We start from the raw sequence: 72089 nt of genomic DNA, 5'->3' as shown, positions 1-72089 counted from the left end.
CAAGGCACCCATTTTTGTAACAGGAGACTAACAGGATTACTGAAGAAGCATGGGATAGTTCATAAAGTAGCAACAGCCTACCATCCCCAGACTAATGGGCAAGCCGAGGTGTCAAACAGAGAAATAAAGCATATATTGCAGAAGATAGTCAAACCTCATAGAAGAGACTGGAGTACTAGGCTAAAAGATGCACTATGGGCATATAGAACAGCATACAAGACACCCATTGGGATGAGTCCCTTCCGCTTAGTTTATGGAAAAGCCTGTCACCTCCCAGTTGAGGTAGAGCACAAAGCCTTCTGGGCAGTGAAAGAATGCAACATGGGATTTGAGAAAGCCGGAGTTGAAAGGAAGTTGCAACTGCAAGAATTAGAAAGCCTTCGCTTAGAAGCTTATGAGAACTCAAGGATGTACAAGGAAAAGATGAAGGCTGTGCATGATAAGCACATCAAGAGGAGAGAGTTCCAACCTGGGGACTTAGTCCTCCTTTACAACTCCAGACTGAGGCTCATGCCAGGCAAGTTGAGATCAAGATGGGAAGGTCCATATAGAGTAGAGAAGGCTGAACCATATGGAGTTTTCCACCTAAGTCATCCTTCAAGCTCTGATGTCATCAAAGTTAATGGACATCGCTTAAAGCTATATCACGGTGAGCAGATGAAGAAAAGCAAAGAGCTAGAGATCTTTGACAAACCCCATTTGTAGGGTTTATCTTGTATTGATTTTTGGGGATTTTATCACCTTTTACCCATATTTATTCAAGAAATAGCATGGTTTTGTATATTCTCCTTTAATTGTGCTTGAATGTGAAAACATGCTTTTTAGGACTCAAAATAGCTAAATTTAATTCACCTTGATTCTATTAGATGCCTTGATATGTTTGTTAAGTGATTTAAGGTTTAGGAGGCAAAGATTGGATCAAGGGAATGAAGAAAGAAAGCATGAAAAGTTGGAGAACTCATGAAGAAATGAAAGAACCGGAAAGCTGTCAAGCCGACCTCTTTGCACTTAAACGACCATAACTTGAAATACAGAGGTCCAGTTGATGCGGTTCCAGTTGGGTTGGAAAGATAACATCCGGGGCTTCGAAACGATATAAGATTTGCCATATTTGCATCGCGCATAGGGGCGCGCACGCGCACGGTACGCGGACGCGCCGATGGTGGCACATGACCCACTTAATGCAAAACGTGGCCAGCGATTTTAGAAGCCTTGTGGGCCTAATCCAACTCATTTCTGATGCTATTTAAGCCAAGGATTGAAAGGGAATCAACATACTTTACATACTTTTAGATACTTTTCATACTTTAGAAGTTAGTTACCATTAGTTTAGTTTTAGCTTAAGTTTAGTAGTGAGAGTTAGATTCTAGAGAGAGAAGCTCTCTCTTCTCTCTAGAATTAGGATTAGAATTAGGTTTAGTTTTTAGATCTAGGTTTTAATCTTTGCTTTCTTCCACTTCTATCTCTCAACTCTTTGTTGCTACATTCAATCTTCTTCTATTCCTTTGTTGTAATTTCCTTTATGTTGTTCTTATGTTTTGTTGTAGATCTACTTTTGCTCCTTCTATTTTCTTTCAATTCAATTAGAGGTAATTCATAATAATTGTGTTCCTTTTGATTGTTGTTGTTAATTCATTGCCATAATTGTTGTTAGATTCTATTTTTGTTATCAATTTACTTTGCTTTTCTTTTATGCCTTCCAAGTGTTTGATGAAATGCTTGGTTGGATTTTAGTATAGATTTTGTTCCTCTTGGCTATGGTAGAGTAATTGGTGACACTTGAGTTATCTAATTCCTTTGTTGATTGATAATTGGAGAGATTGCTAATTGGTTTGGAGTGCACTAAAGCTAGTCTTTCCTTGGGAGTTGGCTAGGACTTGTGGCTCAAGTCAATTCATCCACTTGACTTTCCTTTAACTAGTAAGGGTTAACTAAGTGGTAGCAATGAATAATTCTCATCACAATTGAGAAGGATAACTAGGATAGGACTTCTAGTTCTCACACCTTACCAAGAGCCTTTTATAGTTGTTAGTTTATTTTCATTACCATTTACTTTTCATGCTTCTTATCCAAAACCCCAAAATAACTCATAACCAATAACAAGACACTTTATTGTAATTCCTAGGGAGAACGACCCAAGGTCCAATACTTCGGTTTATAAATTTTAGGGGTTTGTACTAGTGACAAACAACTTTTTGTATGAAAGGATTATTGCTTGGTTTAGAAACTATACTTTACAACGAGATTTTATTTGTGAAAATCTAAACCGTCAAAAATCCATTCATCAAAATGGCGCCGTTGCCGGGGAATTGCAATGGTGTTATGTTATTGGTTATTGTATATATGTGAATATTGTGAATATGTTTGCCTTTTGCTTCTTTGTTAGTTCTTACTAGTTTTTAGGATTTAATTTTCTTGCTTCTTATTTGATTTTATTTTTATTTTCTCTTGCTATCATGAATTCTCACTTTGGCTATGAGTGTGATTACAACTATGTTGTAGGTAATGGGGGCTACAATGAAGATGTGTATCAAGAATGGGATAACCAAAGGTGGGAAGAGCCACATGCACATGATCAATCTTCATGGCAACAACCTCCACCAATACACTATGAAGAAGAGCCATTCTTTGATGCATATCAATCTAATGGCTATGGTGAACTCCCTTGTGACTTTCAAGAACCACCACCATATGCCTATGAGCCATACCCTCAACATAACCCTCAACCGTACTCAAAAGCCACTTTTCACCAACTACCTTCATATGACCCTCATCCATATCCACCATTACAACAACCGTATGAGCCATATGAACCACATATAGAGCCACCACCATCTCAACATCACCACTTCCAAGAGCCACCTCCTCCATGTTATTACCAAGATGAACCACCTCAATTGTATGAAAATTTTCAACCACGAATGTATGAAAATTTTCAACCACAAGATGAATACCACTTTCCACCACAACCTCCCATGGAAGAATATTCATGTCCATCAATCCAAGAGCCATATGATCCTAATCATATTATCCAAGAGGAACAAGAGTCAAGGGATCATCTCAAGGAAACATTGGATCAACTTCAAGCAACCATGGAGCGTGTTGTGCAACAAGTGGAAAGAGTGGAAATTATTGAACCACCACAACTCTACCAAGAAGAACCACCTTCCTACTATGAACCCTTCCCCCAAATTGATGAACCCTTCCATCCACCCCAACCTCCAATGGATGACATCCTTGATGTTCTTGTTCAAGGACAAGAGGAAATGAAAAGGGATGTGCAACAATTCACGGCCGCCTTGGATGAGGTGGTAAACCGGTTAGCATCTCAATGCTTGAACTCTCAAGAAACTCCCATGGCTACATGTGGGGAATCAAATGAAGAGCATAACATAAAAGAGAGATTGGTGGAGAATGAGGGAAGTTGCTTTGTATTGGAACAATTGGAGGAAGCTATGATTATTGAAGAAAGGGAAGAATTGGTTGAAGACTTAGGAGATGCGGAGCCTCCATGGGAATCTAGAATTGAAGAAAACCCCTCCAAGATGATTGAAATTGATGCTAGGAAGGAAAGTGCACACCTTCCAAGACATATTCCATATGAAGATTTGGATGGGATAGAGCAAGAAGTGAGTTCCCTTGGTGATGAAGATCAAGCATCAAACCTTAGTGGTGAAGAATCCTTTGAGCATGAAGAACCTTCTCCCAACAAGATGGAAAGCAATGTGGAGGTAAATTTTTCTTACCCTCCCATTTATGACTTGAGTAGGAGAAAAGGTTTATATAAAATTGTTGAACAAAGGATTATAATTGAGAAGTCTTGTGAAGAGGTGGAAATCCTTAGAAAAGGGAGGATGGGAATTGAATACGCTTTATCAAAACTCTTGGAGTTGTCTTTGCCTAGGTTGCCATCTACTCCTTCATTTGAGTGGGTGAAATTTATTTCTATTAGCTTTATTATCCCACTTGAATATGGTTTGCTTGAAACGGATGGCCAACTTAGGGAGCTTTGTGGGATGAAGCGTAAACGAAAAAGGTTTTGTGGTTGGCGTTGCAAATCAAGGCTCATTATGGTTGATGCATCAAACATGAGATATAAAGGTTGGAGTAGTGCTCAAATAGATGGGTCTAGGAGGATTGTTGGCCACTATATAGAGAATTCACCTTACTCACCACCCGGTTGGACTAATAATGATGATCAACTTCAAGATGGGTGTGAAAATAAAGTGTGGGATCCCGGATTACAAGAAGAGGATCAACTTTGGGAGCCCCAAGCTTGTGAAGAACTCCATCAAGACTTGGCTCAATCCATGAAGAATCTTGGGGCACAATGGAGAACCAAGCATTGGTGGAAGTTCCAAGATGAATTCAAGCACAAGCCACCTTGATGAGGAGCTCCCCATAAGTCCAACTTAAGGACAATAAACAAAAGTGCTAGGTGGGAGACAACCCACCATGGTAAAATCCTTTCATTTTCTCTTTTGTATATATTGGTAGAATTAGTTTAATTTCATGTTTTGTTTAGATAGTTGAGTTTAATTGGTAGTTTAGTATGTTAAATAAGGTTTTATGGTGTTTTGGTAGCTGTTTGGAGGTTTAGAATGCTTGGATTGGTGCAAAAACATAGCAAAAGTTTTTGAAAAATAGAGCACCATCCACGCGTACGCGCACTGCGTGCGTACGCGTGCATCAAGCGTTTTGGACCATCCACGCGAGCGCGCCATGCATGCGTACGCGTGGATTGAGAAGTTCCAACCTCCATACATTTTCCAGAGAGTTGTGCCTGCGCCGCGCCAACGTTGTGCCTCTGGCACAAACCCCACTTGCGCACACGCGCATATGACGCGTACGCGCCACTCTCGAAATAAGCCAACGACGCGCGCGCGCCATGCGTGCGTACGCGTGGATACCCTTTCTCCCATCCACTTCTTTTCTTCTCCTCTTTCTATTTCTTTCCTTCTCCTTTCTTCTTCCCCCCAACTACCCCTCATCCAACACTCCCAAACACCATTGATAACCATTTATTTTAGTTAGTTAGTTAGTTAATTAGTTAGTTAGTTGGTTCATTAGTTAGTTTTAGTTAGTTTTCATTTCATTTTCTCTTTTTCATTGTAAGTGTTGGATTGTTATTCTTGTCTACCATTAATTGCTGCTGAGTTTTAAGAAGGGATGTTATCTTAACATCATTATGTTTGTAATCATTGTTGGATTCTATTGTTGAGGTTACCTTTTGTTACTTGGTTTTGAGTTCTTCATGCTTACCTTTTGAAAAAATACCAAGTGATGAGAATTGCCTTCGAGCTCGTAGCTCTTCTTGAATTGCATGATTTGGCCACCATGTGATTTGAACCCTATTCTTTGATTAGGCAATCTCTTGACATTGGATGTTGAGCATTTATCTTAATGCATTGTGCTTCATGATCATATGCATCCATATGCTTTTAGCTTGAATGCTCTCATGCTTCTTTAATGCTTGTTTTACCTTACAAGTTTACTTAAAGCATCTCAAGCACACTAGGATGAGTGATGTACATGCTTCTTTTGTGACATAACTTTTTATGCTAATGTGTGTTCTAAAAGGCGCCTAATTTAGAACTCACATCCCTATTCTCCTAATGTCACACTAATTCACTCACTCAATTCTAGTGATTAATACCTCATTCCAACAATGTATGCTTCCTTGTTTTTGTGTTCTCTCATCTTATGGTGTTATATTTTTGTTTTTCATAAATAATGCACCGCAAGCAAAATTGGAAGCAAGAGAAAGAGCACACAGCAATCCGGAGAGTCGCCGTACCCCCTTGCTCATCTTTGGATGCACCGAGGACGGTGCAAACTTTTAAGTGTGGGGAGGTCGTCCGACCGTCGAGGATTTTAGGTGACAAGTTTCTAATTTCAATACTTTTGCATTTCATTTTTTTAGGTCTTTTAGGATTTTTGTTGCATTTTCTTATTTTTTCATATGTATACACAATAAGCTTAGTCAAAATAATGAAAATTTTCAAGATTTCTATCTATAGGGCACCAATTGATTTGAGTAAAAAAAAAAAAAAACTTTTCATAGAACTTGCTTGAATTATATATATATATATATTGTGGAACATGATTTTTGAGCTAAGAACACAAGCAAGTGAGATTTGAGCCTAATGGTGTGGTTACATCTTATAACCACTTATTCTTCCTTCTTGTGTGCATTATTCTCTTTCTATGATTGTAATCTTTGATTTGTTTGATTCTTTATGTCCATTATTTTGTGTATTCATGCATTTATGTGATTGAGGCCATTATTTTATTAGCTCACTTACCCAAATAGCCTTACCTCTTATCATCCATTGTTAGCCAATTTGAGCCTATGATTAACCCATTTGTTCTTAATTTAGCACATTACAAGCCTTAAAGCGGAAAACAATAAAAGTCCTTATTTGGATCTTTGATTAGCTTAGGCTAGTGTGTGTGAGTATCATTCAAGTGTGGGAACCTTGGACATTGGGTGAATAAAAGGGTAGTTTTGTATTTTTGTTGAAAATATTGGGAATTGGGTACATGCTCATGTATTGATTAAATGTATAGACCTTATGCATTGGCACTCTTGTATATAGTTTGAAAGAAAAAAAAATGAGAAAAACAAAAAAAAATATATGAAAAGTATAGAAAAAAATGGAAAAAGAAAGAAAAAGAAAAAGAAAGAAATAATAAGGGGACAAAATGCCCCAAAGTGAAGCTCAATAAGATCAATGCATATGAGTTGTGAAATGAAAAGAAAATGCATGAGTATGTGAAAAAGTGAAAAATGGGTAGCTAGATTAGAACTTAATTGTATAGGATGTCATAGGTTAGGTGGGAAGTTTAAGCTTATCAAAGATTCAAATTTCAAGCTCACTTGACCAAATATGCATCCTACCTTGACCCTAGCCCCACTACAACCAATGAGAAGACCTCATGATACTTGTATGCATGCATGAAATAAATGTTGATTGTTAGAAGAAAAACAAATCTTGGAAAGCATGAAATAGAGGAGAATTGAGTGAATCAACCCTAAACACTTGAGCAAATAGAGTGCAAACACACCCGGTGAGGGTTTGATGCTCAATTACATGTTTTCACCTATGATCATCATTCTTCATGCAAGTTTGTAAAAATATTTAATAGCTCAATTCAATTGTGGATTGGCATGGTTGTTAATACCCTTAGCCCTTGTGCATATATGCATCTTGGGAATTGATTTATTTTGACCAAGCACTTGCATTCATGTAGATAATTGCATATAGTTTGGGTTGCATTTAGTTAGATTTCATTGAATAAATGTTGATACCCTTTGTTTCTCTCTTGGCTTAAGCATGAGGACATGCTTCGTTTAAGTGTGGGGAGGTTGACAAACCCCATTTGTAGGGTTTATCTTGTATTGATTTTTGGGGATTTTATCACCTTTTACCCATATTTATTCAAGAAATAGCATGGTTTTGTATATTCTCCTTTAATTGTGCTTGAATGTGAAAACATGCTTTTTAGGACTCAAAATAGCTAAATTTAATTCACCTTGATTCTATTAGATGCCTTGATATGTTTGTTAAGTGATTTAAGGTTTAGGAGGCAAAGATTGGATCAAGGGAATGAAGAAAGAAAGCATGAAAAGTTGGAGAACTCATGAAGAAATGAAAGAACCGGAAAGCTGTCAAGCCGACCTCTTTGCACTTAAACGACCATAACTTGAAATACAGAGGTCCAGTTGATGCGGTTCCAGTTGGGTTGGAAAGATAACATCCGGGGCTTCGAAACGATATAAGATTTGCCATAGTTGCATCGCGCATAGGGGCGCGCACGCGCACGGTACGCGGACGCGCCGATGGTGGCACATGACCCACTTAATGCAAAACGTGGCCAGCGATTTTAGAAGCCTTGTGGGCCTAATCCAACTCATTTCTGATGCTATTTAAGCCAAGGATTGAAAGGGAATCAACATACTTTACATACTTTTAGATACTTTTCATACTTTAGAAGTTAGTTACCATTAGTTTAGTTTTAGCTTAAGTTTAGTAGTGAGAGTTAGATTCTAGAGAGAGAAGCTCTCTCTTCTCTCTAGAATTAGGATTAGAATTAGGTTTAGTTTTTAGATCTAGGTTTTAATCTTTGCTTTCTTCCACTTCTATCTCTCAACTCTTTGTTGCTACATTCAATCTTCTTCTATTCCTTTGTTGTAATTTCCTTTATGTTGTTCTTATGTTTTGTTGTAGATCTACTTTTGCTCCTTCTATTTTCTTTCAATTCAATTAGAGGTAATTCATAATAATTGTGTTCCTTTTGATTGTTGTTGTTAATTCATTGCCATAATTGTTGTTAGATTCTATTTTTGTTATCAATTTACTTTGCTTTTCTTTTATGCCTTCCAAGTGTTTGATGAAATGCTTGGTTGGATTTTAGTATAGATTTTGTTCCTCTTGGCTATGGTAGAGTAATTGGTGACACTTGAGTTATCTAATTCCTTTGTTGATTGATAATTGGAGAGATTGCTAATTGGTTTGGAGTGCACTAAAGCTAGTCTTTCCTTGGGAGTTGGCTAGGACTTGTGGCTCAAGTCAATTCATCCACTTGACTTTCCTTTAACTAGTAAGGGTTAACTAAGTGGTAGCAATGAACAATTCTCATCACAATTGAGAAGGATAACTAGGATAGGACTTCTAGTTCTTACACCTTACCAAGAGCCTTTTATAGTTGTTAGTTTATTTTCATTACCATTTACTTTTCATACTTCTTATCCAAAACCCCAAAATAACTCATAACCAATAACAAGACACTTTATTGTAATTCCTAGGGAGAACGACCCGAGGTCCAATACTTCGGTTTATAAATTTTAGGGGTTTGTACTAGTGACAAACAACTTTTTGTATGAAAGGATTATTGCTTGGTTTAGAAACTATACTTTACAACGAGATTTTATTTGTGAAATTCTAAACCGTCAAAAATCCATTCATCAATCTTCCTCTTGGAGGATCCACCCATAGCAGAAGACTGAGCTAGTGGAGCATCCAACTTAAGGACGTTAAAGCAAAGTGCTGGGTGGGAGACAACCCACCATGGTATGATCGTTCCTTTCTCTCTTCTTAGTTTTCCCTTTCAATAACTCTTCCAATTATTAGCACTTATAGCTTGCATCTGCATTTACATATTAAAAAAAAATGCACGCGATGCGACAGCGTCACTGACGCGTCCGCGTCACCGGTGCGTAAGGAAGAAAAAGAAATCGAACAGAGAGTCACGCGAAAATGTGGTTGGAGGCGTGCCTTTGGCATAAATTGAACCACGCGACCGCGTCGCTGACGCGTTCGCGTCATGTGGGAAAAACACCTCCCTCGCGTCCGCGTTAAGCATGCGAACGCGTGCCCTGAAAATCGACGTAAGAAAGGGTGCATGGCAGCAAGTTGTGATGGCGTGGGGATGGAATGGCACTAGACGCACAAGTCCTACCACGCGAACGCGTGCCCCACGCGTCCGCGTCGTCTTCTAAACTTGGCCATTCATGCGATCGCATCCTCCACGCGAACGCGTTACCCTGATATTTGGCAAAAATGATTTTTGAATAGAGAGTTGTGCGAGCGCGAGGCTGCCCTCGCGCCAGTAGCACAGAATGAGTCACGCGTCCGCGTGACCGACGCGTCCGCGTGACCGACGCGTCCGCGTGACCGACGCGTCCGCGTGACTGACGCGTCCGCGTCGATTCATATAAGCGCCATTCGCGCGAACGCGTATTCCACGCGTCCGCGTCGCGTTCGCCGCATAACATATCCATATCTACCAAAATATCTTATCTTTTTCTTCCCCAAACCCTACTTTTTTTTCCCTTCTTATTTCTTTCTTCCCCTTTCTTCCTTCTTCCTTGTTTCTCACTTTCTACTTTCTCTCTCTTACCACCATTATCAAGGTTTTTCTTTTCTTCTTCCCTCCTTACTTTTCTATTCTTCTTCTTATTTTTATGTTTTCTTCTTCTTTTCTTTTTCTTTTTACTTTCATTATCCATATTTTCTTTTTCTTTCTTTTTCTTTTAATTGGTGTTGGAATTTTATTTGGGTCATTATTATTTCTTCTGATTTGCTTGTGGATTATTAAGGAATTGTTTGACAATTATATATTAATTTTATAGGGTTGCTTGCATGTTCAATTTAATACTTTCAATAGCTTATTTACCATGCATGCTATGTGTTTGTGAAAACGCCCGTATGGCATTGTGCACTATTTTTAGATTTCTTTTGTTCTACTACCCTAAATGCTTGCTTTTCACAAAACCCTTTTTATATTATATTATTTAAATATAATTGTTATTACAAACAGGTTATTAGTTTGAAAGGCTTGGTCTTCTAACTTGGACATTGAATGCTTGATCTATGCTACTCATGCCTTTGCCGGCATGCCAATAAACACCTTGCATTTAATTGTCATCATATGCACTTGCTATATTTCCATTGATGATCTTTCACATGTAGTCGCGACCATGTGTTAACATCATTCATCTTTAATGTGCATTGATTACCACCTTTCCCGTTCTCTTCCTTGCTCTAACCCTTGAAGTTTTAACATCCTTACTTTTTCCCTTTCAGGATGGCCACCAAGAAAGGAAAAGAGAAAGCTACTCCCAAACCAGCAGCAAGGAGAGGAACAAAAAGAGCATTAGTGGCAGAGCCATCTTCAATTGCAGTTAAGCCGTCAACAAAAAGAATTAAGAGGATTATAAAAGTTGATGAAAAAGAGAAAGCCTTTCCAGCAAAGGACACTGCGCGATTTACCAACCGCTACTGTGAGCAGATGTTCCCCATCCTGGCAGAAAGGAGTTACAACAACGAATACCTTCTCATCCTCCTGACCCGTATTGCTGAATTTGTTGAGCCGCAAATTGAACAAAGACAATGGGATTCTTACGGAGATAGTCACGGCCGGTTAATCTTTCATGGGTAGTGGAATTCTAATCTAATTTCCACCTGCCAACCCTGCAGTCTGTCTATGTTCGTCAGAAGTAAGTCCCCATTACAGAAGAGGCCATTCAACGAGCTTTAGATCTTCCCCCTGCTTCAGAAGGATTGGACGCATTCCAAGAAGCCTCACCCAAGCGCCAGACATACCAATTTGACTGGGACGCCGTTCTCAGAGTTATCGCACAACCTGACAGCAGATGGATCTACGGATACCATCGATCCCGACCCAAAGGGATATCGGCTTCGGCACTTACCCTGGAAGCTCGAGTATGGGCACAAATCATGTCCCATTATGTCTTTTCGAGCACCCACGAATCCTCCTTCACTACAGACATGGCTGTTTTACTCTGGTGTATCCTCACAAACCAACCTCTAAACCTACCAACACACATCCGGAATGCCATGGGACATGTACAAATTGCGGGCAACCTACCTTTTCTCGCCTTGGTTTCAGATCTTGTCTCAGCAGCCGAAGTCTCCTACAGAGCTGGGGACACCAAAGCCACGCTTCCACGGGATGATCAATACGTCCCTAACGGGAAATATATCAGACCTCCAGTAGCCACTACAAGCCAACCTACTGAACCCGCTGAAGACATTCCTCCTTCAACACCACAAGCACCTACAACAAACCAACTGCTCCATCAGATACTTGAAAGGTTGGATCGGCAGGAACACAAAGAAAAGCTAAGAGAGCACCGTAACAAGCGCCGATTCACATACCTCAAGGAGCTACTTATGGGAAACTACAAAGACCTAGACACCCTGGACTCCACTTCATTTACTAGCACAGGGAGCCATGACGGTCCCAATGGTGGAGATACTACTACCAGCCCCCTTCTATTCCTGACAGATGGCACCGAGGACGGTGCAAAGCCTTAAGTGTGGGGAGGTCGGTCAGTACCTGACTTTCGGAGGTAATTTCTCTTCCTTAACACCAATAAAATAGGATTTAGTTAGTTTTTTTGTAGAATAGGATAAATTGCATAGTAATAGGTTAGTTGCATGCATGTTCTACTTGATTGAAAAGATAATAAGTTTCTTATAAGAACACACAACCCGTAAGATTTGAGCTTAGTTACATGGTTACATTATTTAACCACAATTATTTTATTCTTGTGTGTCTACTTCTCTATGATTGTAATCTATATTTTGTTTCATCCTATATGTCCAATGTTTAATATATTTGTATGCTTGCATATGATTGAGGCCATTATTTGTTTAACTCAATTATCCCAATTAAGCCTACCACTTAAGTTACCTTTGTTAGCCACTTTGAGCCTTTAAATCCCATTTGTTCTGTATTTTACCACATTACTAGCCTTAAGCGGAAAAACAATTACATATCCCAATTGAATCTTTGGTTAGCTTGAGATAGAAATTGTGTGTTAATTGAGTATTGATGCGCATAAACTTGTTATGCTACGATTTAGGAAATTGCACGATCGGCAAAATTCCTTCCGGCAAGTGCACCGGTTATCGTCAAGTAAAAACTCACAATAGAGTGAGGTCGAATCCCACAAGGATTGGTTGAGTGAGCAATTCGGATTAGAAGTGTGTTCTAGTTGAGCTGAATCAAGATTTAGATGAGAATTGCGGAATGTAAAATTGGCGGGAAAAGTAAATGACAAGAAATTGAAATGGCGGAATCTTAAATTGCATGAATTAAAGAGCAGAAGCTAAATTGCTGAAATTAAAAGGGAATGGGGGTGATTGCAAGAATTGAGTTGCAGAATGTAAATAGAAATTGGAAATCAGAAATGGGGAATTCATTGGGTGTTAGGAGATATTGAGATCTCCGAATCAAAACATGTATATCTCTTCCTCAACCAATGCGTTCATTGAATTTTGCTTGGCAATCTTATATGATTGGATCCCAATCCCTTGGCTCACCAATTCTCTCTAAAAACAAACAAATTCCCAATCCCTTGGTTTAAATGTTCATAAGAAGAGATGATGCTCGATCACTGATTATACCACACAGTTTCATGAACCACAATTTGGTAGGATTACATGTCACAATATCCATCCAAACCCCAATCCAATTCACTGTGAGAAAGCTTCTCTAGCATGAATCCTCCATTCCTTTCCCAAGGTTCCGAAGGATTCCAATTATGGGTAGTTTCTTTCCCAAGACAACTACCCAATAGAATTAGAACGAGAAGCTTTCTAACAAAATTCAAGAGAAAAGATTGAAGAAGAAGATAAACTATTATTGATTCATTGAATTACAATAGAGCTCCCTAACCCAATGAAAGGGGTTTAGTGAGTCATAGCTCTTAATTCAACTACAAAGATATGAAAACTAGCTAAAAATCCAAAGTAAAAGGTAAAAAGTCTTTTCTAACTTAAATTCTATCCTATTTATACACTTTCTATATTGAGCTTCTGTTGTGTTTCTTGGGCTTTGAGGCCTCTCCCTGCTTTCCTTTTGCCTTGGGTTTATGATCCATAATCTTGATGAGGTTGCTGATCCAAATTCTGTAACATTCATTGAGCCAACTTAGTGATAATCAAATAATGACACATGACTCAATAAATTGAAATTTCAAACTCATCAATCCTTCAGGCCCAATCCCATAAACCATGATATTCAATTGGGTTTCATACCAGAGTAAGTTTAAGTTAATGTTTGTGCTCAAAGACTAGCTTAAACAGAAATATTTTTGGCCCAGAAACCTTTTCCAAGAGTGGCGTTTAAGTTGCAGTTTAAGCTTAAACTGCAGCTTAAACGCCAGACACTTCCAGTGAGGCCTTTTGTAGAAGCACGTTTAAGCTTCAGTTTAAGGTTAAACTGAAGCTTAAACGTGGAAATGGAAGAAGGCAGCCCTGGAGAGTCATGTAGTCGAACACGTTTAAGCTTCAGTTTAAGGTTAAACTGAAGCTTAAACGTGGAGATAGGAAGGGCAGCCCTGGAGGTCGAACACGTTTAACCTCCAGTTTAAGGTTAAACTGGAGGTTAAACGTGGAAATGGAAGGAGGCATCCTGGAGGTCGAACACGTTTAACCTCCAGTTTAAGGTTAAACTGGAGGTTAAACGTGGAAGCTTAGAAGGGTAGCCCTGGAGGAGTCGAACACGTTTAAGCTCCAGTTTGAGGTCAAACTGGAGCTTAAACGTGGAAATAGAGAGAGCAACCCTGGAGGGGAAAACTTGGTCGAACACGTTTAAGCTCCAGTTTGAGGTCAAACTGGAGCTTAAACGTGGAAATGGCTCCCTGGTGCTTTTCCCATTCTGGCGTTTAACCTCCAGTTTAAGGTTAAACTGGAGGTTAAACGTGGAAATGCTTCTTTGGTGAGTCTTTCATTCTGGCGTTTAACCTCCAGTTTAAGGTTAAACTGGAGGTTAAACTTCAATTCCAGCATTTCTTAGCCTTCATGATTCTGGCGTTTAAGCTCCAGTTTAGGCTTAAACTGGAACTTAAACTCCACATGTGATATTCAAGCTTCCTTTATTGATTTTGTTGCTTCCTTGCTTAGCCTCTTCTTCCCTGAAATCATCCAAACAATTGCATCAAAGTCTTGCAACATTTCATGAGAGATCTTCCATTCATAGCATTCAAGTAATATAACTAAAACTCATGGAATTTGCATTAAAATCATACTGTTTGGATGGTTCATTGCTTTGTTCTTCATTTAACCATTTTTGGTTACTTTAAGCTCAAGAAAATGCATAAAACAACTAAAACTAACAGAAAAGTGCTAGTGAAACTAGCCTAAGATGCCTTGGCATCACAACACCAAACTTAATACTTGCTTGTCCCTAAGCAAGTCCTGAGTTATTTGAGAAGAAAGTATGAAACAGAAAGCAATTACATTGGCTATATTAGCAATCATTTGAAGTTCATCAGAAGGGTTTTATGCAGAAAGTTGCAGCATCACTTTTTCATACTTATCAGGTAAGATTATCACTTTTTCATTGCATCCATCAAACACTGCTATGGCCTCTTGTTATTCTTATGTCTTTGGCACTTTTCTCTTCTTTGTCTTTCTTTTCTTTTTCTTAGAGCTCCTTTGCTCCTTGTTTGCTTAGTGTCATGTGTTGCACAAGCCTTTGGTATTTTCTTTTTCTTATTAGTGCACTACACATATCCACTTTAGGCATTTTAGTTCACATTTCTTCTTGAGACATTGGTGCCCAGCACCTCTTTGTGTGACTAAATGTTTTGTATTTAGGTTGCTCTTGATAATGGACTTTTGGTTGATAATCCCGGGTTAGTTAACCCAAGTTACCGAGTGTTGAAACACTCCTCAGAACCTATTCATCCAAGCATATCCTTAATACATAAACACCACAGGCATTTGTCTCAGAAGTTCAAACCATTGGTGCCTAGCTTATTTTCTCAATTTTTCTGCTTTTTGGTTGCCTTTTTCAGTGGCTTTTTCTTCTTCTTTTTCTTTCTTTTTCATGGCCAAAGACATTTATTCATCAAGATCCATAGACAGTTTTCAATTTCTACACAAAAAATGATAATTCTACACTCTATTTCCAGTGATGTGACTTAACAATCAAGCATGCATACCACCACTTAATTCTACTTGATTTGTCACTAATTGAGCCAAGTCACTTTTGTTCAAACTTTTCTTTTATTTTTGGAAACAGAACAAGCATGGCAAGCATTTGTTTAAGAAGGTGAAGTTATATCCAAACATCTAGGCATTCACTTTATTCAAAGCAGTAAACAGACTCACATACTAGAGACTTCACATTAAAACTTAAATGACTCATAATGAAAGAAAGCTCATAAAGACAATTCACCAATTATCATTTGATTATTAAGGAACGAGACCACCTCTTATTTATTGCTTGGTTCTTCTTAATTCTTGGGATCCTGCTTCTTCTTGCTTCCTGCCTCTTTTTGATCTTTTCCCAAACACCTGGGAACTCATCCTTTTCAAGGTCAAAGGGAACCTCAGCTAGTACCGTTTTAGGTCTCATCCATTCGGCTTGAATCTCATGGAAAACTGATCTGTATCTCCATGCATCGAATTCCCTGTTTTCCTCCATTGGCTGCTTGTCTTTTCTCCTTTTGTGGCTAGATGAAGCTGCCATTGGTTCTTTAGTTTTGGTAAGTGACAAGCTAAAGTTGACAAGGTGAAGCAAGAAGTGTTGTTGGAAGTGTGGTGAGGTTGTTTTCGGCAAGAGATAGTTATGCTATGATGAAGGAAAATGTGTATGAAGGAGAATTGGTGGTGTGGGACTCGTTCCCCAAGTGGTTCTTTATAGTGCCCATAAGTGAAAAATGGACGGCTAGGGTGGTTTGTGAAGGGTGGCTTGATGGTAAATATATGAATTATGGAGAAGGACGAATTGCTTTTCATTTTCTTGGAAGTATTCTGGGTGCATTAGGTTGTACATGTAGCAATCTTTTCTTGCAGAACTTCCTTTTCCCATGTGTTAGCTTCAAAGACTTGTGAACTTTCTTTTTGACCAAGCACCGTGCCTCCCCTTGTCTTTTTCCTCCATTTTTGTCTTTTCTTTTGTACCTGCACAAACAAACAAGTTTGCTATCATTTTTCGGTCCATGTGAATTATGAATAGTACTTGCACATGTAAATCAATGATTGTCTTTATGAGCTTATAGCCGTGACTTCTACATGTATGCACACTTATTATTTGGACACCAAACTTAGTGTTTGGTAAAGTCTCCTAATGACATGAAATCCATATTGGTTGTCCTTAATGAGTGTGCATAATTCTAATAAATCATAGTCACTTTGGCTCTTTGATTCTAAACAAAGTTACTACCCTAAGTAATTGAAACCAAAGTATTAAAACATGCGAATGGTATACTTGTCATGAATTTTGAAATCCAGAGGAACTTCTTGCTTTTCATAAACTGTGTTCAAAAGGAACACCAAACTTAATGTTTGGTCGTGCACCTTGAATGGAAGATGGAATCCAATTTGAGTAAGATTTGGGAGTGCCATCAGGCACACCAAACTTAGAGACCAATTGTAATTTACATGCAAAGTTTAGTGCACTTTATCAATAGTTGTCCTGAGGATTCAAGTTCATGCATAAGAAACCATGCTTTATTAGATGTACAGCAAAGCACTAAAGATTAAGGATACTAAAAACATGGGTTGCCTCCCATGAAGCGCTTTTTTAACGTCACTAGCTTGACGGTTGTCCCTTGTTAGGGTGGATTGTAGTGCTTGACGTCTTCTCCTCTCACTATGCAAACGTCCCCACTTGATTCCTTCATGACCTCTAAATGTTCCATAGAAAGAACCTTCTTGATTGTGAACACTTGAGGGCGCTGGGAAGGAATTGTTTTGAGGCCAGGTGGGATTGGCAGATAATGACTTGATATCACTTTATCTCCCGGAGAGAAACCTTCAGTGGGAATTTTCTTGTTTCTCCACCCTCTTGGCAATTTCTTTACAATTCTTCCCTTTCTCTTGAAGCTTTCTTCATTGACCCTTATGTCAGGAGGATCCTTCTGATCTATTTCCATTGATTCTTGTGGCTTTAACTCTTGCAATTCTTGTTTGCTTTCCAAGGACTGTTTCAGAGTTTCAGCTGCCGGATTGCTTTCCTCCAAACACAGATGGCTACTCTCATCCTTGGGCTTTTCATGTTCTGGTTCAGGCTCAGATGCAGGTTTGAAAACATTGAAAATGAGCTGTTCATCATGTATTCTTAAAATTAGCTCTCCTTGTTCTACATCTATGAGTGCTCTAGCAGTGGCTAGAAATGGCCTCCCCAGAATGATGGGGTGTAGGTAGCTTTCCTCCATGTCCAAAATGACAAAGTCTATGGGGAAAAAATAATTTCCCACTTTCACCAGCACATTCTCAACTACCCCTTCAGCTTGCTTCTGAGTTTTGTCAGCCAGTTGTATGATTACATCAGTGGATCTCACCTCATTCATTTGTAGCCTCTTCATAAGAGTCAGAGGCATCACATTTATGCTAGCTCCTAGATCACAGAGTCCTTTGTCGATTTTTGTTTCCCCTATGGTGCAGGGGATATGAAAACTTCCTGGGTCTGTTTTCTTAGAGATTATATCCTTCTTGATGAGGGCACTGCATTCTTTGTTCATTATTACAGTTTGTCCTCCCCTTAAAATTCTTTTCTTGCTCAGCAATTCCTTTAAATACTTGATATGTGTTGGCATCTGCTGGAGAGTCTCAAGAAAGGGAATATTGATATGGAGAGATTTAAATGTCTCTAAAAACCTTGAATAGGTTTTCCCTTTTTCACCTCCTCCTAACCTCTGAGGAAATGGTGCTTTTGGTTGGTATATTTCCAGCATGCCTTTTTGCAGTTCCTTGGCTTGCTCAGTTTCACTTTCCTGCTTAGCTTCATCCACACCTTCCTTCAAGATTTCTGGCTCCTGTTTTGAGGGTCTGATTCCTTCTTCTTCTGAGACTTCCTTCAATATGGTGATGGCCTTGCATTCTTCCCATCTCACTCTCTTTTGTTCCCCTTTTGGATTCTTTTCTGTGTCACTAGGGAACACTGCAGTTGATTTGGGGGCCTGTTGAGATAGCTCTCCTACTTGAGACTCCATCCTCTTGAGTTTTTCACCATGGTTCCTCAAGGTAGCTCTCACATCATCCCTGAAGCCTTTCAATTCGGTTATGTCTTGACTCATAGTTGCCATCATTCCTTCTATCCGGTTTAATTGATCTTGAAATTGTTGGTTCGGATTAGGTTGGGTAGGTTGATTATTTTGGCCATGATATGGTGGTTGGGAGTAAGTGTTTTGTGTGGCTTGATATGATCTTTGGTTGGAGTTTTGGTATGTGGGATTGTTATGTTGGTTGTGGTTGTAAGGTTTGTGGTTTTGTGGTTGGGTTTGTTGGTTCCCCCACCCAAAGTTTGGGTGATTTTTCCATCCTGGGTTGTAAGTGTTGGAGTGTGGATCATATGATTGCCTTTGTTGGTTTCCCACATAGTTGGCCTCTTCCCAATCACCTCCTTCAATGCTTACTTCCTCTTGATCTTGTGTGTGTATTGCAGCCACTTGCTTTGTTTCTAATTGCCTGGTAAGCTCTGCTAGTTGCTTGGCAAACACCTTGTTTTGGGCTAGAATTGCATCAACATGGTTCAGCTCCATGACTCCCTTAGTGTTGTGCCTTTCTGATGCATAGTAGTACTCATTCTCAGCCACTGTCTCAATCACTTCAATGGCTTCTTCCACAGTCTTTTTCCTGTTCAATGAACCTCCTGATGAATGGTCTACAGCCTTCCTTGATTCATAAGAGAGTCCATCATAGAAAATATGCAATTGCACCCAATCATGGAACATGTCTGGTGGGCATTTCCTTGTCAAATCCTTGAATCTCTCCCATGCCTCGTAGAGAGTTTCACCATCTTGTTGTCTAAAAGTCTGAACCTCAGATCGAAGCCTATTGACCTTTTGTGGGGGGTAGAAACGTGCCAGAAACTTGCTTTCCACCTCATCCCATGTTGTTAGACTCCCCCTTGGGAATGATTCCAGCCACTTAGCTGCTTTGTCCCTAAGTGAAAATGGGAACAAAAGCAGTTTATAGGCATCTTCCTGGACTCCATTGGACTTCACAGTGTCACAAATTCTCAAGAATTTTGTGAGATGTTGGTTGGGATCTTCATTAGCACTCCCACCAAATGAACAATGATTCTCCACAAGTGATATTAGCTGTGGTTTGAGCTCAAAATTGTTGGCCTGAATGGGTGGTTTCTGAATGCTGCTACCACAATTCCCAGAGGTTGGGTTTATGTATGAACTAAGAACCCTCCTCTCAGGAATAGCATTGTTTCCATTAGCTCTCTCATGGTTGTGAACTTCTCTCTCCATGTTGAGGTCTAGAGCTTCCTCAAAATTGTCCTCAGATTCTCCTTCAGATTCCTCTTCTCCCAGTACTCTCTTCCCTCTTGCTTCCCTTCTCAGTCTATGAAGGGTCCTCTCTGGTTCGGTATATGGAGGAGTTGATGTCTCTCCTCTCCTACCTGTCATACAAGAACACAGCACAGGCAACAAACAAGTGAAATACTCTTGGTTAATGGAAGAGTATGGTTAGAGCAATTGAGGAATTAATTCAAACAGTTAGTGAGTCAGTGAGTTAGTTGCTTGAATTTAAAGGCATAAAGAAAGAAAGCATGTAACTGAGTGCATAAATTAAAATTCAACAAGTAACTTGAACAGAATTAACAAAGCAAGAGAAAATTGCTCAATCTAGTTAGCTTCCAATTGGAGAATTGTCAATCGAAAACCAATCCCCGGCAACGGCGCCATAAACTTGATGCGCATAAACTTGTTATGCTACGATTTAGGAAATTGCACGATCGGCAAAATTCCTTCCGGCAAGTGCACCGGTTATCGTCAAGTAAAAACTCACAATAGAGTGAGGTCGAATCCCACAAGGATTGGTTGAGTGAGCAATTCGGATTAGAAGTGTGTTCTAGTTGAGCTGAATCAAGATTTAGATGAGAATTGCGGAATGTAAAATTGGCGGGAAAAGTAAATGACAAGAAATTGAAATGGCGGAATCTTAAATTGCATGAATTAAAGAGCAGAAGCTAAATTGCTGAAATTAAAAGGGAATGGGGGTGATTGCAAGAATTGAGTTGCAGAATGTAAATAGAAATTGGAAATCAGAAATGGGGAATTCATTGGGTGTTAGGAGATATTGAGATCTCCGAATCAAAACATGTATATCTCTTCCTCAACCAATGCGTTCATTGAATTTTGCTTGGCAATCTTATATGATTGGATCCCAATCCCTTGGCTCACCAATTCTCTCTAAAAACAAACAAATTCCCAATCCCTTGGTTTAAATGTTCATAAGAAGAGATGATGCTCGATCACTGATTATACCACACAGTTTCATGAACCACAATTTGGTAGGATTACATGTCACAATATCCATCCAAACCCCAATCCAATTCACTGTGAGAAAGCTTCTCTAGCATGAATCCTCCATTCCTTTCCCAAGGTTCCGAAGGATTCCAATTATGGGTAGTTTCTTTCCCAAGACAACTACCCAATAGAATTAGAACGAGAAGCTTTCTAACAAAATTCAAGAGAAAAGATTGAAGAAGAAGATAAACTATTATTGATTCATTGAATTACAATAGAGCTCCCTAACCCAATGAAAGGGGTTTAGTGAGTCATAGCTCTTAATTCAACTACAAAGATATGAAAACTAGCTAAAAATCCAAAGTAAAAGGTAAAAAGTCTTTTCTAACTTAAATTCTATCCTATTTATACACTTTCTATATTGAGCTTCTGTTGTGTTTCTTGGGCTTTGAGGCCTCTCCCTGCTTTCCTTTTGCCTTGGGTTTATGATCCATAATCTTGATGAGGTTGCTGATCCAAATTCTGTAACATTCATTGAGCCAACTTAGTGATAATCAAATAATGACACATGACTCAATAAATTGAAATTTCAAACTCATCAATCCTTCAGGCCCAATCCCATAAACCATGATATTCAATTGGGTTTCATACCAGAGTAAGTTTAAGTTAATGTTTGTGCTCAAAGACTAGCTTAAACAGAAATATTTTTGGCCCAGAAACCTTTTCCAAGAGTGGCGTTTAAGTTGCAGTTTAAGCTTAAACTGCAGCTTAAACGCCAGACACTTCCAGTGAGGCCTTTTGTAGAAGCAAGTTTAAGCTTCAGTTTAAGGTTAAACTGAAGCTTAAACGTGGAAATGGAAGAAGGCAGCCCTGGAGAGTCATGTAGTCGAACACGTTTAAGCTTCAGTTTAAGGTTAAACTGAAGCTTAAACGTGGAGATAGGAAGGGCAGCCCTGGAGGTCGAACACGTTTAACCTCCAGTTTAAGGTTAAACTGGAGGTTAAACGTGGAAATGGAAGGAGGCATCCTGGAGGTCGAACACGTTTAACCTCCAGTTTAAGGTTAAACTGGAGGTTAAACGTGGAAGCTTAGAAGGGTAGCCCTGGAGGAGTCGAACACGTTTAAGCTCCAGTTTGAGGTCAAACTGGAGCTTAAACGTGGAAATGGAGAGAGCAACCCTGGAGGGGAAAACTTGGTCGAACACGTTTAAGCTCCAGTTTGAGGTCAAACTGGAGCTTAAACGTGGAAATGGCTCCCTGGTGCTTTTCCCATTCTGGCGTTTAACCTCCAGTTTAAGGTTAAACTGGAGGTTAAACGTGGAACTCCTTCCTGAGTGGCATTCTCATTCTGGCGTTTAACCTCCAGTTTAAGGTTAAACTGGAGGTTAAACGTGGAAATGCTTCTTTGGTGAGTCTTTCATTCTGGCGTTTAACCTCCAGTTTAAGGTTAAACTGGAGGTTAAACTTCAATTCCAGCATTTCTTAGCCTTCATGATTCTGGCGTTTAAGCTCCAGTTTAGGCTTAAACTGGAACTTAAACTCCACATGTGATATTCAAGCTTCCTTTATTGATTTTGTTGCTTCCTTGCTTAGCCTCTTCTTCCCTGAAATCATCCAAACAATTGCATCAAAGTCTTGCAACATTTCATGAGAGATCTTCCATTCATAGCATTCAAGTAATATAACTAAAACTCATGGAATTTGCATTAAAATCATACTGTTTGGATGGTTCATTGCTTTGTTCTTCATTTAACCATTTTTGGTTACTTTAAGCTCAAGAAAATGCATAAAACAACTAAAACTAACAGAAAAGTGCTAGTGAAACTAGCCTAAGATGCCTTGGCATCAAGTATGGAAAGATTGTGGGAACAAAAGATAATAAGGGAATGTGTCATGATAATATAATGGGAATTTGGGTACCTACTAATGTGAAACTATAAAAATTAAAAATCCATGTGCATTGATAAGCTATGTTTATTTTCATGTTTCAAAAAAAAAATCCAAAAATATTCAATAATTAAATAAGGGGACAAAATTACCCCAATGCTAAGTTAAAATTTAAAGATCAATGCATATATGATAAAATCAAAATAAAGTTGATACATGAGTATGGAATGTGAAAGGGAAATTTTGGGTAGCTAGGTATGAAATTTAAAGTTATATAGAATATATATATGTGTTAGGTGAAAGTTTAGGTTAATTAAAGATTCAATCTATGAGCTTACTTAGCCATATATGTACCCTTACCCTTACCTTAGCCCCATTACAACCTTGAAAAGACCTCATGATGTTTGCATTGGTATGTTAAATGTTGTTGATTGGTTAGGTGTATAACAAATTTTAGAGAGCATGATTAGAGAGGAGTAGAGTGATTACCCTATACACTCGAGAGACTAGAGTGTACATACATCATCACTGAGGGTTCAATGCTTAAATTCTATGTTTCCTGCTTTCATGAGCTACCTTCTTGCATTTTTATCTGTTCTTACTGTATAAGAATTGAATTAGTGGAATTTGATTTGTGATTGTCTTGAAGAGCTTATTTACTTTTAACCAAGTGGACAAGAATCATATAGTTGCATTCATATGTATAGGTTGCATTGCATTGCATGAGTTTTACATGTTCCTACTCATTTATTTTATCTCCTTCAACTAAGCATGAGGACATGCTAATGTTTAAGTGTGGGGAGGTTGATAAACTATTATTTTATGGTTTATATTGTGTTTAATTGTGCGGTTTTATCAAATCTTTACCCACTTATTCATATGATTAGCATGTATTTACAATTTCTTCCCAAAATTACTCCATGGTTGAAAACTTGCTTCCTAGAGACTTTTAATTATGTATCTTAATTCTCCTTTATTCCATTCGATGCCGTGATCCCTGTGTTAAGTGTTTCAGGCTTTATAGGGCATGAATGACTTGGAAATTGGAAAGGAAGCTTGCAAAAATGGAAGGAACACAAGAAATTAAGGAGATGACCAGCGAGAAGTGACGCGGACGCATGGCTCACGCGACCGCACGAAATGGAGAAATCGTAGTGACGCGCTCGCGTGCCTGACGCGAACGCATGGATTGGAAACTGCACAAGTGACGCGAATGCGTGGATGATGCGCACACGTGGCAAGGCAAAACGCTGGATGACGTGAACGCGTGGATGACGCGATCGCGTGACGTGCGCGATCTGCAGAATTTGCAGAATTCGCTGGGGGCGATTTTGGGCCATGTTTTGACCCAGTTTTCGGCCCAGAAAAGCAGATTAGAGCCAGGGAACATGCAGAGACCGGGGGGACATTCATTCAGCATAATTTCTAGTTTTAGATATGATTTTACTCCTCTTCTAGGTTTTCTCTATACACACTCATAGTTCTTAGGATTTTATTTTTATTGCTTTTTGGATTGGGATATTGAGGAGAGCTATTACCTCTGCCAAGACTTAATCATTCTAGTTTGTTTTTCTTACTTGTCTCTTACTCTTCCATATCCTTAATTTGTCCAGAGTTACGATTGGATTATTTATTTTTAGAATTTATTAATACAAGAACTATTTTTATTTTTAATTGGTCTCTTTAATTATTATTATTTATCATATCTTTCTTTATTTCCCTTTCTTATTTTGTGAAGTTTACATTCATAATGAGCGAGTAGTTCCCTAACTTGATTGGGAGTTGATTGAAAGGAGAACCTTGAGTTGGAATGCTCAAGAGTAAAATTGTAATTGGGTTTATTGTTGGATCGCCCTCTAGTCACTGACACTAATCCTTACTGAGGGAGAGGATTAGAACTTGTGAATAGAAATAAACTTCCAACTTGCTTGACTTTTCTCTATCTAGTAGAGGATAACTAAGCAGAATAACCCTCAATTATCAATTAATCTTGGGAGGACTCTGATGCCAAGGCATCTTAGGCTAGTTTCACTAGCCTTTTTCTGTTATTTTTAGTTGTTTTATGCATTTTCTTGAGCCTTAAGTAATCATTTGGGCCAAATAGTCATGCTTGTCTTAAATCATTCAAACATGAAGATTTTGATGCAAATTCCATGAGTTTTTAGTTATATTCCTTGAATGCTATGAATGAAAGATTTCTCATGAAATTTTGCAAGACTTTGATGCAGTTGTTTGGAAGATTTCAGGGAAGAAGAGGCTAGGCAAGGAAGCAACAAAATCAATAAAGGAAGCTTGAATATCACATGTGGAGTTTAAGTTCCAGTTTAAGCTTAAACTGGAGCTTAAACGCCAAAACCATGAGAGCTAAGGAAATGCTGGAATTGAAGTTTAACCTACAGTTTAACCTTAAACTGGAGGTTAAACGCCAGAAGTGAGAATTTCACCATGGGAGCATTTCCACGTTTAAGCTCCAGTTTAACCTCAAACTGGAGCTTAAACGTGTTCGACACAAATTCTCACCAAAGAAGCATTTCCACGTTTAACCTCCAGTTTAACCTTAAACTGGAGGTTAAACGCCAGAAATTAGAAATGCACCAGGGAGCATTTCCACGTTTAAGCTCCAGTTTAACCTTAAACTGGAGCTTAAACGTGTTCGACTATTTTTCTCCTCCAGGGTTGCTTTCTCATTTCCACGTTTAAGCTTCAGTTTAACCTTAAACTGAAGCTTAAACGTGCTCGAGCTTGTGCCTCCAGGGAGTGCCAGCGTTTAAGCTCCAGTTTAAGCTTAAACTGGAGCTTAAACGTGTTATATGGAACAGCTTGACCATGCTTTCTTCAAACATAAATAACTTGAGCTACAAAACTCCAAATGAGGTGATTCAAAATGCATTGGAAAGAAGACATCTAGAGCGTTCCAAGCATATATGGCATGCATGGTGGATACTAAAAATTGAGGGAGAAAACAGCCCCGTAATGTGCATAGAAGAGCATAGTACCAACATGCAATCAGGCCAGCTGACCTCTTCACCTTCCATGGAGTATAACTTGAGCTATAGAGATCCAATTGAGGTGCTTCCAGTTGCGTTAGAAAGCTGACATCCATAGCTTTCCAACGAGGTATAATAGTTTATATTTGGCATCAAATTGGCAAGGTTGACAAGAGAACAAAGTGACGACTCAAGAAAGGGGAGTGCAACGTTTGAGTGTAGTTTAATGGATCATTATCCTTTTTGGATCAATTATGTCACTCTACCCTTCAAGCAAGCAAGGCCCATCAACAACACCAAATCAAGGCCACAAGAATTATCTAGAATAGTTTATTTTCATTTGATTGTAATTTGCTTTGAATTTCATTTTCATTTTGTAATTTAGGGAGCCTATTTAAAGGCCTTAGTTTCTGCATTTGAGAGACGGGGGATTGAGGGGGAATCCAGCCCCTGAGGGGGAAGTTTGGACACACGGAGAACTTTGGATCATTTTCTTTTAGTTTTTTAATTGAATTCAGAGCTATGACTCACTAAACCCCTTTCATTGGGTTAGGGAGCTCTATTGTAATTCAATGAATCAATAATAGTTTATTCTTCTTCTTCAATCTTTTCTCTTGAATTTTGTTAGAAAGCTTCTCGATCTAATTCCATTGGTTAGTTGTCTTGGGAAAGAGACTATCCATAATTGGAATCCTTCGGAACCTTGGGAAAGGAATGGAGGATTCATGCTAGAGAAGCTTTCTCACAGTGAATTGGATTGGGATTTGGATGGATATTGTGACATGTAATCCTACCAAATTGTGGTTCATGAAACTGTGTGGTATAATCAGTGATCGAGCATCATCTCTTCTTACAAACATTTAAACCAAGGGATTGGGAATTTGTTTGTTTTTAGAGAGAATTGGTGAGCCAAGGGATTGGGATCCAATCATATAAGATTGCCAAGCAAAATTCAATGAACGCATTGGTTGAGGAAGAGATAAACATGTTTTGATTCGGAGATCTCAATATCTCCTAAAACCCAATGAATTCCCCATCTCCGATTTCCACTTTCTCTTTACATTCTGCAATTAAATTCATGCAATCACCCCCATCCCTTTTAATTTCAGCAATTTAGCTTCTCGCTCTTTAATTCATGCAATTTTACATTCCGCAATTCTCATCTAAATCTTGATTCCGCTCAACTAGAACATACTTCTAATCCGAATTGCTCACTCAACCAATCCTTGTGGGATTCGACCTCACTCTATTGTGAGTTTTTACTTGACGATAACCGGTGCACTTGCCGGAAGGAATTTTGCCGATCGTGCAATTTCCTAAATCGTAGCATAACAAGTTTATGCGCATCAAGTTTATGGCGCCGTTGCCGGGGATTGGTTTTCGATTGACAATTCTCCAATTGGAAGTTAACTAGATTGAGCAATTTTTCTTTTCTTTTGTTAATAGTTTTTGTTTCAGTTTATTACTGCTAATTTCTGCAAATTTTAATTTGTTTTCTTTGCTTATTCACTTGTTAGCATACTAACCACTAGCTGTTTGTGATATTGCCTCACTATGGAATTTCCACTATCTTTGGATGAGTATTGTTTGAAACTGAGCACATTGCAAAAAAGAAAGGAGTATCCATCATCTTTTGGTCAATCAAAATTCATGAGAAACTCTCCACCACCACAGAATGATTCATGTTATTATGCTCATGGTGGGTGGGAGTATCAGGAACAGGAAACGGGGTACTTCCCAGAGCCACAAAATGGTCCATGTTTTGGTGAATTTGATCACTACTCAAGTTGTGGCTGGAAAGATCAAAACCAAAGAGATTTCACTTATTCACACCCCATTCATCAAGAGCCATCACCTCTGAATTATCCAACCTCACCTCCTAGTTTTACATATCCAAATTCTTCATCACTTGAGCATTTCTCAGCACAAAATTCCTTCTCAAATTCATACAATTCATTTCACTATCCACAAGACTCATTCCACTACACACAAGAGTCATACCACTACCAACACTCCAACCAAAGACTCTATCAGCCCACACAAAACACATACTCCCAGCCACCATATCACAGCCAAGATAATCAACCTCATCAACCCAATCCGAACCAATCACTTCATGATCAGTTAACCAGGATAGAAGGAATGCTTGCAACTATGGGCAGAGATGTGGCCGATTTGAAAGGTTTTAAGGAAGAAGTGATATCCAACTTACAAAATCAAGGTGCTGCCATTCAAAAGCTAGAAGCACAAATTGAATATCTATCAAAGCAAATCCCTACCCACAATTCTTCTAGTGATACCATGGCAAACCCAAGGGAGGAATCAGAAGAACAAGAAAGGGAGAAAGTCAATCAAGGGAGATCACACTCCAATGAAACAGAGAGTTGCAAAGAGGAAGGGTTCATTGAACCACAAATTCAGGAAGCTTTTGATGAACAGGATACTCCAACTGTCCAACAACAACCAAGTTCTGAGATCAAGGATGTGAAGGCAGTAGAAACAAGCACCAAAATGAGGATTGTGACCGAGAAACAAAGGACCATATCCATGAAGAAGAGAAGGTCGAAGAACAATCCAACTCCTGAGCCAACAAGCAAGTTCACTCAAGCCAATCACAAGGGAAAGCTTGCTGGAAAGAAGCATTCACAACAAGGGGCACTAACTAGCTCCTTTATCCACTTGAAGTCATTCCTCTTAACAAACTGGAGGAAGAGGAAGAAAGTCAGGAACAGCATGTCAAGCTAATGACGTTAAAGAAGCGCTTGTTGGGAGGCAACCCAACCAAAGGTAGTTTTTCTTTTCTAGTTATTTCAATAAAAGAGTTAAGTAGATTTATCTGTATTGCAAGGAGCTAAGTTTGGTGTTGCACACCAAAACAATTCAAGGGTGAATGTGAGATTCTAAGTTTGGTGTTCCACCAAAAACTTCATTAAAAGCACATTTCTACCTCAGCATGACTAGTCACTAGCTCCAACCAATCAGGGAAACTACTTAAACAATAGTTTAATTTCTAGTTCATAGTTTCTTTTTCTAGTTCATAGTTATTTTCTTAATAAAAGCACATGAGGTTTTCTGCATATGATCCCAATTGCTGCATATGGCAAGGAACTAAGTTTCGTGTTCACACACCAATCTAAGTTCAGAGGCCTACAAACATCCATGCATGCTAACCAATTCTCAAAGTGCTTGGGGAACAAACAACTTCTAATAGCTTTGCAGGAAGACAATCAATCTCATGGAAGGAATATACATCATCATCAAAGAGAACACCAAGGCTAGGAAGGATGATGAACAACAAAGAAGATTCTAAAAGGTTGTATTGTCACTTAATTGCTTGTACTTTGAATTGCTGATATTTGAAGTTTGCATGCACCCCTGCTTTAAGTTTGAGTCATTGCAGTTTTTGTTTGTCTGTTTGTTTAATTTTCAAATAAGTGATAGTCTAAGTGTCTGGATAACTTCATCTTCTTAAACAAATGCTTGCCATGCTTGTTCTGTTTCCATAAAATAAAAGAAATGTTTGAACAAAAGTAACTCAATTCCATTTGGTAAGAAATCAAATAAGATTAAGTGGTGGTATGCATGTTTGATTGAATAGTCAGCTCACTAAGAAATAAAGTTAGAATTGTCACTTTTAGTGGAAATTAGGATGCTGTCTATGGATCTTGATGAATAAATGTCTTTGGCCATGAAAAAGAAAGAAAAAGAAGAAGAAAAAGCCACTGAAAAAGGGCAACCAAAAAGCAAAAAAAATTGAGAAAATAAGCTAGGCACCAATGGTTTGAACTTCTGAGACAAATGCCTGTGGTGTTTATGTATTAAGGATATGCTTGGATGAATAGGTTCTGAGGAGTGTTTCAACACTTGGTAACTTGGGTTAACTAACCCGGGATTATCAACCAAAAGTCCATTATCAAGAGCAACCTAAATACAAAACATTTAGTCACACAAAGAGGTGCTGGGCACCAATGTCTCAAGAAGAAATGTGAACTAAAATGCCTGTAGTGGATATGTGTAGTGCACTAATAAGAAAAAGAAAATGCCAAAGGCTTGAGCAACACATGACACTGAGCAACAAGGAGCAAATAAGCTCAAAGAAAAAGAAAAACAAAGAAAAGAAACTTGCCAAGGATATGTGAATAACAAGAGGCCATAAGCAGTGTTTTAGTGGAAACATAAAAAGTGACATTCTTACCTAAGAAACAATAAAGTGATGCTGCAACAACTTTCTGCATGAACACCCCATTAATCAATGTCAATTACTTACTGATATGGCTAATGAATTTACTTTCTGTTTCATTCTTTCTTCTCAATAATTCAGAACTTGCTTGGGGACAAGCAAGGATTAAGTTTGGTGTTGTGATGCCAAGGCATCTTAGGCTAGTTTCACTAGCCTTTTTCTGTTATTTTTAGTTGTTTTATGCATTTTCTTGAGCCTTAAGTAATCATTTGGGCCAAATAGTCATGCTTGTCTTAAATCATTCAAACATGAAGATTTTGATGCAAATTCCATGAGTTTTTAGTTATATTCCTTGAATGCTATGAATGAAAGATTTCTCATGAAAGCAAGACTTTGATGCAGTTGTTTGGATGATTTCAGGGAAGAAGAGGCTAGGCAAGGAAGCAACAAAATCAATAAAGGAAGCTTGAATATCACATGTGGAGTTTAAGTTCCAGTTTAAGCTTAAACTGGAGCTTAAACGCCAAAACCATGAGAGCTAAGGAAATGCTGGAATTGAAGTTTAACCTCCAGTTTAACCTTAAACTGGAGGTTAAACGCCAGAAGTGAGAATTTCACCATGGGAGCATTTCCACGTTTAAGCTCCAGTTTAACCTCAAACTGGAGCTTAAACGTGTTCGACACAAATTCTCACCAAAGAAGCATTTCCACGTTTAACCTCCAGTTTAACCTTAAACTGGAGGTTAAACGCCAGAAATTAGAAATGCACCAGGGAGCATTTCCACGTTTAAGCTCCAGTTTAACCTTAAACTGGAGCTTAAACGTGTTCGACTATTTTTCTCCTCCATGGTTGCTTTCTCATTTCCACGTTTAAGCTTCAGTTTAACCTTAAACTGAAGCTTAAACGTGCTCGAGCTTGTGCCTCCAGGGAGTGCCAGCGTTTAAGCTCCAGTTTAAGCTTAAACTGGAGCTTAAACGTGTTATATGGAACAGCTTGACCATGCTTTCTTCAAACATAAATAACTTGAGCTACAAAACTCCAAATGAGGTGATTCAAAATGCATTGGAAAGAAGACATCTAGAGCTTTCCAAGCATATATGGCATGCATGGTGGATACTAAAAATTGAGGGAGAAAACAGCCCCGTAATGTGCATAGAAGAGCATAGTACCAACATGCAATCAGGCCAGCTGACCTCTTCACCTTCCATGGAGTATAACTTGAGCTATAGAGATCCAATTGAGGTGCTTCCAGTTGCATTAGAAAGCTGACATCCATAGCTTTCCAACGAGGTATAATAGTCTATATTTGGCATCAAATTGGCAAGGTTGACAAGAGAACAAAGTGACGACTCAAGAAAGGGGAGTGCAACGTTTGAGTGTAGTTTAATGGATCATTATCCTTTTTGGATCAATTATGTCACTCTACCCTTCAAGCAAGCAAGGCCCATCAACAACACCAAATCAAGGCCACAAGAATCATCTAGAATAGTTTATTTTCATTTGATTGTAATTTGCTTTGAATTTCATTTTCATTTTGTAATTTAGGGAGCCTATTTAAAGGCCTTAGTTTCTGCATTTGAGAGACGGGGGATTGAGGGGGAATCCAGCCCCTGAGGGGGAAGTTTGGACACACGGAGAACTTTGGATCATTTTCTTTTAGTTTTTTAATTGAATTCAGAGCTATGACTCACTAAACCCCTTTCATTGGGTTAGGGAGCTCTATTGTAATTCAATGAATCAATAATAGTTTATTCTTCTTCTTCAATCTTTTCTCTTGAATTTTGTTAGAAAGCTTCTCGATCTAATTCCATTGGTTAGTTGTCTTGGGAAAGAGACTATCCATAATTGGAATCCTTCGGAACCTTGGGAAAGGAATGGAGGATTCATGCTAGAGAAGCTTTCTCACAGTGAATTGGATTGGGATTTGGATGGATATTGTGACATGTAATCCTACCAAATTGTGGTTCATGAAACTGTGTGGTATAATCAGTGATCGAGCATCATCTCTTCTTACAAACATTTAAACCAAGGGATTGGGAATTTGTTTGTTTTTAGAGAGAATTGGTGAGCCAAGGGATTGGGATCCAATCATATAAGATTGCCAAGCAAAATTCAATGAACGCATTGGTTGAGGAAGAGATAAACATGTTTTGATTCGGAGATCTCAATATCTCCTAAAACCCAATGAATTCCCCATCTCCGATTTCCACTTTCTCTTTACATTCTGCAATTAAATTCATGCAATCACCCCCATCCCTTTTAATTTCAGCAATTTAGCTTCTCGCTCTTTAATTCATGCAATTTTACATTCCGCAATTCTCATCTAAATCTTGATTCCGCTCAACTAGAACATACTTCTAATCCGAATTGCTCACTCAACCAATCCTTGTGGGATTCGACCTCACTCTATTGTGAGTTTTTACTTGACGATAACCGGTGCACTTGCCGGAAGGAATTTTGCCAATCGTGCAATTTCCTAAATCGTAGCATAACAAGTTTATGCGCATCAGACTCCAACAAGGATAGAACTTCCGACTAATCTACTCCCGATCAAGGTTTTTATTTAAATTACATAAATTCTCTGATTTAATCTCCTGCTTATTAAACTCAAAACCATTTGAGAAAATCTCTGATTAATAGAATAGCACATCTTTCTGCAACTCGTTGGGAGATGACCTGGGATTCATACTCCCAGTATTTTAATTCTAATTTTGTGACAACCCTTTTAAATTGATAAGCGGATTTTCGTTGGTTAAGAACTGTACTTACAACGTGTCTCTGACATCAATTTCTTAATCCGCCAATTTCCGCCATGTCAATCTTTGGGGAGAGGTTGGTGTTTTTTGTCTTCATCCAACTCGGCTCGCCTAGCTCGACCCAAGGTATGAACAATTCCCCTGCTTGAGCTCGGACCTTTTCATGAGGTCATGCTTTTTGAGCTTTGATCTCTTTGGGGAAGTTGTGCTCAAGCATCTTGGTCCAAGCTGTACTTCCGTTTGCGAGTTTTATGCTGAGTTTAAATGCGAAGCATTTTTTTTGCTTTCGCTTTCTTTTGCCGCGTTTGTTCCTTGAAAGGGTTACTTTCTTGGGAATACGCACGTGCCTTTAATGCCCATTGATTAGCCTTTTATTTTTGTTTTGCCGTTTCTTTTCCCTCTTTACACTTTGTTTGAAATCAAAGAAGAGGTTTTGCTCTCCGTTTCAGTTTCCTTTTCCCTTCTGTTTCATTTCATCCTTTGATCTTACGCTCGTTTCTTTTTCTGAAGTTTGCTTTCGGATTTGTTCGTGCGCTTCTTCTGCTTTAGCGACAGAAACTTCCTTCCTTTCATCTTCAAGGTCGTTCCTTTCTTGGATTTTTGGAGCTTTCACTGCCTTTGGTGTGGCTTACTGCTCATCGCCCTCACTCCTTCTTCCTCGCAGGTTGGTACTTTACTTCGTACCTTTTCTTTTTTATATGTTTTATTTGTCGTCGTTCTCATTGCTTTTATCCTTGCATGCTTTCCTTTTGTGCAAAGTTTCAATTTTTGTTGAACTTCTCTTTAAGAAAGGTTGAACTTTCTTTGGCGATTCTTGTGTGCTCTTGTTTTTTGATAGTTACAGTCTTTTTATCTTTGCTGCTTGAAGAAATACTGGTACTTAGGTTGAAACTCTCTTGTATTTTCTTTTGTTTTAGAGGGTTAGGGCTTTGATTACTGCGTCGTTTCCTTTTTTGGGTGTTGCTCTATTATTGCCTCCAATGGGTGCCCCTGGGCTTTTGGTGTTGATCCTCTGTTCTTTGCGAGTCCTGGGGTTCCCTTTTTGCTGCCACATCTGAGACTTGTTGATTGTTTCTATGTCATTCTCTTATTGTCTGAGTTGTTTGGTAGTGACCTCTTTTCTCACTGTAGGTGTAGTTGCTATATGTCTACCCGTAGGAATATTGTCGACATGTCCACCAAAATCCTTGCTGGCATGGCCGACTGGCTAGATTCTATAGTCCATGTATGTTACTGTGGCCGATTCGGAATACTGTGAGAGGCTTAGGAGGCTCCATAGGATCTGTAGCAATAGGGATGATGAAAATAATTATGAGCTGTTGTTGCCCGACCCTGAGGAGAGGGTTAGTTTCCCTCCCTTGACTCAGGGAGAACGCCCCTTCTTCTATGCTTATGACTATTTCTTTAGTCAGCTGAATATCACCATCCCTTTTACTGCTTTTGAGACTGACCTCTTTATGGATTTGTAATGTGGCCCCTTCCCAGCTTCATCCGAACTCTTGGGCCTTCATTAAGATTTTTCAGCTGTTGTGCTAGGAGCTGGGTATTCGACCTACCATATCTCTCTTCCTTTACCTGTTTGTGTTGACCAAGCCTGGAGTAGCAAAAAAAAAAAGACTTATTGGATTTCATTCCGAGATACCCAGGGAAAAAAGGTATTTTCTATGTTTGATGAGTCCTTTCGGGATTTTAAGAACTATTACTTTAAGGTTCGAGCTGTCAAGAATGCCCGACCTTTCTTTTTAGATGAGAATGACGAGCCAACCTTTCCTTTATGTTGGCAAAAAGATATAGTAGCTCCCAAGTATTCTTGGGAGAGTTTGGATGAAGTAGAACAAGCCTTTGTGGGTGTTCTAGAGGAGTACTGGGGGGAACTTCTGAACACAAAGAGATTTCTAGGAGATCCCTCCCTCCTCCGTGCCGAGCTAGGTAGCGTCTGACTTCTTCCAGATAGTTTTCTTCTATTGTTTACGATTTTATCCCTTCTTATTATTGTAACTTGTTTTCCTGGCTTCCTTTTCAGAGATGGTGAAATCTTCAGACTCCATGAAGGCCTTCCGGAGGGCCAAAAAGGCGACAACTGCCCAAAACTTGACGGCGAAGACCTCGGGGGAATGGTCTTCTCAGGTGTCCCTGAAGAAGCCGACTTCTGACTCTCAGGGCCTGAGAAAGATCATCCCGACTCCTAGAGTCCGGAGAAATCCATCTAATCCGTCTCAGGCGACTTCTGGTCCTGCCTCCTCTCCTACTGCTGCTAGCCCGCCTCCCAAGCGCCAAAAAACTGTTGGGACGTATAATCTTGATGACAAAGAGTTTGATGGTGTGGCCTTTGCCACAGAATTGATTGCTCCACATGGTAAAGTCCCTCTGGACGACGTCTCGATCCTTCGTCACCTTGATTTTATAACGAGCAATAGTATTCGGATGGCCAATGTTGGCGCAGCCTTGTCTCGGGTTGTTAGGGAGTCCTCTGTCCGTGCTACCAAGGCTTTTCTGGCGGATGCCCAGGCTTAATTTAATAGGGTGAAAGGTCTGAAGGATGAGCTGGACGCCAGGGTTTTCAAGTTGGAGATTGATGTGGAGAAGGAGAAAGAGCGTGCTACTAGGGCAGAGGCAGCTGCTAACTTGGCTGAGGAGGCTGCAAAAAAGTATAAGGAGAGCTATACCCGGACTTACAGCGAGTTGCTAGAAACTAAAGAGAGGCTTCAATCTGCCCAAGATGATTATGCCAAGCTTCAGGGGCACATGGTGAATAGTATGACTGATATGTTCGAGATCCTGAAGGGTCAGGTCTGAGTTATCACTCCCGAGGCCGATCTCTCCTTGTTTAGTATGGATAATGTGGTAGAGGATGGCAAGATTGTGCCTGCCCCTGATGATGATGATGAGGGTCCTCCCCTTATGCCACTAGCCAAAGCTTCGGCAGCTTCAGCTTCTTCCATTCCTTTAGAGGTCGACCCTCCAGAGCCCAAGCCTGATGTGCAGATTCTGAACGGGCCGGATGGAGTTGTTAATGCTACCCCGATCTCGATCATGCCTCCTTCTCCTCCTCCTAAGGATGTTGCTACCGGGGAGAATTTGGATCCCTTATAACTTGTTGTGCTTGCGTACTGTTATAGTCTGACTTGTAGACTTTGTACTTTGTTTATGTTTTTGTAAGTCTTTTTGTAGTTGACTCTTTTGACATTTTGTTGCTTCTCAGCAACTTTTTAAAAAACAAACACTTTAAACTCTGGGGCTGCCTTTTAGGTGGCCTTTGAGCCTTTAATGTTTTACTTGGACGCATTTTGCTGGAGGTTTACTTTTTGCAACCCTTTGTGCATTTTATAGAGATTAGGTATTTCCCAGCCCGACCTCCTTTGAGTGGGTTTTCTACCCTTGCCTTTGGGATCACACCTTGTTTTGAGTTGGTACTTGTCAACCCTTTATCAAGTTGGGCAAAATTATCCTTGCGGCTTGGTGTCCGAGCTTTTTAGCGACTTGTTCGATAACTTTTTAGTATTCTTTATATAGAACCTTTTTAGTCTCGGATGACTTTTGTTAATCCTGTTTTAAGATCGTGCCTTCTTTGAACGGAGTTTGCACCCTTTTAGCTAAGCACTTTTGAGCCTTAAGTTGTTTTTCAACCTTTTTGGCTTTTTCTTTTCTTGAGATCGTACCTATGCCCCTCTTTAGCTGACGTCTACCCGTACGACCTTGTTAATCGGGCTTTTTAGTCATATTCCAACAACTTTATAGGTATTGTTCCTGATGAGGAACTTTTTCTTTATAGTTTGTTTGGATGACTTTTTAGTGCCGTTTTGACTTGTGCTTTTACCTTTTAAGTAGTGTCTTTTTTGCAAGACTTGTACCTTTCAGCGAAGCACTTCTGGCCTTTGGTTCTTTAACCTTTCTTTGGCCTTTGCGAGGTGTTTTTGTCCCTTTTCAGTGATCCGTTCATTGGTCCGACTTCTCTGTCGGGCCTTCTTAAGTTATTTTTAGTAACCCATTTTTAGTCAGACCTCGTCAGGTTGCTTTTTATGGGTTACTTTTTACAACTTCTTGCATTAACTTGCTTCTATCGCTTTACCTTGCCGACCTCTTTGTAATCGGGCGATGAATTTTGCGTTTTATGAGCTTAGATTAATGCATCTTGGTAGGAAACTTTTTAGGGAATTGATAATTTTTAAGTGATAATGAGATAAAAACATAAATAAAAGTGTATACATACGAGTACTTACCCTTCTAGGTTGGGCAGTTTTTTAAGATCTCGGCCTAGCGCCTCATTAAAAAACATTTTCAGGAAAAAGAGTGCGCCTTGACCTAAGATCTTTACTATTTTCTAGCTGTAGTACCTTCTTAGGTTACAGGCATGCCATGACCTTGATAGCTCTCGCCCTTCGAGGTCAGACACCTTGTAGTAACCTTTCCCTAGTACTTCTTTTACTCGGTATGGTCCTTTCTAGTTAGCTGCTAGCTTCCCTTCTCTTGACCAACCTGCTCCGATATCATTTCGGATTAAGATGAGATCATTGGTGGTGAAGCTTCGCTGGATTACCTTCCAATTATACCTTAGAGCCATTCGACGCTTTAGGGCTTCCTCTCTAATCCGAACTCTTTCTCGGACTTCAGGAAGTAGGTCGAGCTCTTCCCTTTGAGCTTGGGAGTTGGTATCATCATTGTAGAGAATCATTCTGGGAGATCATTCTTCTACCTCCATGGGACTCATTGCCTCCATTCCATAAGCAAGTTGGAATGGTGATTCTCCAATGGTTGAATGCGGTGTTATCCGGTATGCCCAGAGGACTTGCGGGAGCTCTTCAGCCCAAGCTCCCTTGGCGTCCTGTAGTCTTCATTTTAACCCAGCCAGTATGACTTTGTTGGCGGCTTCCGCCTGTCCATTGGCTTGTGGGTGCTCTACAAAGGTGAACTGGTGCCTGATTTTTAAACCAGCTACCAGATTTCTGAACCCCGTGTCGGTGAATTGAGTCCCATTGTTTGTGGTAATAGAGTCCCCAAACCTTGCGACAATGATTCTGTATAAGAACTTTCGACTTCTTTTGGCAGTAGCAGTGGCTAAAGGTTCTGCCTCAATCCATTTTGTGAAATAGTATATTCCAACAATGAGGAACTTGACTTGCCCTGATCCCAGGGGGAAGGGTCCGAGGAGGTCGAGCCCCCATTTTGCGAATGGCCAAGGTGAAGTGACACAAATGAGTTCTTCAGGTGGTGCGATGTGAAAGTTCGCGTGCTTCTGGCATGGGGGCATGTTTTGACAAACTCTGTTGTTTCCTTTTGCAAGGTCGGCCAGTAGAATCCAGTTCAGAGTACCTTTTTGGAAAGAGCTCGCGCCCCAAGATGGTTGCCGCACATGCCACTGTGGACTTCTTCGAGAACTTCCCTTGTAGCGGAGGTCGGGACACATTTTAGGAGGGGCGTAGAGATTCCTCTCCTATATAGGACGTCGTGTACTATGGTGTAGTACTGTGCTTCTCGTACTAGCCTTTTTGCCTCCTTTTTGTCTGCGAAAAGTATTTCCGACTTGAGATAGCTGACTATAGAAGTCATCCACCCTTGGTGCTGGTCTGATATGTTTAGGACCTTTTTCTCTTCCGTGGTTGACGGATTTTGTAGTGTTTCTTGGATGAGGCTTCTATTATTGCCCCCTAGTTTGGTGCTGGCTAGTTTCGAAAGTGCATCAGCTCGGGCATTTTGTTCTCTGGGTATATGTCGGATCTCATATCCCATGAATTATCCGAGCTGTTCTCTGGTCTTGTCTAAGTATTTCCTCATAGTGGGATCCTTGGCCTGGTAGCTCCCTTCTATTTGTGAGGTAACTACCTGTGAATCACTGAAAATGTTAAGCTTCTGAGCTCCTACCTCCCTAGCCAGCTTCAAACCAGCCAGTAGGGCTTCGTATTCAGCTTGATTATTTGAAGCGGGAAACTTGAACTTTAATGAGAGCTCGATTTGGGTTCCTTGATCACTCTCTAAAATGACGCCTGCACCACTCTCGGTTTTGTTTGAGGAACCATCCACATAAAGGCTCCACTCTGTGGGGGTGCCCGGGGTGTCAGTGTACTCTGCGATGAAGTCAGCTAGGTACTGAGATTTGATAGCTGTCTGAGCTTCGTATTTGAGGTCGAATTCTGATAGCTCGATTGCCTATTGTAGGATTCTTCCAGCTAAATCTGTTTTTTGTAAAATACCTTTTATGGGCTGGTTAGTCCGTACTCTGATGGTGTGAGCTTGGAAGTATGGGCGGAGTCGTCGAGAAGTGAGTATGAGGGCGTAGGTGAACTTTTCTATCTTTTGATAGTTTAGTTCAGCCCCTTGTAGAGCTTTACTGATGAAGTAGATGGGTTGTTGCCCAGTTTCGTCTTCTCTTACTAGTGTTGAAGCTATTGCCCGGCTTCCTACGGCGAGGTATAGTATGAGTTCTTTGCCTTCCCGGGGTTGAGTAAAGACGGGTGGTTGCCCCAGAAATTTCTTGAAATCTTGGAAGACGTGTTCGCATTTTGGGGTCCACTCAAACATCTTTCCCTTCCTTAATATTGCATAGAAGGGGAGAGATCTTAAGGCTGATCCAGCTAGGAACCTAGACAGAGCCGCTAGTCTTCCATTAAGTTGCTGGACCTCTTTGACACAGGTTGGACTTTTCACGCGACGTATGGCCTGGCACTTATCTGGGTTTGCTTCGATTCCTCTTTGGGTGAGCATGAAGCCCAAGAATTTGCCAGCTTCTACTGCAAAAGTGTATTTTGTCGGATTAAGTCTCATCTCATGCTTTCTTATGGTATTGAACACTTCAGTAAGGTCAGATAGCAACGTCTCCTCCCTTTGTGTCTTTACCAACATGTCATCGACATAAACTTCTATTAGCTTCCCAATGTAGCCCCTGCATTCTTGAGTCCGAAGGGCATGACTATGTAGCAGTAGTTTGCTTTTGGGGTTAAGAAGGAAGTTTTCTCCTGGTCAGGTTGATACATTGGGATTTGATTGTATCCCGAGTAAGCATCCATGAAGGAGAGGTACTGATAACCTGACGAAGCGTCAACTAGTATGTCTATGTTCAGGAGTGGGTAAGGATCCTTTAGGCAGGCTTTGTTGAGGTCGGTGTAATCAGTGCACATCCGCCATTTCCCATTTGACTTTTTGACCAATACCACATTTGCCAGCCACAATGGATATTTTACCTCCCTTATGAATCATGCCTCCAGTAAGGCTGAAGAACGGAAGTTTGAAGGTTTAGAATTCAGAATAAATTCTCATTGCAAGTATAGTTTCAAAACCGAATCAACCTTTCTTACAAAAGTTTTGTTTGTCACTTAAACAAACCCCTTTATAAATTGATAACCGAAGTATTTAAACCTCGGGTCGTCTTCTCAAGGAATTGCAGGGAGGTGTTCTTATTATTGGTTAGGAGTCTTGTAAATTGGGGGTTTTGAAAGTAAGAAACCAGTATGTTAAATGATAAGAAAAATAAAATAGTAATAATAAAATAAACTCTTGGCAAAGTATAAGAACTGGAAGTCCTATCCTTATCAATTGTGATGAGAATGGGGTTTTAATCCCACTTAGTTAACCTTTACTATGAAGGTAGATCAAGTGGATTAATTAGCTTAATCCTCAGGTCCTAGTCAATTCCTATGGAAAGACTAGAGTTATTGGAGCAACTCCCAATTTCAACCACTGCTTTATTTGACAGCTCAAGCGTTTCCAATTACTTAACCAAAGCCAAAAGGAAGAAAATATCTAAATTAAATTAAAAACATCAATATAAATAAAGCAAAGCAATCTTAAATTTGAAATACCTCAAATAATATTAATTAAGAAAATCATAACATGAATGTAGCATAAGCCAAATTGAAAAGATAAATAATAATTAAAAGTATATAATAAAAGTAGAAAATAAATAAGAGGAACATTGAACCTGTGATGAAGAAGAAATAATCCTAAATCCTAAAACTAAATCCTAAGAGAGAGGAGAGAACCTCTCTCTCTAAAAACTACATCAAATCCTAAAATTATGAATTATGAGAGCATGATTAAAAATGGATGAATTCCCCCACTTTATAGCCTCTAATCTGTGTGTTCTGGGCTGAAAACTGGGTCAAAAATAGCCCAGAAATTGCTCCCAGCGATTTCTGTTACGTTCAGGTCGCGGAAAAGTGACGCGGAGGCGTCGTCCACGCGTTCGCGCGGGATGCAATTCGCAGATGCGACGCGGGCGCGTCATTCACGCGTTTGCGTCACCTAACTTTGGGGCAGCTATGATAAATTATATATCGTTGCGAAGCCTCGGATGTTAGCTTTCCAACGCAGCTAAAACCATCTCATTTGGACCTCTGTAGCTCAAGTTATGATCATTTGAGTGCGAAGAGGTCAGGTTGGACAGCTTAACAACTTCTTCAACTTCTTGTATTCCTTCCACTTTTGCATACTTCCTTTCCATCCTCCAAGCCATTCCTGCCCTATAATCTCTGAAAACACTTAACACACATATCAAGGAATCTAATGGTAATAAGAGAGGATTAATAATAAGCAAATATAAGATCAAAGAAGCATGTTTTCAATCATAGCACAAAATCAGGAAGAAAAATGTAAAACATGCGAATAGTATGAATAAGTGGGTAAAGAGTTGATAAAAACCACTCAATTGAGTACAAGATAAACTATAAAATAGTGGTTTATCAACCTCCCCACACTTAAAATATTAGCATGTCCTCATGCTAAGCTCAAGAGAAGCTATAAAAGAAGTGAAGAGGAATGGTAGAATGTATGAAATGTAACCTATCTTATATGAATGCAACTACATGCAAGATGTTTCTACCTACTTGGTTATAAGTAAACAAATCTTTCAAGAACAAATATGAACTGAAGTTCACTAATTCAAATCACAAAATAAAGTACAAGTAAACTTGCAAAAGAAAATAGCTCATGAAAGCCGGGAACAAAGAATCGAGTATCGAACCCTCACTGGAAGTGTATGCACTCTAATCGCTCAGGTGTTTAAGGTTCAATCTCTCAGTTCTCTGCTAATCTTGCTTTCTAAGGCTTGCTCTTCATCTAACAATCAACACTAATTTGATGCATAAATACACATATCAAGAGGTCTTTTAAGGGTTGTAATGGGGTTAGGGTCAAGGTAGGATTGTATTTGGCAAAGTGGACTAAAATCTGAATCCTTAATTAACTTAAACTTTTTCACCTAACTTAGACAATCCATGTAATCATAATTCCACATCTAACCATCCATTAACCATGTTTTCCACATATTCATGCATTCTAAATTCAAGTACAATACATATGCATTGCTTTCACCACTTACTTTGGAGCATTTTGTCCCCTGAATTGCTCTTCTTTTTTTTTTCTTTTCTTTTTCTCACTTCTTCTCTTATATATATATATATATTTTTTTTCTTTTATTTTTCTCAATGCATATGATTAAATTATTGGATGCATGAATCATGTCCATTTCTTTCACATTTTTAGAAAATTCTAACATACTCAATTCTCAAACCAAATGTTTCCAAATTCACTTCCCCACACTTAATTCATGAGCACTTTCACTAGTCTAAGCTAACCAAGGATTCAAAGTAAGGACATTATTGTTTTCCGCTTAGAGTTAAATGATGTGCTAAAGTAAAGAACAAAGGGGTATAATAGGCTCAACATTGGTTTGCAAAGGATAATGAAAGGTTAAGGCCATATGGGTATGTAAGCTCAGTGAAACAAAGGCCTCAATCATGTAAGTGCATGCATACATCAAACAATGGAAATATAGAATCAAACAAGACAAAGATCACAATTTTAGAGAGAAAAATACACACTAAAACAAAATTTTGGTTGATAAAATGCAACCAATTCAAATAGGCTCAAAATCTCACAGGTTGTGTATTCGGGCTCTAAGACCATGTTCCAGTATAATATTTCTTCAAACAAGTGTAACATTAAATTTTATTCAAATTAGTGAAATGCTCTAAAAGGTTTCTTGAAAAAGAAAATATTACTTTAACCAAGTAGTGGTAAAATATGCACAAAATCAAGAAAATATGCAATCAAACATGCAAATGCAACAATGAACAAACAAAGAAAATAAAACAATGGTGTTGAAAAGAAGAAAATAGCTAACCCATGGAGATTGGTATCGACCTCCCCATACTTAAAGATTGTACCATCCTCGGTGCATGCTAAGATGTGCAAGTGGATGGGGGGTTGTGGTTCCTCAACTGGGGCTCTTTTTGTTCCTTTCCTTGCCGGTGGTTTGGGAGTAGCTTTCTCTTTACCCTTCTTGGTGGCCATCCTGAAAAGGGAAAAAGAAAGTAACTTTGTAAAATTGAGGGTCAGAGCAAGAAAGAGAACAGGATTTGTGGTAATCAATGCACATTAGAAACAAAGGATGTTGGCACATGGTCATGACTACATGTGAAAAGCATCAATAAAAATATAGCAAGTGCATATGAAGACAGTTAAATGCAAGGTGTTTATTGGCATGCTGGCAAAGGCATGAGTAGCATAGATCAAGCATTCAACGTCCAAGTTAGATTACCAAGTCTTTCTTATTAACAATCTGTTTGTAATGACAATTATATTTAAATAATATAATATAAAAAGGGTTTTGTGAAAAGCAAGCATTTAGAGTAGTAGATAGAAAGAAATCGAAAAATAGTGCACAATGCCATACGGGCTTTTTCACAAACACATAGCAAGTATGGTAAATAAGCTATTGAAAGTATTAAATTGAACATGCAAGCAACCCTATAAAATTAATATATAATTGTCAAACAATTCCCTTAATAATCCAAATAAATTTCTAACACCAATAATGCAATGAATGAAAATATGCAAATAAATTAAATGAAATAGAATGAAGGTGAAAAAGAATGAGAAGTGAAAGAAATAAAGTAAGAAAGAAGGAAGAAAAGATAAAAGAGAAAAAGACAAGATAATTGGCGTTGATCTAGATAAGTTGTGCGGCGCAGGTGACGTGGACGCGTGAGTGACGCGGTCGTGTGGTGTGCAATAAGGTCAGGTGACGCGGACACGTGGGTCACGCGGTCGCGTGACCTGTTTTTGTGCTACTGGCGCTAGGGCAGCCTCGCGATCGCACAACTTTCTGTTCAAAAACTCGTTAGTGCCAAATTTTGGGTGACGCGATCGCGTGGTAGATGCGGTCGCGTGGGTGGCCAATATTGAGCTATGATGTGGACGCATGGGGGACGCGGTCGCGTCGTAGGGCTTGTGCGTTTAGCACCAGTCCAGCCCTACTCCAGCACAACTTTCGGCTATACACCCTTTTCACGTCGATTTCCAGGGTACACGTCCGCGTGAGTGACGCCGACGCGTGGGAGGCCATTTTCCCACATCACGCGGACGCGGTCGCGTGGGACAATTTGTGCCAAAGGCACGCTTCCAACCACGCTCTCGCGTGACTTTCTGTTCGATTTCTTTTCTTCCCAATGCACTGGTGACGCGGACGCGTTAGCGACGCTGCCGCGTCTTGTGCGTGCTTTTTTTTTATGCAAAATGTAAAATGCAATGATAGTGTGGATGCTATGAATAATTCTAGGTTCAATGAAAATAGAATAAAATAAAACTCAAAAACAAACAAAACTAAATAAAATCAAAATTGAAGAAAAGGAACGATCATACCATGGTGGGTTGTCTCCCACCTAGCAGTTTTAGTTAAAGTCCTTAAGTTGGACATTTGGTGAGCTCCCTGTTATGGTGGCTTGTGTTTGTATTGATCCTTGAATCCCCACCAATGTTTGTACTTCCAGTGTCCTCTGGGATCCCAAACTTGGCGCAGAAAGCCTTCAAGCAAGTTGAAGCAAGTGACAAGGCCCCAAGAGTGCTGATTTCTAGATTGAATTCCGGGGTCCCAGACCTTGCCTTTGCACCCATCTTCTTGTTGATCATCATTTTTCCACTTGGGTGGTGAACAGTCGGAATTCTCATTGAGACATCCAAACAGCTTCCTAGACCCATTCAGTTGAGCTTTATACCAACCTTTGCGTTTAAACTTAAAGCTTCCAACCATAATGAACCTTGCAGGACAATTCTTACCACTGGCCATCTTCCTCTTACTCTTAATGCCACAAAGAGCTCTAAGTTGACCATCCGTCTCCAGTAGCCCATATTCAAGTGGGATTAGAAAGCTAAGGGATATGAATTTTACCCACTTGAATGTTGTGAAGGATGATGGCAACTTAGGGGGAGGGGTCTCCAATAACTTTGGCAAGGTGATTCCAAGCTCCACTCCATTGTGCTCTTTGACAACTTCCACCTCTTTGCAAGCTTCTTCAATTTCAACCTCTTCCTCTTGGTAGCTTTCTTCCAATTCAATCTCTTCTTCATTACTTACCAAGGGCATGGTAGGTAGTGCTTTTTCTTCTTTAATTTCCATCTCTTGATCAACCTCTTCAAAGTCTTTAGCCATGATATGCCTTGGAGGTTGTACACCCTCCTCAACATCAATTTTAAACGTCTTTGAAGGAGGTTCTATGGCTGGACTTACCCATGGAGGTTCTGCATCTCCTAAGTCTGCAACCACTTCTTCTTCTTCAATAATTCTGGCTTTCTCCACTTGTTCCAGTATAAATTCATGCTCCTTACTGTCCACCGGAGTTTCTAATGTCTCCTTCATGCTACGTTCTTCATTAAATTGTCCACATGAAGCCATGGGGGTTCCTTGAGTGTCCGAACGTCGGGAAGCTAATTGATTTATCGCTTGATTCAATTGGTGAAGGGTTGCAAGAAATTGATCCACTGTTTCCTTGAGACGATCCGTTGATTCTTGTTCCGCTTGGGTATCATAAGTAGGACCATAAGGCTCTTGGAATGATGGATATGGATATGGTGCATATGGAGGTGGTGGTTCTTGGGAGTAATTGGGTTGGAATTGGGGTGGTTCTATATATGGTTCATATGGTTCATAAGGTGGTTGGTATGGTGGATGAGGGTTAGGGTCATATGGAGGTGAATGGTGGTAGTTGGCTTGTGAGTCTGGTGGTTCAAAGTTGTGTTGAGGAGGTTCATAGGCATATGATGGGCGTCCATCATATCTATCATCTTGGTATGCCCCCTGGAATGGATCTTGACTATAGTAATTTGGTGGAAGTTGGTTGTCACGAAAGGGTCCACCATAACTATTGTCTTGGTATGCATCGTGGAATGGTCTTTGTCTGTGGTATTGTGGAAGGTGTTGTTGCCGGAAGGGTTGATCAAATCCTCGTGGCTCCTTCCATCTCTGATTATTTTGACCTTGATGCATGTTCCTGTTATAATTTCCATTCCTTGTAACAACATTGGAACCAAACTCAAAACGAGAGGGGTGAGAACTCATAATAGTAAATTAAAAACGAAAAAAACAAATTTTAGATTGAAAGGTTATTGAAATTTTAATTTTGAAATTGAAAATTAAATTTTTGAAAATTAAATTTTAAATTTTTGAAATTTGAATTTTGAAATTTGAAATTTCAAATCTGAATTTTTGAATTTTAAATATTAAATTTTGAAATTTGATTTTTGAAATAAGATAAGATAAGATTTTAAAAAGATATGATTTTTGAAAAAGATTTCAAAATTGACATTTAAATTTTGAAATTTGAAATTTTGAAATTTGAAATTTGAATTTTAAATTTTTTTAATTTGAATTTTGAAAATTGAAATTTGAAATTTTAAATTTGAGTTTTAAATTTTAAATTTTTAAATTTAATGAGGAAAGAGAAAAACAATAAAATGACACCAAACTTAAAATTTTCAGATCAAAACGAAGAAAACAACTAAGAAAAACTTGAAGGTCAAGATGACCACAAAGAATAACTTGAAGATCAAGATGAACATCAAAAACAAATTTTTGAAAAAAAAATTTCAATAACTAAATAAAAACCAATAACCTCTTAATTTATGAAAAAGCAAAAATAAAAACAAATAAACAAGAAAAAAGCAAATATTTACAATAACCAATAATAAGGCACACGTTTGCGATTCCCCGGCAACGGTGCCATTTTGAAGAACGGAAGTTTGACTGTTTAGAATTCAGAATAAATTCTCGTTGCAAGTATAGTTTCTAAACCGAGCAATCAACCTTTCTTACAAAAGTTTTGTTTGTCACTTAAACAAACCCCTTTATAAATTGATAACCGAAGTATTTAAACCTCGGGTCGTCTTCTCAAGGAATTGCAGGGAGGTGTTCTTATTATTGGTTAGGAGTCTTGTAAATTGGGGGTTTTGAAAGTAAGAAACCAGTATGTTAAATGATAAGAAAAATAAAATAGTAATAATAAAATAAACTCTTGGCAAAGTATAAGAACTGGAAGTCCTATCCTTATCAATTGTGATGAGAATGGGGTTTTAATCCCACTTAGTTAACCTTTACTATGAAGGTAGATCAAGTGGATTAATTAGCTTAATCCTCAGGTCCTAGTCAATTCCTATGGAAAGACTAGAGTTATTGGAGCATTTCCCAATTTCAACCACTGCTTTATTTGACAGCTCAAGCGTTACCAATTACTTAACCAAAGCCAAAAGGAAGAAAATATCTAAATTAAATTAAAAGCATCAATATAAATAAAGCAAAGCAATTTTAAATCTGAAATACCTCAAATAATATTAATTAAGAAAATCATAACATGAATGTAGCATAAGCCAAATTGAAAAGATAAATAATAATTAAAAGTATATAATAAAAGTAGAAAATAAATAAGAGGAACATTGAACCTGTGATGAAGAAGAAATAATCCTAAATCCTAAAATTAAATCCTAAGAGAGAGGAGAGAACCTCTCTCTCTAAAAACTACATCTAATCCTAAAATTATGAATTATGAGAGCATGATTATGAATGGATGCATTCACCCACTTTATAGCCTCTAATCTGTGTGTTCTAGGCTGAAAACTGGGTCAAAAATAGCCCAGAAATCGCTCCCAGCGATTTCTGTTACGTTCAGGTCGTGGGAAAGTGACGCGGAGGCGTCGTCCACGCGTTCGCCCGGGATGCAATTCGCAGATGCGACGCGAGCGCGTCATTCACGCATTCGCATCATTTAACTTCGGGGTAGCTATGGAAAATTATATATCGTTGCGAAACCCCGGATGTTAGTTTTCTAACACAACTAGGACCATCTCATTTGGACCTCTTTAGCTCAAGTTATGACCATTTGAGTGCAAAGAGGTCAGGCTGGACAGCTTAACAACTTCTTCAACTTCTTGTATTCCTTCCACTTTTGCATGCTTCCTTTCCATCCTCCAAGCCATTCCTGCCCTATAATCTCTGAAAACACTTAACACACATATCAAGGTATCTAATGGTAATAAGAGAGGATTAATTATAAGCAAATATAAGATCAAAGAAGCTTGTTTTCAATCATAGCTCAAAATCAGGAAGGAAAATGTAAAACATGCGAATAGTATGAATAAGTGGGTAAAGAGTTGATAAAAACCACTCAATTGAGTACAAGATAAACCATAAAATAGTGGTTTATCAAAGGCCTATACTTGCTCCTCTACAGCTTGCGACCTCTCTGGGCCGAGTTTCCTAAGTTTCTGCTGTACTGGCCGAGAACCTGGATATACGACTAACTTATGGCACATTAGTCCAGGATCAATACCAGGCATGTCGGCGGCCTTCCATGCAAAGAGGTCGGAGTTATCCTTTAGGAGCTTTATTAGCAGTTCCTTTAAGTCTTCTCTTAGATTCGCCCCTATACTTGTTATTTTGTCTTGAGTGTCTCCAATTTGAACTTCTTTGGTTTCACCTTCTGGTTGAGGGCGGAGTTTCTCGCGAGCTCAAATTCCCCCGAGTTCTATAGTATTGGTTTCCTTTCCTCTGGGGTCACCTTTAAGGTTCAGACTTTCGTTATAACAGCGTCGCGCGAGTTTTTGGTCTCCCTTTATGGTAGCGATCCCATCCGGAGTTGGGAACTTTATGCATAGGTGTGGAGTGGAGACCACAGCGGTGAGCTGGTCCAGTGTTGTCTGACCGATAAGAGCGTTGTGGGCTGAGCTCACATTGACTACAATGTAATCTATGCTTAACATCCTAGACCGAGTTCCTTTTCCAAAGGTTGTGTGTAGTGGGATGTACCCTAATGGTTGAATTGGGGCGTCTCCTAGCCCGAATAGGCTATTTGGATATGCTCTGAGTTCTTTTTCTTGTAAGCCGAGCTTGTCGAAGGCGAATTTGAACAGTATATCCGCAGAGCTTCCTTGGTCGACTAGTGTTCGGTGGAGGTTGGCATTGGCAAGTATTATGGTAACAACCACAGGGTCATCATACCCCAGGATGATGCCCGCGGCGTCTTCTTGAGTGAAGGTAATAGTGGGGAGGTCGATCGAATTGTCCCCTCCTCCAACATGGTACACCTCCTTAAGGTGTCTTTTGCGCAATGACTTAGAGATCTCTCCTCCTGCGAATCCTCCATTTATCATGTGAACATGCCTCTCAGGGGTGTGAGGGGGACGTTCAGCTCATCCGATCTCTTCATCCCTTCTTCTTTTCTTCGGTTCATCTGTTTTGTTGGCCAGAAACCTGTCTAGTCTTCCTTCCCGGGCTAGCTTTTCGATAACGTTCTTTAGGTCATAGCACTCATTGGTAGGGTGCCCGTGGACTCGGTGGTATTCGCAATACTCTGTCCGACTTCCTCCTCTTTTATGCTTAATCGGACGAGGGGGCGGGATCTTCTTAGTGTTGCATATCTCTCTGTAGACATCCACAAGGGACACCCTGAGGGGAGTGTAGTTGTGGTATTTTCTAGGTTTTTCAGTAGGCTGGTCTTCTTTTTTCTTGGACTCTTTATCCTTGTCCTGGGACGGGTAGGAGAATCTGGATTTTGAGGTTTCTCCTAATCGAGAATTCTCCTCCATATTAATGTACTTTTTTGCCCGCTCTTGTACCTCGTTCAGAGATGTTAGGTGTTTTTTGGATATGGAGTGGCTAAAGGGTCCTTCTCGTAGGCCATTGATGAGACCCATGATGGCTGCTTCTGTCGGCAGACTTTGTATGTCCAGACATGCTTTGTTGAATCTTTTCATGTAGTTGCGAAAGCTTTCCCGATCTCCTTCCTTGATTCCTAGCAGGCTTGGGGCATGCTTGGCTTTATCTTTCTAGATGGAGAATCTAGCTAGGAATTTCTTGGCGAGGTCATCAAAGGTTGCTATTGACCTTGGCGACAAACTGTCGAACCACTTTTTTGCCGTCTTGGTCAAAGTGGTGGGAAAAGCTTTACAACGGATTGCATCTGAGGCATCCCTAAGATACATCCGACTTCTGAAATTGCTGAGATGATGGCTTGGATCAGATGTACCATCGTACATGGTCATGTCGGGGGGCTTTGAAGTCCTTTGGTACTTTAGCTTTCATGATCTCCTTTGTGAACGGGTCTTGGTCCTTTTGGGGGCTATCTTCGTGGCTGGATCGAGTGGTGTTAGTTTTGAGATCAGGTTCGAGCTTTAGGAGCTTGTCCTCCAGCTCTTGACGCCATCTTGTTTCTTTTCGAAGGTCTCGCTCAGCCTCCCGCTGCCGGTCGGCTTCTTGTTCAAGCTGTTTTAGCCGATGCTGTTACTCACGGATAGTTTCCAAGATTTCGGTGTTTGGGGGTTGTTTATCTCCCTTATCTTGAGGTGTACCCTTTGGTATGGTTTTCGTATTTTTATGCGGCGTTCTGTCCTCCAAACTAGAGTTGTGATCGTTGTCAAGGTTGTCCTCCATGACGATGGGATGACTTCCAGGTTTCCCGACAACGGTGCCAATGTTTCGAGGGTTACCTAAAACTGAAGGTCGATCTCGAAGGAGATCTGCTGTTGTGGCCGGAACTGTCGTGTCCGACTTGCTGTGTTGCTGATCTTTGATCATCGGAGGGTGGTGGTACCTACAAGAGACTCTGATGCTTAAGTTAGCACGGGCTTTAAGCAGGCTTTTTGTATAGAATCAGAGTATGAGTTATACCTGGGTGCTCCAGTGTATTTATAGTAGTGTGGAGTGACCTCCCTTGAGATAAGTTAGTTATCTTATCTTATCTTTTGTGGGCGAGTCCCCTTATCTTTGGCCAGCCACCTTTAGGTGGGCTGTTATCTTCCGCTTTGGGCCTACTTGGGCCCTTATAGCAATTTGGCCGAGTTCTTTGGGGAGAGGTCGGTGTCGACCAACCTTTATACGAGACCGGTCGTTTTTGTCTTCATCCAACCCGGCTCGCCTAGCTCGACCCAAGGTATGAACAAATAGCTATTGGGATTAATCGTTGCTTTGCCATTTACTGCGCATTGCACGGGCTGACTGCTAATCTGGTTAAAGCTTGTATAAGAACACGTATAAACAATGTGTAACTAAGTGTCAAAACATGAGTTCCTTTGGGCTGGTTTCACTGTTTTATGTATATATGTATATATATATATATATATATATATATATATATATATATATATATATATATATATATATATATATAGATGAAGGCACTAACCTTGGTTTCGTACACAACAGAGTGTAAACTAGCTCTAAGTTTCTCCATCTTTGCCTTAACATTCATTCTCTCAATCTCCTCTTGCAAGTCTGTCTCCCTTAGAGACATTGACTATATGCCCTTCATCTCAACTCAATTTGCTACCTTCAACCACTCCACTCAATTTGTCCTTTTTGAATTTGCCTATATTAATATGTGAAACCCTAAGAATGGCACTTTAATTTGAGTTTGCAGAATCAAACTTCAAAATCATCAAAAACTACTTAATTCACATATGCAGTTTAAACCTTACAATGTTACAAAAGAAAAATTTGAAGTCCTTAAAATAATAAATAGATATCATTTTATTCCACAAAACATGTTTAGGAATTCAAACGTACCCACAATGAAAGTAAAAAGAGTAACACCCCATTTAAATCCCTAAAAAAACCACCTTAAATTATTTAAAGTTTTTCACGAGTAATTTTTCTTATCAAACTAAGCATTTTCTTAATCCCAACTAACTCTTCTTTTTTACACTGATTTAAAGGATATTGTTTGTTACATTAAAACTGTCTAGCCAAAATTTATTTCCGGAGACAATGACAGACCACTTTCGGTAATACTACTAAAGGAAAAAAATAATATTTATTATTTACTCTCAACAGAGCCTATTAATCCAAAATCAATGCAAAATAAAACTGAACCCAAACTTATCATATAGAATGTTGTAGAGCAGAAGTTTATATAAGCCAAATCAATCAGGACTGTGACTAAAAGAAGATAGGGAAGTACGTTGTTATTTTCAAACTCAGTTGTATTTTATATTCATATTCTTAGTTATAAAAATAAAACTACACCATTTGAGCGTGTTCTTCCCTTTTGAAATCAGGATTTGAATAACAAATTTGACAGCAATTTTTTATTTGAAAAATCAGAGCTCGAGTCTACAAATTTAAGACATTAACATATTAAGAAGATACATAGTTAGCTAGAACATGCGCTTAACTTTGAGTTTTAAATAAATTAAAAATCATTTGTGTGATTAGGTTTTCTTTATTATATTTTAAAATTACCAAGACATGCTCAAACACACATATTGATAGAGACCCATCATTTTTTCCCACCTAAAATTGTATATTTATCATGTGATATCCTATAATTATGCTTGCAATTCCTATCATGCTTAATTTTCTTCATTCCATTCCTTATTATACATTTTGTCATTCGATACAACCTCAAGAAGATCATAGGTACTCCAAAATATAAGTGAACATTTTGCAGTAAATAAGAAAAATATACCCAGTTTTTAACATCTGTGATGACAGGATATTGATATTAAAAGACAATCACTTATGCCAGAAAACCCTATAAATAGAGCATAAAACAAACAAAATTTCATCATTGCCATTGATGGAACTAATTGAAACAATAAAATAGCATATCACATAATTATCTATATAAAAAGAGGAACTTTAAGCATGAAATTGAATTAGTTAACAGAGAGACCATCTTTATTTGCCCAAATAAAATGAACACCTTAAAAACAATAAAAGAAGAAGAAGAAAAAATACAACATCTCATTTGAATTTTTTAATAATTAAAACAAAAAATAGCATTACCTTTGTAAAACCCTGCACAAAACTTTTATTATATTCCTATACTACATTTCTTGAACTTACAAAAATCCTAAAATATGATCTTGTTTTTTTCTTTCTGTTTTTTTTAATCATCAGTTGCATTGCAGCAATAATAAATGGCACCCTGACTAAGAATATAGATACATAGTCAAAATGGAGCCAAGAATGTTTGGTACAGGGTACTCTTCTTTTGTTGATTCGTGGCCGCTTCACATAGCTGCAGCAATGATAGACACAATTGCAACATCACTATTAAAGCAAACTTAGAAAACAAAATCACTTGCAATTAAAATGCGAAGAACAAAAACTTGATCTAACAGAGTAGTGATATAATATATACATGGATGCATATATAGATATATAAATGTAGATTCATGCCTGTTGTTGTGGGCTTTTGAACCTTGCATTCTCTTCGAGCAGGTGATCCACTTTAACCAATATACTACAACATGGAACACACGAAAATTTTAAGGACCAAATTATCATAAATTCATCATAATGCGTAACTAAAATAGGGAGAATTATCATAATATTGCAGAAGGAGGGGGACTCAACACATAAAAGAACTAAGAAAAGTGAAAATTAGAAAAATATCTTCAAGTTAAAAAAATAAACGAAAAAATAAAGTTCCTAAATTTCTGATATGATATATAGAGTCTATCTAAAATTAGCCCAGCTCTTTTGAGCTTATCTGATGCACCATTAAATTTGAAATGTAACACCCTAATTACCCTAAGCCTTACCTCGCGTCGTAAAGCAAAAGTTAATCAAAGGTTACGGCAATTCTAAAGCTTATACATATTTATATAGAAGGAAATAATATATTCTAGAAGCCTGATGAAGGATTTAAGCTCAAAAACAGAATTTAAAAAGCACAAAACGTTCACACGAAACTACAACTTAAGGCACAAGATATACATACAGACATCAAGGCATATATATATAGATATATCAAGCATGATAGTCATAAGAGTCTAGCAGCTGCCCGCGGAGTTTAAGCCAGCTAGTCATATACAAATAAACAGAGTTTTGAAAGTAAAACAGCTTATACAAACTTCCTCTCAAAGTAAGCCTCTAGGAAAAAATAGATACAAAAGTGAGAGATTTATACAAAATAATCAAAAGAGACTTCAAAACAGGATAAAGGTCCTCCGCTCTGTCACCACCAAAATAACTCACCGAGGTGGGTTGCGACCTGCATCTGAAAAACATCAAAAGAGTATGGAATGAAAACCAGAGGTTCTCAATATGGTAACCGTGCCCAGTGATGTAAGATATAAGACTCCTGGATGCCAGAGGCAATCCTAGAGCTGCATATCCATCCTGAGATTCAACTTAAAGTATAACTATAACTTATAAAACACAACTTTAAAACCATAATAATCAAGGGTAATCTAACTTAGTGGATTTTCTAATCTAACAATTCTCCGCTGTCCCACAGCCTTCGCCAACCTAACCACCATGCAATCCCATCGCCACCTCCTTTCGAACCTCCTCAATCCCAGTAGAATACGAAAACACAAGTATAAGCATGTATATCAAGTAATTCAGATAGGCAATTAGACATGTTACACAATTAGGCAAACAATACAAGTAGGGAAAGCAAGCAAACAAATAAAAGATGCACATGATGAATGCCTATCCTATTTGGCTGTGATATCACATTGTCGGTTCAACTGCTAACCCGACACACCTCCATGGAGATGTCTCCCTTCGGTCTCATAATAAGAACCCCCGAGATATCGTGCCCGGATCACGGTCCAGGATGTCAGTGTCAGCACACTATAGTGATTCCGAAGGGATGCAAGCGGGATACTCTTGACACAGACCTCACATCTCAGCGTAAACGGGATAAACCTACCGTCCTTACGCCGCCGCCGTGACCTCGACAGGCGGGATTAACCTACCGTCCTTGCCAGGCGCATAGTGTCTCAACAATCGCAGTATAAATCAATAATTCAGTGGTTTTCAGAAATCATTCCTTAGTATATCAGTAATCCATCATTACATTATGAGTCCCAAACTCGTCTCAACCACTATCAATTCATAATTACCACAATTCATAATCAGTGATCAACAACACAATACTCTGCCTCCTCACTCAACCAAATCCGTCCTCAGAACTCCAGAAACCTAATTCTCCGTTTTTCTAGACTTTTTACAAGAAATTATCTAATTAAACTTACCCAAGGCATCCCCCATATTTTGACACCTAAAAATAGCTAAAGGATCTTAGATAAGTGTTACAGAAGTTTACAAGCTTTCCGAAAAGGTGAAACAGACAAAACAAGATTTTTATTGAAAAACAGGGCAATGTTCCGCATAGGGTTGTGCGTACGCATAGGGTTGTCTGTATGTACGCATAGAATATTTTCAAGAAGTGTGCGTACGCATAGAAGTGTGCGTACGCACAGAAGGAAAAAGTTTTCATTTTAAACGCACGCACAGATGTGTGCGATTGCCCTGAACAGAATGCCATTCCCAGCGTGTGCATGCGCACGAGGCTGTGCGTATGCACAGCTTGCGAAATTAATTTCGCAGGGTGTGTGCACGCACCAGAGTGTGCTAGCGCTCCCAGTAGTAGGCACCTCCCTGTGTGTGCGTGCACAAGTGTGTGCGTACACACATTTTTAAAAATACACAGAGTGTGCGTGTGCACAAGGAAAAATTTGTCACTGATAAGAGCACGCGCACAGCAGTGTGCGTGCGCACACAAACCATAAATCATAAAATTCTGCAACATCACAGAATTCAGATTTTGACACCAAACTTTAAACGGTCATAACTTCCTCTACAAAAATCCATTTTCTACAAACTTTTTATCACTTTAAAGCTCTCAAAGCTATCTTTAATTTAAAACAAGTTTCAGTCAATTTTAAGCTTTGAAGCTCAAGTTATGATCCGTCAAAGTTAACCAAAAATCCACTGTTTACCAAAGTTCACTAATTTCTCAAATCCTTAAAACTCTTAACCAACCCAAATCAAAACCACATCAAGCTCCAATTTACCTCAGAATTTACCCTTTTGTGTCTCATTTTACCAACCTTACCAAGTTTCCATTCACTTTACCCAATTCTCAACTCCAATGATCAATTACATCATATTAAAATAATTTCTCACCCAATACAATCATCAATCACCATTATATCACTAACAATCATCATAATCAAACTCATTTAACTTCAATCTCAAACTTCAGATATCATTTATCAACCTCAACATCACAATTCATTAAAATATTCAAATTCATCAAAGCATCATACATCCTCATTCATCAATCTCAACAACCATTTCAATCCAACCTATCTTATGGGTCACTAGCCTAAGTGTCCAGAAATATTATATATTACATAGAGGAATCCAAAACCATACCTTGGCCGATTCCCAATATGCACTAAAACCCAAGATTGAGTACAAATCAAGCCTCTACAAGTTCTCAAGTAACCAAATCCACTTCCAAGCTATTCAAGTCACCAACATTCTCCATACAACACCAATTCAAGCTATATATACATAATTCATAACTAAATCAACCTAGGGTTCATCAAAATCACAATTTCACAAGGGTTGAGAATAAACTCACCTTATCCAAGATTGATTGGGTCAAACCCAATAGGAACCAAAGGCTAGGGTGTACCTGAACACCCAAAATCACAAAATCTCACTCAATACAAAACCCAAAATTTCGAATTTATGAAAGGAAAGGCTGAGAGGGATTCGTGATTTTCTTACTAGTTTCTTAGGTGGGTTTTGTAGAGCTCCTCGTGGTGATCGTGTGGCCACAAACAGTGCAGCGTTGGAGCTCCGTAGCTCAAATTATGAGCTTTGGAAGGTTGAGGTGAATAGTGTTAACGGAACCCTCTTCTCTCTTCTCTTCTCAGCTGTGTTGTGTTGTGTTTGAGGATGGTAAATGGGCAGATGGCTCATTAAAGAAGGTCTTATATGTTGGGCTTGGCCCAACTTGGGCCTGGTCTAACCCGTTAGCGTTTTGGCCCGTTTTGGCTCAATTTCGGGCCAACTTTTAAAATTAATGTCTGGTTTTCAACTCTAAATATTTTTTTAAGATTTTCTATTGTTTTTAATTATTCTCGCTCAGTACCAGATAGACTTAAACTGGTACTACCGGTTCATTTACCGGTTCACATTTTTATGCGGTTTTTCACAGAAAGTTACATTTTTCAACTCAGAAAAATCTATTAAGTCCGAAAATCATATTTAAAATTTTTAATTCACATTCTAAATTTTTGGATTCTATTTTGGGTAATTTAATTATTTAATTAAATGGTTAATTAATCGCGGTTCTTACATGAAGCGTTATATTAGATTGATAAACGATCTAATGGTTTATATTTAAATCATTATTAATTTATTAAAAATTACACTTAAAGATAACAACTCTTTTGATATTTTTAAATTGCCCAATATAAAATTTGGAAACCAAACCCCTGGTTTGCTGCAGCGATAAGCCCCCGCCTCTTCCTCCGACCACTTTCTTTGTCTTCTTCCTCAAATGATGAACCTCTGTTTCTTCTTCTACCGCCTTTTCGTCTGCCTTCTTCCTCTTCGCGATGTCCCTCCACTTCTTCCTCTACCCACTATCCTCTGCCTTCTTCCACAATGACTCCATTTCATTTTTCTCTCAAATTTTTCAAACTATTTTAGAATTTTGGTCAAAAGAAATTGACCTTTAGTGGAGCCTCGAGTTGGGAACAAGTTCCGTATCAGTCAAAAAATTGGTAGCGGATCCTTTGGAGAGATCTATCTCGGTGAGCTTTCTCTCCTCTCTCTTATTTTTTTTACGTGCATGATTGAACTTCGAATTTCTGAAGGGCGGTGGCAAAGGGGAAGAGAAGGGCGGTGGAGCAACCAGTGAACAAGGCCACTCTTCAGAAGCAGAAACGCATGATCAAGAATCGCGATTCTGCTGCTAGGTCCAGGGAATGCAAATAGGTGCTTACCCCCCTTTTTCGATTTTTTTTAATAAAGTTTAATTTTTTTATATATTTGATGTTTGAAAAATGGAGATTCTTAACAGGAACTGAATTAACGTTGAGATTTTTCAATCTTATCTCTATAACTTTAAATTACTTGTTGTAGCTTCTGGAGTTTGTTATTCCAGTATCTAGTTATGAAAATTGGTACAAAAAATCAATCTTTTATTGACTCTGTTACGGTGATGTGAAAATTGTTGGTTGAATTTAGATCTAATTGATTATTGAATACCCGTGAGCTATCAACAGTGAGTGGAATAGATTTAAAATGTATGTTGTTGATAATATATAAAATTGATGTGACACTGAATGTGCAGGAACTAATAGATATATTGGGTATATATTTTGTACAATATTTTGGCTCTTAATGTTGCTTATGTCTTGTACCTTTTTTTTTACAGTCACTATTAATATTTCTAATTTTATGGCATCCTTTACCTTCTTGCAGTCCTTTGTTACACATAGAATACTTCTACACGGTTCAGGTCTGGGCTCCATTCCCATTATTAATAACTAATTTTTTTTATCCATCAGCCATGACTTCAGCATATTCTTGCTTTTCAGATGATCAACCTGTTACAAGCAATTATGAAAACTCCTCACTGTATGTGTTGGATTGGTTATTACCAAGAATTGGACTTCCAGACAAGATTATAGTGAAGGATGTAAGAACATTATGTGTAAATCGTGATTTTAACTTTTAAGTTAATCAAATTTGGCTTTTATTAGATTCATTTTTTACTTTTTGTTGAACTTGTAAGATGGTGCTTTTGTTGATTCATGTACCATGGTTGAGGGATTCTTTAATATCTTCTGAAGTTTGTAAATAGTTATTGCTCATCATTATCACTTACTATTATCAGTTTTATGTTTATTGTACTGCTAGCTGATGTAAATATAGGTTTAGGAACTAATAGATGTATTGGGTATATATTTTGTTGTGCTCTCACGCAAATAAAAATATGTATTTTTGTTATTGGAAATGCCACACTAGGTGGTGGATATATCACCATTTTGTTTATGCAGTTAGCAAGTGTGGCTTGCAAAATATTCTCCAAGACTATTGCACTGGGTGGTCACTCAAAACTGTATCCCTTCAAATTTTGTCATTGAGAAAAACCCGACTTTCTTCAACACTAGAGACATTGACATCTTGAAGATTATTCCTGGCTTCCCTATTCTTACCAAGGTGAATTATATGCTTTCTTTCACTTACTTTTAGCTAAATACAAATGGTTAGTCATGGAGGAATAACTCCTCTTTGTTCATATGTATAGGAAAAGTTAAGGGAACAGGTTATTTTTGACACACTCCTGGGTGATTGGATTGTGGCATTTGGCAACTGGGAGTTTGATCCATTGAAGCTGAACAATCCATTCGGTCACAATACAAGTAAAGTTCACGTTTGGCAGGGATATGAAGACAAGGTTGTGTCCTCTCAAATCTAGAGATTTGTTTCAAGGAATATGCCATGGATAAATTATGGTGAAGTTTCAGATGGTGCACATTTGATTATCTATTATAGTGGTTTGTGTGAGGCCGTTTTGAGGGTACTTTTACTTGGTGAATGTAATGTTTCATATAGACCTAGACTAGATAGAGACATACTTGTATCTTAATTTCTTCTCGTGTTTTTTTTCTGTTTTACATTCAGAGAGAATGTCATAGATCATATGTAAATTATTTTTCAGTTTGCTGAAAGCTTGAAGGGATCACATTCATAAGTTCAAGGCATCATACATCACATTTTTCAGTTGTACCCAACAAATATGTCTAATATCTCAGGCATTTTGGAGACTGAAACAGAAGCTCAAAAAAAAAAGAACATGTCAAGATTAATGTGATTAAGTGTGCTACTCATTTTGATCACTAAGAGCTTATACGATATTAATAGAAGAAAGTAAAATGAGGAAGTATATGCAGAAATGGAATGATTATCAGAGATAGCTGCTGCTGTAACACCCTACCATACAGAGTCTTATGCTTAAGTCATAATTCAGAGATGGCAAGGTATTACGACCTCTAAAACCAAAAATTTAGTACATATAGTAGTATGAATAATCGATTATAACTAGGAGCCTTTGTAGAAAAAGGGGTAAACAAAAACCGTAACTCGAAAGCGCAACACTCCGATCGATAACGTAACGAACAGGGATAAGCTAACGCGAGATCATATATATAAAGAGTGTCAAAAACGGGAATAACAAGACTCAAAATCCGGCCGCGAAGATAACCGGTCCGAGCATAGCAATATATACATATAATAAAATAAGGAAACCCCAAAGGAAACCCAAAGGGACACAAATACAGAAACCTATTCTCCAAAATCTCCTATAAGAGGAGTCATCACAGTTTGTATTATTTAATGGAGATAAAAGTATCTAAACAAGCATATAAACCAAAACAGAGTCCCGAGAACAAAGGATCTTTGCTAATCCAGAAGTCTCCAGCATGCCTCAACGAGAAGCCTCGCGTCCTGCATCTGAAAACCACAAAATCCGCATGGGTGAGAACCAGAGGTCCCCAGCACGGTAACAGCTTCCATATATATAATACATAATAATAGAGGAAAGCCGAAGGCAATCCTAGAACTTCCTCCAGATAATATCAAAGCTTATAAACAAGCTAAACCGTAAGTGGCAACTGACTAAAGATTCTTCAGTCTAACTAATACTTCCCTTTCCAATTCCTTCAGACCTCCCAACCACCAGCAAGAGTATAATATAGCAAAAACAGTTATATCAGACAAGAGATTCACAAATAGGAACAGATAAGGCATTTAGACAATTAGCAAGTAATATGCAGTCAAACAGGCAATCTCAAACAATTCATGTAGTATGCTTATGATGCATGCCTGTCCCTAGTGGCTGATGATATCATCTGTCGGTTATAGAGCCAACCCGACAAGTCCTGGTAGCTAACCATTGGACTGTCCCTCTGTCGCGCATCCCCAACTCGAGTTATACTCATCATAAACTTGATCATAATCATGATCCATATCCATCACCCTCACTGGTGAATATTTACGGGGGTGAGCTCATCCGGGTCTTTCACAGTGCCCGGCCACACTTACGACATAGGGTCAAAAGAGCTTCGAGTCTCAACCTGGAGCACGTGGTGGCTAGCCACTGCTTCCTCCCAGGGAAACCCTCATCTCCGATGGTGGAAGTGCAAACATTCACAATTCATTCAATAGCATATATGCATTTATACATAGCCATAATCATGGCTTCGCCGTAACACAGCAATAATCCAGCCATCCGGCTCACGGTTAAATCCATAATCAGCCATTCGGCTCACGGTTAAATCCATAACCAGCCATTCATTAACAATTACGGCCTTTCGGCCCATGGCGTAACAAGCACTTCCACCGCCATTCTCCGCATCTCACATAATCATCTTTGATCCTCATTGATCATTCATTTTTTCCCTTGCTTCACTCGCAAGTTACCACATTCACTAGCCCTTTTCCTCATGCTAGGCATATCATAATGATTTAAGATATAAGTGGTGAGATCGGAGGCTTAGAAGTATGAAATTTGGCTTTTAAAACTCAAAAATCAACTTTGGGACGAAAACAGGGCCACGCGTACGCGCACTCCACGCGCACGCGCGGATGGCCAAAAACTCATCGACGCGCAAACGTCATACGCGCGAACGCGCGGGTTGAAAAATATCCAAACGGCGCGCAAGCGTCAGCCACGCGTACGCGTGGGTGCTCTTGCGCCCAGGCACAAAACTGGCACAATTCTGGCACAACTCTCTGGAAAATAGCTGGGCATATGGCGCAGCGCATCGACGCGCCCGCACACACCACGCGCACGCGTGGATGGTGCTTCCTGGAAGAATGGCGCGCACGCGCCAAGTGCGCCTACGCGCGGAGGGTTATTCTGCTAAAAATTTTCTAAGTTAAAAGCTGAAGAATTCACAAATTCAACCCCCAATCTTCCGACGGTCATAACTCTCTCATTTTAAATCATTTTCACCCGTTCTTCGAACGGCATGGACATCCCGAATCCAATTTCATTTCTAAATAGATTTGGCACAAATCAAAGATCCGTAGTCCAAGTTATGTCCCGTCAAAGTCTGCCCAAAAACCATGTTTTCATACAAAACCACAAAGTGCCATTTTCAAAACAAGCCACTTTCAACTCTTTTCAAAAATCAATCAAAACATGCCAATTTCAACCCTTTTCTTTGAAATCATTCAAAATATACAAAAATCAACAACAAACCATCCTCAACTCACCCATTGACACTTTACCAAAATTTCCAAAATCACATCCAACCATTTTAACACTTCTCAATCAAATGGCTAAAGGACAAACACAATATCATATCATACATCCTTCCTCATCCCAATTTCCAATAATACCATTTCCAATCAACCATCATTATACATAATCATCATCATACTCACCATCAACATGGTACCACCCACCAATTCAACCTCAATCATCCATCAAGCATATAGCACAACATGCATTTCTCATATATCACAAAATCAAGGCATCAATATTCATAATCACATATATGATCACATCATATATCTCAACCAATCAACAACATCATCAATTCAATGCCTATCTTAGGGCCTCTAGCCTAAGTATTTCCTACCACATTACAGATTAGATACGGAAAACTGAAACCATACCTTAGCCGATTACCCAAGCTCAACTGGAGCACTTCCAAATCACTTGTCTACAAGCTCTCAAGGTATCAACACCTTCAAGGACAGATTTTATCACACAAAACCCTCTTATAAGCTTTCCAAAATCACCAATCAAGCTCCAATATTCACACATACACAACCTAAGCCACAATCACCATATCCATACACAACATCTCAATACCCAAACATCATAGAACAACAATTTACACTAGGGTTGAGAATCTTACCACACCCAAGGTCCAACGAGAAGATTAACCTTCTTCTTCAAGAGAGTTGGGTCCTATAACATCAAAGAACCCAAAATCTCAACATTTTTGCTCATGAAACTCGAAATCAAGGCTGGAAATTCGAAGAGCAAAACGTGGCTTACCTGAAGATTGATTGTATGGGTTTTGTAGAGCTCTCCGCGGTGAACACGTGGCCGCAAACGGTGCGGCAATCGGAGCTCTAGATCAAAAGTTATGGTGGTTTGAAGATCAAGTGAGAGATAGAACTTGAGAGAGTGTTCTTCCCCCCTCCATACCAATTTCAGCGTGTTTGAGTGTGTCAAGTGAGGAGAGAGAGTGCTGAAAACTAGGGTTTTGGTTTAGTTTAGTTGGGCCAAAGGCCCACTTTGGGTCCGGTTGGCCCGGTTTGGCCCGTTCGGTCCAATCTTGGTCCGATTTCTATAAAATTGGTACCGAAATTCTCGTCTCAAATTCCTCTATCACATTTAGCCATAAAAATATCATTTTTGGCTTTCTAGAATAAATTCTCATATATGGGTTAATTGGCCGTTAATTAACCGGGTCTTACATTCTACCCACCTAATTAGGAATTTTGCCCACAAAATTCAAATTCAAATTCAATTACTTGAGAATAAGTGCGGATAATCCGTTCGCATCTCCGACTCAAGTTCCCAAGTGTGTTCCTCAATACCGCCTCGACTCCAAGCCACTTTGACTAATGAAACCTCTTTTCCACGCAACCGTTTGATACTAGTATCATCAATTCTGACTGGAGCCACTGGAAGCGTCAAATCTTCTCTTAACTGAACCGATTCAGGTTCTAACACATGGCTAGCATCAGGAGTGTACTTCCGAAGCTGCGACACGTGAAATATGTCGTGCAGGTTCGAAAGATGAGGTGGTAGAGCCATTCGATAGGCCACCGGTCCAATCCTCTCCAGGATCTGAAATGGACCAATATATCGAGGATTCAACTTCTTCGCTTTAATCGCCCTACCTACTCCTGTGGTTGGAGTAACCTTCAGGAAAACATGATCTCCTTCCTCAAATTCCAAGGGCTTCTGCCTTTGATCGGCGTAACTCTTCTGGCGACTCTGCGCCGTAAGCATCCTATCTCGGATTTTCTTAACTTGTTCAGTGGTCTCAGCTATCATTTCCGGCCCCAACAAGCCCTTCTCTCCAGCTTCATACCAACATAGCAGAGATTGACATTTCCTCCCATACAATGCCTCATACGGAGCCATTCTGATGCTCGCATGGTAACTATTATTGTATGCAAACTCCACTAATGGCATATACCGATCCCAACTCGCCGGTTGGTCCAGAACACAAGCTCTCAACATATCCTCTAGTGTTTGGATCGTCCTCTCGGATTGACCATCTGTTTGAGGATGGTAAGCTGTACTCAAGCTTAATCGGGTTCCAAAAGCTTTCTGAAATGCACCCCAGAACCTCGAAGTGAAACGAGGATCTCTATCAGAGATTATAGTAGCAGGTACACCATGGAGTCTCACAATCTCCTTTATGTATAATCGAGCTAGCTCCTCAAGGGTGTAAGTCATCCGAATGGGCAAAAAGTGAGCTGACTTCGTCAGTCGGTCCACAATCACACAGATAGCATCAAAACCAGTCCTAGTCCTTGGCAATCCCGACACAAAGTCCATTGCAATACTTTCCCATTTCCATTGCGGAACCTCTAAAGGTTGCAACATCCCAGAAGGTCTTTGATGTTCAATCTTTACCTTTTGACAAGTTAAGCACTTTGAAACATATTCCGCCACATCATTCTTCATACCCGGCCACCAAAACATCGCCTTTAAATCATGGTACATCTTAGTACTTCCCGGGTGAATGGAGAATCTGCTTTTGTGTGCCTCCTTTAAGATATCTTGCCTCAAGGTACCAACATCCGGCACAATGATCCTACCCTTGAATCTCCATAACCCATCTTTTTCTTCCGACACTCTCCACTGTTTTTCTTGTTCGATAGCCGGTAACACCTTCTATAACGCTTCATCATTCTCATGAGCCTTTAGGAGTTCAGACTTAAAGTTACTTGAGATTTCTAATCGGCTCAAACACAAGGTTCCAGATACTTCTCGAACACCAATTTTTAGACTCTCGAATCCCTTGAGCAACTTCTCCTCTTGAAGCATCATCCAAGCCGCATATAACGACTTCCGACTTAACGCATCCGCCAGTACATTTGCCTTTCCCGGATGGTAATTTAACTCAAAGTCGTAGTCTTTCAATAATTCCATCCACCTCCTTTGCCTCATATTAAGCTCTTTCTGATCAAAGAGATATTTCAAGCTCTTGTGATCTGAGAAGACTTGGAACTTAACCCCATAGAGATAATGCCTCCACACCTTCAAGGCAAACACAACCGCAGCGAGTTCCAAATCGTGCGTAGGATAACTAACTTTGTGAGGTCTCAACTGTCGTGAGGCATACGCCACCACATTATGATGCTGCATCAGTACGCATCCTAGACCCTTTAGTGAGGCATCACAGTACACCTCAAATGGTTCGTTCGGCTCAGGTAACACCAACACAGGTGCAGTGGTCAACTTTTTCTTCAATGCCTGAAAGCTCTCCTTGCACTCAGGAGTCCAAACAAACAGAGTGTCTTTGCGAGTTAACTTTGTCAACGACAAGGCTAATTGCGAAAAGCCCTTGATGAACCTTCGGTAATAGCCAGCTAGACCCAGAAAACTCCTTATCTCAGTTACTGTGGTTGGTTGCTTCCAATCCATCACAGCTTCTACCTTAGTTGGATCTACGGCTATTCCCTTCTTACTCACCACGTGACCCAAAAACTTCACCTCATCCTTCCAAAACTCACACTTAGACAGTTTCGCATAGAGTTTCTTCTCCTTTAGAATCTGCAACACGGTCCTCAGGTGTTCCACATGCTCTTCTTCAGTCTTGGAGTAAATCAGTATGTCGTCAATGAAGACAACAACGAATTTATCCAAAAACGGACGGAACACTCTATTCATGTAATCCATGAATACTGCAGGAGCGTTCGTCAACCCAAAAGACATTACGGTGTACTCGTAATGACCATAACGAGTCCTGAAAGCGGTCTTAGGAATATCCTCACCCCTCACCCTTATCTGGTGATAACCGGATCGCAAATCGATCTTAGAGAAAACCCCAGCTCCTTGTAACTGATCCATGAGATCATCAATCCTCGGCAATGGGTACTTATTCTTTATGGTGACCTTGTTCAGCTGCCTGTAATCCACACAGAGTCGCATACTTCCATCTTTCTACTTTACCAGTAACACTGGAACACCCCACGGGGATACACTTGGTCGAATAAAGTTCTTACCCAACAATTCCTCTAACTGAGACTTTAGCTCGGCCATCTCTAATGGTGACATCCTATAAGGAGCACTTGAGATTGGTCCCGTCCCAGGCACCAACTTAATAGCAAACTCGACCTCTCGGTTAGGTGGAAATTCCTCAATATCATCGGGAAACACTTCCGAAAACTCACACACTACCGCAATCTGATCCAACCTCTGATCATCACCCGAAACACCAGCAGTTAACAACAGGATACCCTGACATTCGAATCCAGAACAGTTCACCATCATCGAATTCAAGTAATAATTATTCACCACGACCGGTCCTTCTGTATCTTCCGGCATAAAGTACACCGACTTTGTAGAACAATCAAGTAGGACATGGTTCTCGGATAACCAGTCCAATCCCAAGATAAGGTCAAGACCGATCATCGGTAAGCAGATTAAATTATGGATAAAATCACGCTGCTTGAACCTAAACGAAACTCTCGGGCATCCTAGTCTAGTTACCATGGCTTCATGGGTAGCATTATACACTTTTAAGTCATAACCTAAGGTTACGATCTTCAATCCTAACTCATGGGCTTTCTCAAATGCAATGAATGAATGTGATGCTCCCGAATCAAATAAAGCATTTAAAGTTTGACCAGCCATTTCACAGTTACCTCGAATGAGTGTCTCAGATCCCTCCGCACCCACAGCTGAGGTGGTGAACACCCGACCAGTCTGTTGTGCTTTCCCAGCACCTTGCTTTTGCTTCTCCGGACAACTTGCGGCTTTATGCCCCGCCTTTCCACAATTGTAGCACAAACCCCATCCGGCCTTGCATGGTACTCCTGGATGGTGACTTCCACACCTAGTACAAGCTTGATCATTCTGAGGCTGCTTCCCAAACCTTTTCCCTTGGGAGTAGTTGTTGTTGGGCCTCCTAAAAGAACCTCCCCTCTTAAAGGGTGGACCTCTAGGTGCAAAGCTCTTCCCTCGGTTCTGTGGGAATGATCCTTTGTGACTTCCCTTCTCAGCGGCTGCCCTCTTCACACACTCTTCAGCAACCCTACACTTGTTCACCAACTCGGAGAAAGTCCTAATCTCCATTGGTCCCACTGAACTAAAAATATCGCTTCGGAGTCCTCCTTCGTACTTAACACACTTCCATTCCTCATATTCCACTGGAGTCCCTTGACACATACGAGAGAATCTGAACAGCTCCTCAAACTTGTCAGTATACTCAGATACGGACATAGTACCCTGCTTCAGCTGCAACAATTCAAGCTCCTTGGCTGTCCTAGCAGAAGTCGGAAAGTACTTCTTATAGAACTCCTCTTGGAAGACATCCCAGGTGATATAATCATCACCCTACTGCAGAAGGCGTCGAATACCCTGCCACCAATGCGACGCTTCACCAGTGAGCAAATAGGTAGCGAACTCCACACGCTGCCCTTCAGGTACCACCTGCGCTTGCAGTGCTCGTTCCATAGCCTGAAACCATGTATCGGCCTCAGTCGGGCTAGTAGTTCCCTTGAACTTCAGGGGATTAACCTTCAAAAAGTTTGCCAGTGTCATCGGGCCCTGAACTCCACCTCCGTCATTACCATGGTTGTTCATCTGTTGGCCAAGAGCCTCAGCAGTGGCTTGCATAGCAGCAGCCATGTTCTCCAACGCCGTCATAAAGTTCACCGGGTCATTAGGATTAGTCTCCGGCGCACGAGCATTCGTATGACCTCTCCCACGGCCTCTACCGCGTCCACGAGGCGCCATCTGGTTCCTATACACACCAAACAATCGATATTAAGTTGATCAGTCTCAATATCGAAAGTCTAGTGCTTCAAAGTCCCAAATGCATGCTCATGAACGTTTATGCCAATTATATCAAGCAGATATACTAACAGCACATGACACATATACAGAGAATGCACAGAAGCATAGTCAGTCCATTCCTCAGGCTCTACAGGAACAAACTGCTCTGATACCATAATGTAACACCCTACCATACAGAGTCTTATACTTAAGTCATAATTCAGAGATGGCAAGGTATTACGACCTCTAAAACCAAAAATTTAGTACGTATAGTAGTATGAATAATCGGTTATAACTAGGAGCATTTGTAGAAAAAGGGGTAAACAAAAACCGTAACTCGAAAGCGCAACACTCCGATCGATAACGTAACGAACAGGGATAAGCTAACGCGAGATCATATATATAAAGAGTGTCAAAAATGGGAATAACAAGACTCAAAATCCGGCCGCGAAGATAACCGGTCCGAGCATAGCAATATATACATATAATAAAATAAGGAAACCCTAAAGGAAACCCAAAGGGACACAAATACAGAAACCTATTCTCCAAAATCTCCTATAAGAGGAGTCATCACAGTTTGTATTATTTAATGGAGATAAAAGTATCTAAACAAGCATATAAACCAAAACAGAGTCCCGAGAACAAAGGATCTTTGCTAATCCAGAAGTCTCCAGCATGCCTCAACGAGAAGCCTCGCGTCCTGCATCTGAAAACCACAAAATCCGCATGGGTGAGAACCAGAGGTCCCCAGCACGGTAACAACTTCCACATATATAATACATAATAATAGAGGAAAGCCGAAGGCAATCCTAGAACTTCCTCCAGATAATATCAAAGCTTATAAACAAGCTAAACAGTAAGTGGCAACTGACTAAAGATTCTTCAGTCTAACTAATACTTCCCTTTCCAATTCCTTCAGACCTCCCAACCACCAGCAAGAGTATAATATAGCAAACACAGTTATATCAGACAAGAGATTCACAAATAGGAACAGATAAGGCATTTAGACAATTAGCAAGTAATATGCAGTCAAACAGGCAATCTCAAACAATTCATGTAGTATGCTTATGATGCATGCCTGTCCCTAGTGGCTGATGATATCATCTGTCGGTTATAGAGCCAACCCGACAAGTCCTGGTAGCTAACCATTGGACTATCCCTCTGTCGCGCATCCCCAACTCGAGTTATACTCATCATAAACCTGATCATAATCATGATCCATATCCATCACCCTCACTGGTGAATATTTACGGGGGTGAGCTCATCCGGGTCTTTCACAGTGCCCGGCCACACTTACGACATAGGGTCAAAAGAGCTTCGAGTCTCAACCTGGAGCACGTGGTGGCTAGCCACTGCTTCCTCCCAGGGAAACCCTCATCTCCGATGGTGGAAGTGCAAACATTCACAATTCATTCAATAGCATATATGCATTTATACATAGCCATAATCATGGCTCCGCCGTAACACGGCAATAATCCAGCCATCCAGCTCAGGGTTAAATCCATAACCAGCCATTCGGCTCACGGTTAAATCCATAACCAGCCATTCATTAACAATTACGGCCTTTCGGCCCATGGCGTAACAAGCACTTCCACCGCCATTCTCCGCATCTCACATAATCATCTTTGATCCTCATTGATCATTCATTTTTTCCCTTGCTTCACTCGCAAGTTACCATATTCACTAGCCCTTTTCCTCATGCTAGGCATATCATAATGATTTAAGATATAAGTGGTGAGATCGGAGGCTTAGAAGTATGAAATTTGGCTTTTAAAACTCAAAAATCAACTTTGGGATGAAAACAGGGCCACGCGTATGCGCACTCCACGCGCACGCGCGGATGGCCAAAAACTCATTGACGCGCAAGCGTCATACGTGCGAACGCACGGGTTGAAAAATATCCAAACGGCGCGCAAGCGTCAGCCACGCGTACGCGTGGGTGCTCTTGCGCCCAGGCACAAAACTGGCACAATTCTGGCGCAACTCTCTGAAAAATAGCTGGGCATATGACGCATCGCATCGACGCGCCCGCGCACACCACGCGCACGCGTGGATGGTGCTTCCTGGAAGAATGGCGCGCACGTGCCAAGTGCGCCTACGCGCGGAGGGTTATTCTGCTAAAAATTTTCTATGTTAAAAGCTACAGAATTCACAGATTCAACCCCCAATCTTCCGACGGTCATAACTCTCTCATTTTAAATCATTTTTCACCTGTTCTTCGAACGGCATGGACATCCCGGATCCAATTTCATTTCTAAATAGATTTAGCACAAATCAGAGATCCGTAGTCCAAGTTATGTCCCGTCAAAGTATGCCCAAAAATCATGTTTTCATACAAAACCACAAAGTGCCATTTTCAAAACAAGCCACTTTCAACTCTTTTCAAAAATCAATCAAAACATGCCAATTTCAACCCTTTTCTTTGAAATCATTCAAAATGTACCAAAATCAACAACAAACCATCCTCAACCCACCCATTGACACTTTACCAAAATTTCCAAAATCACATCCAACCATTTTAACACTTCTCAATCAAATGGCTAAAGGACAAACACAATATCATATCATACATCCTTCCTCATCCTAATTTCCAATAATACCATTTCCAATCAACCATCATTATACATAATCATCATCATACTCACCATCAACATGGTACCACCCACCAATTCAACCTCAATCATCCATCAAGCATATAGCACAACATGCATTTCTCATATATCACAAAATCAAGGCATCAATATTCATAATCACATATATGATCACATCATATATCTCAACCAATCAACAACATCATCAATTCAATGCCTATCTTAGGGCCTCTAGCCTAAGTATTTCCTACCACATTACATATTAGATACGGAAAACTGAAACCATACCTTAGCCGATTACCCAAGCTCAACTGGAGCACTTCCAAATCACTTGTCTACAAGCTCTCAAGGTATCAACACCTTCAAGGACAGATTTTATCACACAAAACCCTCTTATAAGCTTTCCAAAATCACCAATCAAGCTCCAATATTCACACATACACAACCTAAGCCACAATCACCATATCCATACACAACATCTCAATACCCAAACATCATAGAACAACAATTTACACTAGGGTTGAGAATCTTACCACACCCAAGGTCCAACGAGACAAGATTAACCTTCTTCTTCAAGAGAGTTGGGTCCTATAACATCAAAGAACCCAAAATCTCAACATTTTTGCTCATGAAACTCGAAATCAAGGCTGGAAATTCGAAGAGCAAAACGTGGCTTACCTGAAGATTGATTGTATGGGTTTTGTAGAGCTCTCCGCGGTGAACACGTGGCCGCAAACGGTGCGGCAATCGGAGCTCTAGATCAAAAGTTATGGTGGTTTGAAGATCAAGTGAGAGATAGAACTTGAGAGAGTGTTCTTCCCCCCTCCATACCAATTTCAGCGTGTTTGAGTGTGTCAAGTGAGGAGAGAGAGTGCTGAAAACTAGGGTTTTGGTTTAGTTTAGTTGGGCCAAAGGCCCACTTTGGGTCCGGTTGGCCCGGTTTGGCCCGTTCGGTCCAATCTTGGTCCGATTTCTATAAAATTGGTACCGAAATTCTCGTCTCAAATTTCTCTATCACATTTAGCCATAAAAATATCATTTTTGGCTTTCTAGAATAAATTCTCATATATGGGTTAATTAACCGTTAATTAACCGGGTCTTACAGCTGCCACTTCTTAAAGTAGAGATTATCTTATAGGTGTATGGTAAAATTCCTTCTAGAATCTGAGTGGTGCCCTTTAATCACAACTAACACCTGAAGCTCCTTTCTGTTTCATCCACTTAGGTTGGGTCCTATTAGTCCACCCTTTATTTTTTCATTAAATATTTTGTAATAGTAAAAAATGTAGAATTGGTTAACCTGATAAATGTTTTGATTTTTAAACCAATTGTCTAGGAATGTAAAACATATTTTATGATATTTTCTTTAAGAGAGGAATAAGGAAAACAGGTATCTTAGGAAGAAAACAGGGCCACCAACACTATCCTTTCCCTTTTATATATAGTAGAAGTAGATAAAAAACCAAGAAACACAATCTATTTGAATTATAATGTTATTATATCTTCCCAATTTGCACCTCTAAGCTAGGAATCATAAGCTTCCTGTGAAACTTTAAATTCTATATACTTTGTCTTACTACTATTAATATAAAATATAAATGATAAAAGATAAAAAAAACTACTTCTAAAGCTTGTCTCCACAACTCTATCTTCCCATTTATTTCCTCTTCCAATTATCTAATAGGACTATTTGCCTTAAACATGCACTATACAGTGACTTGGATATGTTCAACTGGGCATATTTTACACGCAACATAGAAAAGGGTTGATTTTTTTAGAAACAGAAAATAAAATCGTAAACCTGCCATGGCTGCATGATGTGAGATTTATTGTCGGTCTAGAATTTCTCAATAGAAAAAGAAAACTTCGTTGTAAACAT

The 72089-nt window shown here is 39.5% G+C and overlaps 1 non-coding gene and 1 pseudogene across 1 annotated transcript; both read left to right on the top strand.

Annotated features, from left to right (window-relative positions):
- The first annotated feature begins 19217 nt into the window (after positions 1–19217).
- On the top strand, positions 19218–19321 carry LOC148578469 (small nucleolar RNA R71). The gene has a single exon (XR_015903164.1). It is a non-coding gene; the product is annotated as a small nucleolar RNA R71 (small nucleolar RNA).
- Positions 19322–58145: 38824 nt separating this feature from the next.
- On the top strand, positions 58146–59228 carry LOC107611889 (uncharacterized; annotated as a pseudogene).
- Positions 59229–72089: the final 12861 nt, after the last annotated feature.

The sequence above is a fragment of the Arachis ipaensis genome, chromosome B1, assembly GCF_059453495.1.
Source record: "Arachis ipaensis isolate K30076 ecotype BB chromosome B1, ASM5945349v1, whole genome shotgun sequence".
Lineage (NCBI taxonomy): Eukaryota > Viridiplantae > Streptophyta > Magnoliopsida > Fabales > Fabaceae > Arachis > Arachis ipaensis.
Note: the sequence above shows the minus strand (reverse complement) of the source record. Positions and strands in the feature narration are given on the sequence as shown.